A 60,041-nucleotide genomic window follows, 5' to 3' on the forward strand; every position below is an offset into this window, starting at 1 on the left:
TAAACGCATCACAAATTGAACCACTCTGCGGTAGCAATCACTTGAGAGAAAATCTTGCTAAAGTTGGAGTGGATCTATTTTATACCGCAGAGAGCTGTACGTGACCGTGCGTATTTTGGAACCGGACGGCTGGCGCCCATCATACTGTCATGCCAAATACGGCTCGCATGCCGGATACAGCAGGTTAAGAGGAATGACAGCCGTCCATTTGGAAGACCGCTATCGGAACGTCCTGTCACACCCTTTCACGCCGGATGGGTCCCACATGCTCTGATACGAACCCAGGTGGGTGCAAATCTGGATGTTTCCAGATATAGGTTCCATTACTCTTTTTTTTTTTCTATTATTTTCCCTTCCTTCCCCTCCTTCTTTCACTTCACTCGCCAGTATCGCTTCGATTCTTGATTCTCTAAGTCGAAACTCGATTGATTGTTCCCAAAAGCGAGGAATCCCGCAATGTCCCTTCTCCAGTTCTCCCTGCCCTCGCCCTCCTTCGCCACTGCGATCCCTCGCCCCAATCTCAAACCCAATAATGCTGGCCCAACCCTTTCTCTCGTCAACGGCATCACCACCCCGTCCCGGAGATCCGATCCTTCAATAAGGTAATGGCAGAGCTAGAGGCCATGAAATCAGAGACCAAAAGCTTATATTCCAGTGCTTTTCTGGTCCTTTTCTTTTCTTTTGTTGTTCTTAGAAATTTAATGAGATCGGTGCGGAGTTGGAATGCGGCGTTGGGCCTTGTCTCACATGAGATTTTAAGCTTGCAGGGTGGTTTTACCGGCGGGGTCATCGAGGAGGCAATTCCGAGGGGTCGTCTGCTACGCCGCGCCGGTCAGTCCCCAGTCGCTGCAGTGGGTTTCCGCTGTCTCCGCCGCGTGAGTCCCCTTTTCTTATGAACACACTTCCATTTTTCTATAATATGCTATACGGTAAGTTCACACAGAGGGAGATGCCCAGGAAGTGTCTCCGAAAAAGAAGGGCGTGTGGTTATCTCGTTTCTGCTTAGTAGTAGGTATTTCTGTATTTTTCTTTGTTTTGTTTTTTTTTAATTGTATTTTGTGTGTGAGCATTTGGAGAGATAAGATCTCACCTTGAGAAATGTAAATATAATCGTATAAATGCCTAGAAGACTGGTAACTTTTCTGGGTTATAAGGGTTATCTGGATGCTGTAGCATGGTATGCAAGCACAAAATTGCTGAGGCATTCGCAGTTAAATTGAAGGTAATTTGCGAGTGACCTAAATTATCCAAGGACTCCTGAAATCTCCAAATTCAACTTTCTCTCCAATTTTTAATTTTGCTCCTACCAAATCTTACAAAGGCATTGCCATTTATTTACTAGCCTGGCATTTTATCTGTGCATAACATGCTAGGGCATCTGAAAGTTTTAGGATTGTGCCAAATAAAAAATATATGATATAGTAGGAATGGTGCTAGAATAAAATGGTAAGAATTTTTGTTTCACGGTAGGGAAAATCTCTCGGTGACAAGATGGCAGATGCCTAATCTCTAAAATAAAAGTTGATAATTGTTGTAAACAAGCAAAGAAGTGTGGCAGTTCGGAAGATCAAAACTAAGTTTGTTGATGGAGAGAGCAGTACGGGAGCATGGAAGTAGTATAGACCACCATGTTGTTGTGAAATAAAATTTCAAGGCCATATATATAATTCTTTATATCATTATGAGACGTGGATTCACTAAAATCACATTTAACTACAATGTCTGATGAGAAACACCTTTAGTTAAGTGACTAAAGGTCCCTTATGCATCCTTATAAAATGTGTATATTATTTTATGATAAGACAAATATTTACTATGTGTTAAATCTTTTACAAGTGTTGTATGTAATAATACAAGGGTTAGTTGATAACTGTGCCCTTTACCCTTAATGAACAAAGGGTGCTAGTTATTGAAAATGACCTGGTGTCTATAGATCTCTACTATGATAGAGAGAGCTGAGTGTTGATGTGGACCACTAACACCAGAGCTTCTATTTAGCGTTACAAAAGGTATGGTCTCACACATGGATTTGTAATTCTTCCTCTTTTGCACTGACATAAGAGTGTTGAACTTAAATGGTACAGGCATACAATGTTCTAAACCATCTACTAGTCTTAAGAAGCCTTCAAACTGTTTGCAGAAAATACATGAGCATTATGACTTTCTTTAACTATAGGGAAGGTCGTGGACAAGCATGGAGACATGGATTACATTTTCGTCCTAAAGTAAAGACATACATTAATGCATATTTGCTGCTATGTGATGGAATGTTTGGAGAATTGATAGGTGGGATAGTAAAGGAGCCACTTATAGAAAGTTTATCTTAATATTAAGAATAATTTTCATGTTGTGTCTATATGTTTGATAGCTATTTGTGGTCAAGTTTTGAAATATGACCACCAATCCAGGATTATGGGTATGATGCAGATAAAATGGTGTTGACAAATCAAATTTAGAGTAGGAGAAAGGCTACAATCATTTGTAGCCGAGGATTGAAAGATGGGTTTGATGATTTGCAACAAGAATTTGAATGGCTGCAAAAGCATGCTTTGCATGTAGGTCAATGCTTTCATCATGAGATATAAATTTTGAAGAGGCCATAGAGAGCGCTGGGTATATTGTATTAGAGAGAGGAATATGGTAGGGTGAAAAATGGAGACGAAGAAAAGGTAGTGGAGAAAGAGAAATGACAATGAGAAAGTTATGGGATCTGTGAGTCAGTGGAGTCTGGTTAAAAGAAACATACAAGAAAGAATGACTGAAACTTTCACGAAATATCCAGAGGATGTGTGAAAATACCTCACGGGATATGGTCAGCTTGTTGAGCTGTGATACTGTCTTAAACATCTAGCTCTGTCATGATTTTCCTTCATTTAGTGATCAATGTAGATGTAGGATACATTCCACTTTCATGGTCTGTGAACCCATATTATAGGGATTTAAACCCATCTCCTATGAGTTGCAACTTACAACATATTAGATCTTTGTCAAGATAAGCTCTTATATTCTATCTGATCAGATTCTAACGGACATCCCTTTGTTTGAATGATCAGACATGGAATATACTGTATGTTTCCATATATCTTTTGAGTCTTCTCTAACAGTAATTTATTTTTTCTTCCAGGGTATTAATGCTGGCTAAAGGCACTACTATCCAAAAATCATTTCTTGTTCCTCTGTTTGCTCTGCAAGCACCTACAAGCATCATCTCATGGATTAAGTGAGCTTTTATAACAGATCACCATAATTCCATCTGAAATTTGTGTATCTATTGGTATCATCAATAAGTTGTAACTGAGCCAATATAATCCTATCATTTTTTCCTCTTTTTTTTCCCTAGATATTTGATATTTATCTGTTATCAGGTCAAAATGAATCTATCATTTCTTGTATTATTGTTTTCTGGGCATTGTATATGTTTTTTTGAAGGAAATTGAATCTGCTATATACAAACCTTGTTTAGTGTCTTAACATCAACACTGATTGGCAGGGGCAAATATGGTACTTGGACTGTTTTCTTGGCACTTCTGGTCCGCTTATTCTACTTCATTCCAGGTAAGCTTGCTTTTCTTTTGTTTAATTGCCCATCTCTTTTGAAGTGTCAGCATCTGAAAAGGAGTTCTTATTTTTGAATAGGGATGCCAGTCAATTCCAAATAAACATTCTGCTCATGTAGATTTGCTGTGCTGATCATATTCAGTTTTTTACTTTTACCCCTGAAATTTCCAGCTTGCTTAATCATTGTCAGCTTTTTTCCAACAAAGAATATTGGATACTAAACATACTAAGACTCTTTTTCTTCTGTAGGGGAACTGGTTCTGCCCTTCTTAGCAATGCTGCTTGTGATAGTCGCTCCCTATGAAACTATGAACCTTAGGTAAGTTGGTATCACCGCATGAGGACCTACCCTAGCAACAAGAAAATTATATGTTGCAATTTGTTTTATAGTGGTATTTGTGCAGTCATGTTCTTGACTAAGTCATGTCAGGCTGGGGAGGGTTGCTTCTGTAAAATTTTTGATGCTTGAAATGTGTCTGATGTAGTTCTTTAGTTGGGCATACAGATTAGTAACCTGCTCTAGAGAGATCTTCTAAAGTTAGATGTCTTGATAAAATAGTCTAATATTACATTTATCATGTTCCTGTTTTTTCCCTTGAACAGAGGAACTCAAGCTGGTACAATTATTTCTTTGGCAATCGCTGGGTATTTGGCTTTTCAACATTTCTCAAGGATGGGAAGCTTGAGAAGAGCATTCGATCAAGGATCAATTGTTGCAACCTTGGCTGTCATCTGCATTGCTATTGTTCCATGCTTGTTTTTGGTATGATCTTATTTGCATCAAGAAGCCTTCGAGTGGATAAGGAAATGAAAAAAGCTATTGAAGAAGGCTATAGCCCTCTTGTATCTTTCTGAATAAATGTTCCCAAGTAAAGATCTGTGATGATATATGTTGAAAGATAAGTGAAGCATCACTTATAGAGTTGTCATAAATTTTCAAGAGTTTAGCAACAAGTATTAGAATCTCCGCATATGATGATATATATTGTGACAAAGGATACCATTGCAGGCTATCATCATAAAAATTTCAAGGAAGTGCGATAATTTTTTTATTAATTTGATCTTCCTTTCTGGTTGCAGTTTATGCTTCAGATCATGCTCTTTCCTGCATACAACTTCAGCGAACTCTTATGAATAGCTGTCATGATTGTATGAGCTTGTTTTTGCTTAAATTCCTTTTTTTTTCTTCCTTTTTCTTCAGTGATGGTATATAGGATGATTTTTTCTGCATTCAAATAAATAGAGGTAAACAGGAAGCAGATAACCCCATTCCCACCACCCCACGCTCCTCCCCAAACATCAGGTCTTGTTTCTTAGTCCATCATGGTGGAGAAGCTTATTCATGTTCCACCACTCGTTTCCTTTGTTATTGCATATGCTTGGGTATGCATGTATCTGTTGTCTGTAGGAAGACTGGGTGATCATGCTATATGGAATCGTTTTACTGCTAGAAATTACTAATCGTGAATGAAACAATAAAATACATAACTGGAGATCTATGGGAAAAAGAAAAACTTATATTCTTTCTAGAGTATAACTTAGGAAAGTAGAGATTCTGTAACTTTTCTGCTGGTGGAACCTACTGGAGATGGTTCTCTTTAGCTGATGGCTCTGTTTAGGAACATGTTTTGATCGGCACCAATGGCTCAACAGTGAAAGGTAGATGCTAACAGGGATCCCTTTGTTCTTTCGTTGGAACTCCATGCTGTAGTAAACAATAGCCATGAAACTAATCTTCACGTGTTCTCCCTGGAGAAGCGGCTGTAATCTCTACTTGTACAGGTTTAAAGTGATTGGTGACATCAGGAGGCATGTCAGTGTGAAGAAAAGCGCCGTGCCTGTCGACATGGAGGTAGTGCCACTGGGAGATGGAGGGACAGATCCAAACACATCTGATCCAGTTGGGTTGGTTGCGTTGGGGACAGATGAACTCGTGCTGTTGATGCTGGTATGAGGTCTTTAATTCGTTAGTCATTCGCATGTGTTAATGTATTACATTTACTGGATTGTGCTAAGAGAAATCATGATCCTATGTGGGAAAATTACCTTGTTGATGGATAGTGACATGTAGAAGTACCTGCAATAAGAACAGGAAGAACATGGCCCAGTGATTAGAAAGAATTACGCTCCAAAGTAACATGCTCATAAGATTATAATATGCATTTTTATAAATTTAATCATATTCTGCAAACCACCCCCATTCTCCCCCCCCTACACACACACACACACAAAAAAAAAAAAGAAAAAAAAAAGAAAAAAAGACATACAATTTTATGATATGGCTTCATTTTATAAAAAAACATTTTATGATTATGTACATCATTAAGGCGAGAATATGATTTTCTTGATATGCAAGTATACTTAGGCAAGAAAGTGATTTCATATGTACTGCCAAAAGGCTAAAGGAGTTTTATCAAGATGCTAATATTAGCCTTTTGTGTTGTCTTTGGAAGTCAAAAAACTTGTAACCAATAACAATAAGGAAAGCCATTCCCATGAGCTTTAGATGACAGCATCCTTCTATTATTACTTTTTGTGTTGTCTCCTTATTACTGTACAGCCATGTGTTTATGATTCAGAAATAATTTTCGGTCCTGTTTTCTGTTCGAACTGAGAAATTATAACATTTTGATACCTTTCATATGGTACTCCAATTACTCTTATTATTACGCCTAAAATACGCCAAACAAGCAAACCTAGAAGACTTACTGTAAACCAAGGGAAAATTCCAAGGTCCAGCAAAAGAATTAAGGCAATATGAAACAAGCTTACTTGGATCAGTGTTGGTGATTGTAGCAGTCCCCCCAAAATCACAGCTAGTCGGAACTGGGTTCTTCTGGTAGTAGTCATTGAACGCATAGGATGCGTGATCACGAACGGTATTAGGATTATAACAGCTTCCACCTGATTGAATTTGTGAACAATCTGCCCCTCCGTATCCACAAGCATAGTCCAGAGCAACCTGCAATGCAGTCTCTGAAGCAGTTTGGCTCGCAATACACCAGCTTTGACCTCCTGATGATGATGGTGGAGATGTGTATGGGTTCGTAATAGGTGTCGCCGTTGGAGTAGTCGGACTAGCCGGTGTTGTTGGGACTGGATTATATGTAGGAGTCGTCGGACTAGCCGGTGTTGTTGGGACTGGATTATATGTAGGAGTTGTCGGACTAGCCGGTGTTGTTGGGACTGGATTATATGTAGGAGTCGTCGGGGTCGGTGTGGTCGGGGTCGTTGGATTGACAATTGGAACTGCTGTTATTGGAGTTACAACATCCATTTGAGGCATTGTGTCTGAGGATTTCAACTTGGTGTTGACAAACAGCACTCTTTTGGATTTCTTTTCAAGCTTAGGAACTACAGTTTTCTGTGATGGAGATGCATTGTCCATTTTAACCATCTGAAGAAGTGATGTTGGAGATGAAGATGAGCCATCGTCTGGTTCTTTAACAAGCGTTCCTGTTGAATTGTTAACGTAAAATGGAAATATTAAGCTTTATCCTGTAATAATAATAATGTAAATGCTTGCAACTAATTCATGATTTGGAATGAGGAGGGCCTAGAAGTTTAGAATTGATGAGTTTTATGTCGTTCATGCCAGAATGGTAGGGGAAGCAACTGTAGAAAGGGTAACTAGGCCTGGAAATAGACTTGATGCCATAATTAATCAAATCTTTGATGCTAAGTTCTGGACCTTGTAAAGTGATGCAAAAGAAACAGTAAAATTAATCAATATCTTCTCTGATAGCACCGCAAATACTGGTATTATCAGTAATTGCTTGCTTCATGCATCCCCCATGTAAAAAGAACATAAAGAATATCACCTCCGAACATTTAGTTATTGCTGAAAAGAATGTAAGAACAGAGTGTGACAGTTCAAGTGAAAAGTGTGACAACTGCCTGCCATCATTCAGGGGTTGTGCAATGTGGACTGCATAGGCCATAGGGTGTGGTTTTTTCATGAAAACACACAAGAAAAGGCACTGAGATAGCAGATGAAAGAATTTTTTTTTTTCTTTTTTCTTTTCTAACAATAAGAAACTCTTTTTCATCTTCATGATAGAGGGCATAACAAATAATTATTTCATAAACTGAAATTGAATCGAGGACAATTATGAGAATAACCATGTCCCACAATCCTAACTAAACCCAAGTTCTCCCTCATGAGAGACAAAACCAAGTCTATTATGGGTGGCCGACTGCCTGAAATGGTCAAAATTTTCCTATGCTCACTGGGTAGTCAACATCTCTGTGCTGTTATGGAATGTTTCGTATAATAGGGTTCTCCAACAACTATTATCCGACAGAGATTTATTAGAACTCGCTTTCCACACTCTGTGAGCTCACCTCCTCCATTGCCCTTCACTCTAAAATAAGACCCATCCATCAGATCCACCCTCAGTCCGACCAATGAATTGGCTGTAACCCAAATGAAACGTCTGATGAAAGGAGTTTTCCAGACTGAGTTCTGTTGCTGATTAGAAGCTTCCCTAGCTTACGAAGATAGCTAATTAAACTACAGAAGAAAAGGTGGTATCACTCACCAGAACAGAAGAGGAGGCCCAGAAGGAAGATGAGAATCTGGATAGCCCTCACACCCATCTCTCCAAGCTCTTCCCTTCCTCTTCTCTGTTCCTCTCACCTACACCTTTGTTTGGGAGACCCTTGTGGCGTTTATCATGCTAAAGAGAAGGAAGACTGTATGAGCACTGAAAAGGAGAGACTTTCTCTCGCCTGTTGATTTATATAACAGGGGAGAATCAGAGCTTCCTTCGTAAGTAGAATAAAGAGATATATATATATAGAGAGAGGGGGGGCAAGTGGAATATGAGGTAACTTGGGAGGGGAGGATGGGAGTCCTGGAGGAGCACGCAAGAGGAAGCGGTGAAAGGAAGAGAAAAGAAAAGGTGGGGGATGGGGGAAAGAAGTGGAGGGAGCAGCAGGGAAAGCTCATGGTTTTGAAGTGGACTTCTCCTGTGGGCCGGATTCCAATGATGGTTATAATGATGACTGTGATTTGGCAATGGAGAGGGTGGTGGTGGAGGTGGGATCATCTCTTTTGAGCTCCTCTCTTTTACGGTTTTATGGAACTAAATCAAATGGGAAAGGTGGTGATCGGGACCGCGCCGTTTCCTCTGGTGTTCTGGTTCTTCTATTCTTTTTGAAATTCTTTGGTGGCGGCATAGTAATATTGTTGCCAAGATTTCCTTGATCTCCACTGCAGGCCTAGGATCAAACGAGAGCCTATTAGGCTACTAGTGGTGTTGGTTTAGAGGTCTAATTGCTTGACCCCACTATTCTTCCAATTGGTTGAGTCAACTCATCATGAAGCTATCTTGGGATTTCAATTTCAATGCTAGTTGAATAAATGTATATTTAAATATAAGTAATACTAAAAATGTTATAAAAAATATATGAAATCCATGAGCATGATTCATATGACTCTGGTCAGATCACTCTGATGCACTAATTGATAGGCCTCAAGCCAGAACCTCTGCATGTCCATGTTGTGCTGCAGTCAACTCCATTTACTTGAGTTAGGTTGATTTCTTATGTAAAATGGTCGAGTTCCAACAACGGATTTCATTGTTATAAGTAGCCGAGGGGCTGTATTTGGATCAAGAAGGTGCCAAAGTGTACGCAGGAGTAGTGTGGTCTAGACTTGGATTTAAATCCACACTTGTTTGCAAATTGACCGTGGTGTGATCTTTTATTTGTTCTACAATTATAATAAATTTTGTTTTTCTTTGGGAGAATAGAATGTTATACTAAATATTATATATATCAACGCAATAAATTATAATATAAACAATACTTGATAAGAATTTTACTCTATTGTTTTGAATTTCAGAACCATCTCGGTAATCGAACTTCGTACTGGTGCTATACTAGCACTGTGCCTGCATGGTACGGTATTAAATTTTTTCAATGTACTGAGTGTTGGTATACCATCCATACCGATATGGTATGGTATGTTTTAGAACTAATGTGACGTACATATTGGCCATTGAACCATAGAAATTTAAGTTGCTAGATAATGGTTTAAAAATATATCAGTCTTAGTGGGACATTATTTCAGAAATCCAAATTTAAACCTTCAGTGCAGATTCATATTGGATTAGTAGCTCTCGTTCCTACCCTAGCGCCTCCTACAACTTCTCAAGGATGTGAGAAATTTTGTACCTATAGTCTAATGCAATTCCAGTAAAAGCTTGAGCTCAATAGATGAGCACAGATACTCTGTAGTGTGTGGGCTGCACTGCAAGTATTGTACAACCTTAATAGCTTTATCAGAAAATGGATGGCTATCAAACAAAGCAGTTAGTTTATGAGCATGCACTTGTGTGAGCCCCACCCCATCCTATTTTTCTACTACCGTGGCTGAAATAATATAATTTCAAATTCTTTTAATATCCAACAATAACTGTGTAAGGATTGCTGGCCTATGACAAGCTCGAATAGGCTGGTTTTGCCCTGTCAGATTTATTAGCATGGAAGATGTATTTTTTTAACGAAAAAGACCGGCTAGAGAGAGATCAGATGTGATTCGCCTGCCATAATGTCAGAGTGTCACATGACTAAGATGAATAATGTAAGCTCGGTGTCACGACGATAACAAGGGAAGGTGTCGAATAAGTTGGCTGCCGTAATCCCACGGAGGCACTGTTTTCGTAACCAAAACATCACCCTCCGGCATCCGATCACCCTGGTGAATTGGTATGGGCTGCACAGTTATTGACCCATCTGGAGTTTGGACCAAATCCTGGTCTTTCCATCAGATTACTTTAGTTGGTTCCCACTTTGTAGACATGCCTCCGTCTGTCAAAACGCGTTGGACTCGAACCAACCCGTGAGTTCAGGTAGTCACTTGTACCACGCCAAACACGAGATGAGGGAGTGACTATGGATCTTGGAGTAGGATAATTTGGTTGAGGTGATTATTAGTTTATTACCATTAATGCGAAGAAAACTATACAATAATTTACTCCTTTTTCTTAGAAAAATAAAAGAATAGACGGGCTAATGGAAGGTGACTGGAAAGATTTGTTTAATGCTACCATCTTAAAATATTAAAGAAGAATATGCATGGCCTCAAATTCATGGAGGTGGAGAAGAGTAGGTTAAAGATATAAGAGAACATGAAGCCCTAACCCTGAGCATTCACACCACGATAGGGGAGATTTTTGGACTCATATTTAGAAGAATCATGATAGTGCAGCTAATATATGTTTGCTTAGGGCACTATCAAATAATGCACAAATTTAGGGCATAAGAAACATAAATGTATGTGTGAAATATGTCATATGTTGATAAGCTATACGGTCTAAGATAAACAATTACAATAGCAAAAGACACCACATGATGTGTGAATATCAAAAAAAATTGGAACCAATATGCACATGTATATAAGATTTACACCTCTCATAAGCAAAACATGATGCTTATCACAAATCATGAGCACTAAAATCCTACGGTACACCATAACTATCACATGATGGATATACATTTTCCTAGCACGTCGTGTGCATTGTTGTTACCCAAGACCATAGTCAATAGTAACCTAATTCTCATATGACTATTTGCACTTAATCGATCAATCGTCTAAGAAAGAGAGGGCATCTAGTCCCCTAGAAGTTCCGATTGCTCGCACTCAAAACATAAGTTGTTAATGAACAAACCGACGATGCATATCAATCTGAAATGGGACATAATAACCATTGGATTAATTAAATAAGCAATTTATATGAAGGAGATTCAAACTCATTGCCAACAGCATCTTAAGCTCATCTATCTTACTAATTAACCACTCTTATGTAGCACCATGATCTCTGATACCGGTATTAACTAAACACTATTGCTGATTTTGTCAATCGACATATGCTGCGTGGCAGAATGCAGCAGCATGGGATACCGCTAGTTTCATCTGGCTCCTACAGTGTATGGGTTCTTTTTTTCTTCTTTTTCTTTCTTTCTTTTTTTTTTTTGGCTAAAACGAGCGATTCATATCTAATGAGTATAGATACATCCAATAAAATTAAAAAACATAATATTTTGGAGCGCCCGAGACAACTCTCCATCTCTAGCCCACATGATACTATCCGTATGACTGTCTACATAAGCGGCCACCTAATCCGTAGCACCATTAGCTTTATAAAAGACATGCTTAGTTTGAAAGATCACATCATATTTTTTTCGTATCCTTGTGGGCCAAGACCTTTAATCCTGGCTTGGGCCCTATTCCATTTTATTTTATCTTTCATCGCTGAAACTGCGAAAGATCAGCTTTGTCCACCCATTCAACCACGGCATCCTTGAACCTTTGACAGGTCATACCCAATTTTCCTTGTGACGTGGACATCTCATAGATCGAAGCTAACGAAGGGATGGACATGCCATGATGCATACTCTACTATGCATCAGTTGAGATCTACAAATATAATTTCTTTTTCTCTCTCATGCTATATCTGAAAACACCTCAAGTCATATGTCTCTCTCCTTTTTTTTATTACTTTCGTTAAAAAAACAAAAATCTCACTACAAAATAAAATGGAATTCTACTAAGACTAGGTTTGAATTTATGCTCCTCTTCAACTAAATTAGACCAGCACATAAAAATAAAGAGACCATTAAATGTTGGAGTTTGTGATGACTTGAACAAAGAACTAGGTTGACCGCCAAGCACAAACATTTATAACTAAATGCTCCAATGGGCACATCAGACCTAGCATGGTTCCACCAAACAAGCAAATAATGCCACAAGGTTAGAGTGGTTATCATATCCCTATTTGAAATCTAAACATTAGAGTGGTTATCTTACTCTTATCAAGGTTGGCAGCACTCTTTTTATTTACTTTGGCTGTTGTACCCAAAGTCGCGTGCGATTTGTGAGACGATCAAATTTTCTATACCATTCATATGCAACCAGGTAAAATTGTTTTCGAGAGTTTTCTAATATCAGCTTATACCTTTCCCTCTCCTGTGCTATGTATAAAAAATTATGTTTCAAATTTTAGTTGGACTACTAGACTTAAGTAATATGTATGATATTATGAAAAACCATCATCATACGGCTTAAATCAAGTTATTGTAACTACTGTTCTCTTTACAGCAAGATAATGGAGTTTGGTATATGTACCAATGAGATGCACAATTTCGCTTTTGTTTCTTCTACACATAAAAAAAAACTAATATGATATGCATCAGCATCCACGAATGAAGTCCTATCAAATTCATGTATTTAAAAATGCTTCTTGCACCAACTTTTTATGCATCCTTTTCCATTGGGCTCGTCCTCACCTCTTCTAAATTTGAGGAATCGAACTTTTGGGTTGGGCCATGGACCAATTTGGATTCAGTAGGGCCATAGTACGAGCAGGCCGTAGAACCAAAAAAGGCGGGAAATGTGCTTCCTTCTGACCATAACTTCATGGATGATAGGGAAAAGAAAACAGTAGAATGATCCAATCAACCTGAGCCATCGATTGGGTTCCCTGGGCCCTACCTAATGGATCGGTCCCACCTCTCCCCTCCTCAGACTCAATTCTTTTTCGTAGCAGTCCAATGCCCTCCTCTCCAGCTCATATGACCTGTCTCAGCTCTACCAATTCCGGCGTGGCATCGGAAGATTCCCTGAGCTGACCTATCGACGACCGGTAGCCCTCGCACATCCGCCGGACCGACGAGCCCAGCGCCTCATCCACCATCAGCTCCCACGACCGTCCTCTCATCGCTCCGTTCAACCTCGCGATGAATTCTTGCCGCCGGCCATCGCAGTGCCGCAGGAATTCCCCCGACCAGCACGTCCCATTCGGTTCTTGGGAAACGGCGTCGGTGATTACGTGAGTAGGTGAAGCGAAGCCGGCAATCATGGCGAGGTAGTCCACCATGGCGTCCAGGAGTGGCTCCGGCGCTGTGCCGCCCCCGTCCCAAAGCCAGACACGGGCTATGCCCCGCTGCACTGCTGAGGCCAAAGCTGCGTACGTATCAGACGGCGACATGAGGCTTGGGCTTAAGTTGATGACGAAGTCGGCGGGGCCGCGGCCGGAGGTAAGCGATACGGTGGTGGTGAGATTATGGCTGGCCATGCGGAGGGTGACGCGGTTGACGGGCTTCCGGGGATAGAGATTGCTCGGATAAAGCTCATGCTCGACGAATTGACTGGCGTGGTGGACCATTCGGGCAGCTCTGCCATTGGAGACGAACATGAGGTTGAAACGGCGGCCGGCGAGAGATCCGGCGGCAGCGTTGACGATGGAGATTTCAAAGCCTTTTGAGGCTTCATAGTTTGCCCAGAGAGAGATGGCAGCAACGGCGATGATCGTCGATAAACGGATAATGATGGTGGTGCTGGAGGGTGAGGAGACAGAGGAGGAGGAGGAGGAGGAGGAGGAGGAGGAGGGATCATGGAGGAGAGGCTCTTCCATGGACGTTGACCCCTTAAAGATGGGAAAGTGGGAGGATATATGACAAAAGGAGAATGTTGGCTATTTTAGTGTAATGATTGGGCTAGAGCATCAACTTCGCTTATAAAGCTGGAGATCTTGTGAGCTCTCGTATAGCAATGGCATCAGCCCGATGAGGGTGCATGGATATCCAAGCTGTCCTTCCTCCTAGTTTAATGTCTCCTCTCCATGTGATTTCTGATTGTTTCTTGGGTATTTTGGAGGTCAGCTAGCGTGTGGTTTTTGTGCCTGAAGACCTGGATGCGAGTTGGATGTCCCCGAGGAATCGATTGGCGTTTGTTGCCGCGGCCTGGTCCCGGAGGAGACGTAAGGCAACGTGGAATATAGCCATGTGACGTGTTACCTGCCATTTAAACAATCACATATTTATTGTTTGATTTTATATAAGAAAGTAATTAACAGACATTTAAAAAATATTTATTGTTTGATTAGATATCGAGATTCATATTTACTATTTAGCTAATTTCCAGAAAAATGCAAATCTATGAATTGAGAGTTGCATATATTGCCAAATTGATCTAGTTGATAAGATCGATCTGATCAATCAAGGGAGCATGTTCGATGTCTTAGTAAAATAAACTTAAGCTTTCTAATGAAATATAAATATTAGGAAAAAAAATGCTCTCGGGAAATACTAACTCATATGTAGAGAAACTGCATCGAATAGGTTGATTACAAATAAGAAATATAATTGAGTACAACGATAAGTCTCCTTCAGATTAGAATGACATGCTGGAGAATGGAATAAATCGATTAGTTTGGAAGCGGAATCATCTTGATGCTTGATCGATCTCCTTAAAGGTGGAATGGTAAGTAATGTTAGAAAACTTTAGACCTAGTTACGGATGCAGAATTTTCTTGATGCTCATTTTGGTATATAGAAGAGTTGTAGAATCCTTGTCCAATATCGAGATAGAAAAATGTCTATGTGTCCATACATATAGAGTGCAAGAGAGTGAATGAAGCATTCTTTTCTTTTTTTTTATTGTAGAGAATGATAATTGTTGAAGGTTTCTTTTCCCGATAACTTTTTCTTGGTGGTTGTTGATGGTTATATGCATAAATAACTTCTTTTTCTCCTGATAACTTTTTTTAGAAAGTTAATTTTAACAATTAACTATCCAAATATGGCCTCCAATATGATCAAATGGTCCCTTCAAGTATGACTAACCAAACTCGATTGACCTTGTATTTTTGACCATTTGTTATAGTTGGTCAGTTAAACTTGGCCATTATAAAAGTTAAAAAGCACAAATACTTATCCATCTTATATTTATAGGTACTTGGCTTTTTGAATAAAAAAATTGAACTTTAATAATTTTATTGAAAAACAAGCATTTTTTTGAAAAAAAATAAATATTGGCCCAATAATAAAAAAACACTCGTTATTTTAAATTATCAATGAATATATATGTGTAGAAAGCAGGAAATAAAATAAAAATTAAAAGGAATAAAGATGAACCAAACTTCATAAGATTCAAGAGTAAAACACATGAAAAAATAGGAAGAACATGTTTGGATATTTCTATAGGATTAAGCTGAATATTTTATAGAAATCGAGCCTATTAACCCATTTAACTTGCATTTTGTGAGTTCATACTTAGCCCATATCCTAACCTTTGGGCTATAGGAAGAAAAAAAAGACCTATAAACTTTTTTTTTGTTTCCATAAATTTTGGGTTGGATGGAGTTTTAGTTGATACATAGTCATACTTAAATAGATTGTCCAATTCATAACTCCTAAATGATTTTTAGCTCAATCCTTTGAAAATAGCCACAACCCTAATAGGGTCAGGATGGGCACAAATCACAACTCCAATAATATCTCATGACAAAGATATATAGAGCAAAGTAGTTACAAAAATTGAATCAAATTATGGAATTGAGTATTTTCGTCTTTCCAATGATCACACATAAAGTTACTGTAATTGAAGCTTTTGCATATAGAACAGATGGAGCATAATGCGGTTCCAAATATTACCCCTTCTTCTTTTCTCTCTCTCTTTTTTTTTTTTAAATCCCTCTAAATAGTACCGAATCCGAATCCAATTTCTACCTGGATCCAGACCCAAACGAATTTTCAATAGACAAAGGGTTTGGATTAAAATGTAGGTGAAGACCCGAACCCCCAACAAATACGGATGCGGATTAGGAGGTAGCCGGGCTCAACCCGACCCGATAGCAACCCTAAAAACGAGCCTGATGCCACTCCCTCTCGCAGGCAGCGGAATTTGTTTCGCTGCCTGCAATGCCCTGACGGTGAACTCCGTTCTGTAAAAGGAGAAGCAAAAGCACGAAGAAGAAACCACCGAGAAGGCATGGCGACGGCCAAAGACCCCAATCCCCGGCCCGTACGAACCAGCAGTAGCTTCTCTCGCAATCCCTCCTCCCCCTCCGCCGCCCCGGCCTCGCCTCCCGTTCCCGGTGTCAAGCCCGGCCCCAGCGGGGCCGCCTTCGTCTCCTCCGGCATCCCGGACCTCGACAGTATTCTCTCCGCTTACAATCTTTTCTTCTCTCCCACTTCCCCTCATATTCTCCTCTTCGATCTCTTAACGGCGTGGAGTTTTTCCTCGTAGAGATTCTTGGCGGAGGGTTCCTTCTGGGGTCGGTGGTGATGGTGATGGAGGACGCCGACGCGCCTCACCATCTCCTCCTCCTGAGGAACTTCATGTCCCAGGGCATCGTTCACCGCCAGCCGCTCCTCTTCGCCAGCCCTGCGGAAGACCCGAGGGCTTTCCTCGGAACGCTGCCGTCCCCGGTCTCGTCGTCTAAGGAGGAGAGGCAACGAGCCCCGGGTCTCGATCCTGATGCAAAGGACAAAGTTGCGATCTTTCTCCTTTTTTTTATTTTTATTTTAAAGTGGCTAGTTGATTGGCCTTGTAGTGTGCTTTCTTGTGGTGCAGGAGAAGGGGTTGAGAATTGCCTGGCAGTACAAGAAGTATTTTGGGGAGCGGCAAGTTCCTGAACTTCACAATAGAGGTGAAAAAAGAAAGTAAAAAGATTCCTTTTTCATTTTTAAAGTCATTGGTTTTTTTCAGTCTGGCTGTTAAAATGCACTCTTCCTTGTTGTCCTTTTTGTATGTATTTCGTATTGCTGTTGCTGTTGGTGTTTGGGTTGTTTGGGTGTCTTCATGCTTCAATCTTGCAGGAAGATATCATTGACAGCCAACTGATAAATCATAAGCTATATTTTAGTAATGAATGATTTTCTTATTTTGGCGGAAGGGTGTTGGGGTGGAGGACAGAGCAGAGTCAAACACAAGAACTTGTAGAGGCAACAATGATAGTCTAGATGCTCGATTTAAGGGGCAATACATGACATGCGAGAATATGTGATTAACTTCTAACACTAACTGGAGTTTGGAGAAGTCTAAAACTAAAAGTGGAGTTCATTGCTGCAACCAATAAAGGAATGAGGGGCATTGCTTGCTGGCAACTATGGCTTGCCATCACAATAAATATCTTAACTGATCGGTTCAAGAAACTAACTAATGAGATGAGTCGGATGATTTAGAAATGACCTTGTAGTCACAATTTTGTAGGAATAACATAGTAGGATCTCTATTCCTACAGTTGTATTTAAAGTTGAAAATGAGTTCCTAGGAGTGCTGATTGTACCTGTCCTCAAAATGATAAAGTAAGAGACTTTCTTAAGGTTACAAGTGGCAAAGTGATGTCTCGTTAATCGCTTAGATTTTGAAAGGGAACTCTGAATCTATTACAATTGATGGGACCATTATCGACACTCTTTGACTGATTATAGAAAGAAAGTTGATAAAACTTCCAATTCTTAACTGCATACCAACAAAGAAGTGTTTAAATTCTCTCTAGACTGGATAGTCTTAGCAGTAAAGAGTGGATCTAACATATTTAATTTTTTTTTCTCCAGATCTTACTTCTATAGTTTGACTTGTTATTGGAGTATCAGTGGAAGAAAATATGCAGTGGATCATAATTTATTCCACTCTTCCAACCCCATGAAGTTGGGATAAGGCTTGTCCATTAAGGTTGAATTTATGGGAATCTAATGGAGAAATTTGTCCCAAAATCTTAGAATGCTGAAACAGCATACTCGTAATGAAGGCGGGAGATTTCTTCAGTTGTATTAATTAAAGATTAGTGATGGATTGTCATATGCCTGACGCATAGATTGGCAAAAAGAGGTAACGACACCTGGTGACTTTGTGGAAAATTGCCTGAAGCTGTTTTATAGTGCAGTGGTTGCTCTCGCGCCTATTTAAAGGACGTTCCGGGTTTGAACCTTGGAAGGTGTTACCCAAGTATTTGATCTATATAATTCCATCTGGTGGTGCTCCCAACATTATTCTCAACAAAAAGGGGGAAGACTATAGGAAAAGTCAAAGGGCGAGGCTTAAATCTGATTATTTAGTAATGCTCTGGTGATAGGTTGGAATTCAATGAAAATATCCAAGACAAAGAGAAGTACTCTTTCTTAGTCCGATGAATTTTATAGCTGGCAGCAGACAATGGTCATTATAATTAATCAATGTTCTTGCAGCTGGATCTTGCTAATTTTTGAATGGAGATGGGTGCATGGTAGTCTGATCCGATTGTGGAGTTCATGACTAGTTATGCAAACTTTCATATTAAGCCTGTGGGGTTCATGGTAGGTCCGCAACTTTCACACTAAGCCTTCTGAGGATTTGAGAAAGGTCTGACAGGAGATCCATGCTTCATGTTGTGAAACTTGAGCAAGTTTTTTAGTAAACAGGAATAAAGGGAATAACCCAGTGCCAGGGACTAATGACCAAGCTTATACAACTATGAGAAACTGATTCCATATATATGAGCTTAATCGTAACCCATACACCTATATATTCTCCACATGCCAATATGTCCGTATCTATCTTTATTGTTATATGAAAGCCTTTTCTTGTTGTTGCAACGTAAATATTGTTTGCTGACTAGTTACCACATCATGGCCACGATCTAGTATATACAATCTGTTTTTATGTGCATGGGCATGCATGCATTGCCATATAAAAAGTGTTTGCATCCTGTAAGATATAGCTAACTTCGCTTTTTTAATTTTTTAGCAATGATTCATCAGTCTAGAAGTACAATAATAATTCCAAAGACATAGCCTTGCTTGGTAGTTTTCTGAAGACTTGAACAGTTAAGTAATGGTGTTGCAGGTATAGAACAGGATTTCAGCAATGATTTTGACTTGCGGAAGCCCCTTGAAAGGCAAATGTTTAGGACACAACAAATTGATTGTGTAAGCATTCAAGATACTGCAAATCTTGCAGTTCTTCACGAGCATTGTTCCACTTTTCTATCTGACCTTACTAGGTATGACCAAATCTTTTTGCTTTCTATTTCTTTAGGGATAAGTAGTCTTGTTTACATTTGTAAGAAATTACTACTTTTTGCATGTCTTCATTGACCTGTTTATGCCCTTTTATGCATATTTCATAAGTAATAATTGTCTAGCTTTGCTCTGTCTCATAGTCGATCTTTTTTAGTTTAGTAAACCAAATTTACTATTTAGTATATGCACTTACTACTATTCATAGAAATGTTCTAAACTTCATATCTGTTATATTGAACAACAATTTTCAATTGTTTGATGGTATCCACCTGAAGACCTGCTATAGCTATCAAATTTTGTCACTGATTCATTTAAATTATCCTTTAGACTTGGAACTAATTTGCCTGCAGTTGTTCCTGTTATATGCCTTATTAAGTGAGCTTCTTGGATTTCATCACATTTCCTCAAATAAATGTTTAAAGATCAGCAAATTTTAACATCTGGGTAAATCCACCAACCTATTCTTGGCTTGTCATGTACGAGACAGTTTAGTTAGATTTCCTTGAAAATCAATTTTGGTGGGCCAGATTAATCTAAATGATGCCATAAAGGTCATCTTTGTCACTGGACTATGTCAAAGGTAAGTGGTTGATCTGGTTTACTGTGCTAAAAAGTCTGTTTATTGGAATTAACTAGTTTCAATTAAAAAGGTTTCTGAAATGTTTAACAATATTTTTTTTAAAAGGTATGCGGCGATATACAATGCAAACTCTGGAAAAGATCAACAGATTGAGAAATAATTTTTCCCTTTTACTTGCTGTTATAACTTGCTGGCAGTGAAAACCTCATTCTCGAATGCTGCCAATGGCCCCGTAGATTAGCTGTTACTAATTATATTTATTTGATGAGATAAGGCCTAGCATCAGAATTTAGGAATCCTTAAAGTCTTAATATGTAAATTTACCAATTAAAATCTCAGATCTAAATGTTGTGGTGTGAGTCTTGGTCTTATTTCAAGAAGTTATACGGGTTAGATGAACCACTCGGACGGACCTTAAAGATTTTTCATGGGCCTAGAAATCAGAGTACTGGGAAGTGATTCCTGATTCCTGATTAAAGATGTCGGAAGAATAATCATATGACTCTGAAGTGATTTATTTTCTGCTGGTGATAGTGAATCAGTGATGCCAGGAGGTTGAAAAATGCCATTTTAGTGTAGTGCTCAAAGGATGTGAATTGGAAATTCTGTAGTCGAAATTATCTGTGATTACTCATGGTATCCTCTCTAGCTGAATAATTGTTATATTCGTGTAAAGAAAAGGATGGGAGAGGCATGGCAATAAACTATCAACACCAGACTGCTAGAAATGATTTGCAGTTTGGCATAAAAACTAACATATCATGCACTCCACTAAGTGAGGGTAAGCGCATATAAGATGTTAAACAAAAAGGAAGGACCTTGTCTTGAGAAAAAAGGGAAATTAAGAGAAATGACTTAGGAAGGGGCAGTTGTAATAGACAAAAAAAAAGAATCTTGGTGACCAAATAATTGTTACTATTTGCTTTTGATGAACTTAATTGCAAGGGAAGAAAATGGGAGTAAATAAAAAGCTTAGAGGTATATAATTTCTTGGTAAGATGAGAAGCAAGCCAAAGGGGTTCACATCTGGTTGCCCAGGAGAGAGACTGCATGGGTTAATCCACAATTTCTTTGGCAAATGGTAGTGACATTCTGCAATATAAAAGGAAAAGAAAGACTTTTATTATGTTGTTGGTAAGCTACCTTGGCTCCAATCTTTCCTAGGGACAGTGTCAAGTGTTATTGGTCTAGACTGAAGCAACACCACTAATTCTAGTTCCCATCTGACATTACTTACATCACCATTGTATTTAACATATCACATCCTGACTTGTCATAAAACACACTAAAAGTTGTTGAAATGAAATAACTTAAGTTGTATTCCTTAAAATTAAGTGAGTATAGGCATCACCTGCTTTTCACATTTGTGTGGATGGGTCAAAATATTAGGCAGTGAAGAAAAAAAGCTGATATGGGAACCCTACTTAACAGACTATATTGTTAGCATATTGCTTCTTCAAATGTCACCAGACAGCATTGAAAACTGCTGCACCCAAAACAAAAAAAAAAGGAAAAAGACCCAAAAGGAAGGCTCTAAGGGCTTGAATAATAGATGGGGAATATTAGAAATTGGTTGTAGTCTTGTGGATGGGAAATATTAGAAATTGGTTATAGATATTGGGTTAGGTTTCTCTGATTAATTCTATGATGAAGTTTATAATCCAGTGGGTACCAATAGAGTTTGCTTTGAGAGCAAACAATTGGATAGACCAAAATTCAAGTTTACTAAAAATCTGGCCTGCTACCAGCAGAAGCTTGACTAATTATTTGGAGTGCTATTTTTACTACATTAAGTATCCTTTAATCTAGCTGCGTAACATTCTTTTTTCCCATAAATCTGGCCTGCTACCAGCAGAAGCTTGACTAATTATTTGAAGTTCTATTTTTACTACATTAAGTATCCTTTAATCTAGCTGTGTAACTTTCTTTTTTCCTATCCTAATTACAACTGTATAATATGAAATAGTTTTGAGTCTTCTGATTTCAAAAATTATTCCGAGCATAATTACTTATTGGTCATGTATATGTTTCACATTGGAATTTTTTTTTTCGTATTATAGCTGTTTTGTATCATTGTATGTTTTATTTATAATGACGAGTTTCTGTACATTACCATATTGTTATTCCTGGGCATACAAATAGATAAAAGAGGGTCTGTTGGTTATGGATGTTTTCTTATGTTTTGCATCCAGGAATGAGGGCTGCAATGTTAATGCTGGTCGTATTGCAATACAATCCCTCTGTGCTCCACAATGTGGATACTCAGAACTGGTAAGAGTTCGATCCATCTATAAATAGTAAACTGACATTGAGTGGCTTGATTGTTCAAAAGGTATTTCACTTAAATTGATTGATCCAACTTCATGTTACAGAATTACAATCTTAATACAAAACATACTTGGTTCATTTACTTCTGTAATTATACTACTGTAGGACTGGGATATGGTTTCCTTTATCAGATCTTTGAGAGCAATGATACGATGTTCTAATGCAGTTGCTGTGATAACTTTTCCAACATCAGTTCTTTCTCCTTCCTTCTCCAAGAGATGGCAACACTTGGCAGATACATTGCTCTCTGTCAGAGCGATGCCAGGCATGTTAAAGTGCTTATATTCAGTTCTTTATACCCTTGCAGCCTATTAACTTAAATTGGAATTAATTCTTTGTGAAATGCATTTCATTCCAGATGAAGATAAGGAATTGGCAAAACTCCTTACTGGTTATCAAGACATGGTTGGCCTTTTGCATGTGCATAAGGTGTCTCAGATTAATACTCAGGTGGGGGGAATTTCTTTATTTTTTTATATTTATGCTTCTTTTAGTTTATACAACCTTTATATATAACACTTGGGATGTCCCGTTGCATGTGCTGCTTTGATTTTTTGAGCTGGACTGTTATGATTAGATGACAAAATTGTCATGAGAGAGTTTGTAATCAGACCTTTTTTCAAGAAACAAACATCCGTTCTAACTCTCTAGATGATTTGTGAGAGAGGAATAAAGTAAGTGCATTGTATTTTATAATATAGGATTATAATTTATTCTTCCAACTATCATCAAGGCCGAGATAAAAAAGTCAGAGTGCTACTAGCGATGCTCATGTGGTTGTGGCTTTTGGAAGTCGCACAGATAAATGGGCACATGGTGTTAAACTTGTATGTGCCTGTGCTTTCATTGCTTGCATCTTAGTAGTGCTTATGGCTGTAGAACTGAAAGCTTGAAACTTTTGCTGGACTTGAGTCATCTTGGGCTCATCATCATTGTCATTGTTAAACTGGCCTGCAGGTTCCAGTGATACTAGAGGCAACCACATTCTCACTAAAGCTGCAAAAACGACGGTCTTTGATCTTGGAACGTTTGAATCAGGCTCCAGTAGATGCTTCAAGCGGCACTTCCTATGCAACATCTGGCAGCTGTTCTGGGTCATCGAAAGGTTCGCCCCTTGATTTTTAGTCTTACCTTAAATTAGCAATGGATTTCTATCGAGAATCTCCAAGGTTATTGCTAAACCCTAGCTGGCATCAAAACCTTATTTCACTGTGAAAGTCGTGTTCTGTGAAAGCTGTGGCTCTGACTTGTCTTCTGGGGAAGTCAATTTGAGATGGAGACATGGCTTTTGGGTTTCAGTTGTTAATATATTTTGATGCTCTCTGACTGTTGAATTGATGCTTATAGAACTAGAATCTGTGCAAACATTAGATAGGGGAGGATGTTCTCGCGTTGTAAGTACAGAAAAAAATAGCGGCAGGCAAATTTTTTGCTTTTGTATGTCGTACTCTTGACCCAATTGGCTATCTTACAAGTTGGTTGGTTTTCTGAATTTTTGGTATCTTTATGACCACGACCTTTTTACTGTTGGTTTCAGCTTGCTGAATGTAATTTAAATTTTCTGTGCGTGATATGTATGACTAGTCATTAAATTTATAGGCTGCGCATGCCTTGCAAAGTGATATATGAGATGCATCAGATCTACAAATCGAAAATGACTGGAAATTGTTGAGAACTGGACAGAGGGCATCAGCACAAGGAAAATATGGGTATGAGTATATTATTTATTATTGTTGTTATTGTGTAAAACTATCACAGATTTGTAAGGGAAGCAAGAAAGATAATCAAATAAATCTTATCAGTTTCTTGGTGGGTTCAAGCGCTGTTCCGTACTCGTTGAGGTACTGTGAAGTGTCGGCTGGCAGTTGGTCCTTTGGGCTCTTAGATCTTAGCAGTACTCTGATGTTTTGAACAATTGCGTGGATTACGTTTTTTTGTTTGATTTGAGATTTTTTTTTTTTACTCTACTTACCATCTATACTGATGTATACCTGCAGAAGGTTTCAGTTCAGCCATATGGGCGGTGGATGTTAGGACAATTTTCAATATAAATTCTGTCTTCAGCTGGGATTCCTTTCCGCCCTTCTGCTCTGAAGAACTACAACCATTCTTACCTCATTCTTGTACGCTCTGCAAATGCCAAATTCAAAACCATTCGTGCTGGGAACCTAAAAAAAAAAAATCTTCCCCTTCTTCCTTTCGTCCATGTTTGGTCCCTTCGCTTTGATTTTTTGCTTATAAAAAATTATATCCTATACTACGTGCACTATATAGCCGTGTATTGCACCAGTTATTCTCAAGGATCTCAATCGAGCTGGGCCCATCACGATAATCGACCCAGAGGAAGGAGGCGTGCTCATTGGTACAGGAGACATGCTCATTGGTACAGGAGGCGTGCTCATTGGTACGGTGCACGGCCATCGTGAGCCATAAAAAGGAGGCGTGCTTATAAGTATGGTGCATGGACACGTTGGTGCATGCTATTTAGGGTATGATTTTTCCTTTGGTAGGCCGTCTTTTTTCTCTTCGCCCACCTCTGGCCTTCTTTCATTTCAATTCCACGAATCAAAGCTTGGCACGTTCCCATTTCCTTCATCGATCTCGTTATTCCTAAAAGAAAGATCCTGCGGACATGACCTAAAGCCAAGAAGACATAAACCCATATAGGAGAGATGGAGCAATCTTGATTCTTGGTCTTGTTTGGGACGGCAAGAAAGATCTTGCGGACAGTACCTAAAGCCAAGAAGACATAATGTCATAAACCCATATAGGAGAGATGGAGCAATATAGGAGAGATGGAGCAATCTTGATTCCTGGTCTTGTTTGAGACAGACTTGTATCGGAAGTTGAAGCAATCCAGAAGAAATCGGGGTTGAAAATAAAAAAAAAAAATCATGGTTTTTTTTATTGTTGTGTTCTTGTTATTCAGAAGAAATCGGAGCTGAAAAGGGTTTTGTGACTCAGATAAAGGTATAGTTCTAATGGGTTGGGTCAAGTCAAATTGCTATATTATCATTGTTGTCTTAATCTACAATTTCATCTTAAAAAAACAAAAAAAAGCTAGCTAAATCATACTATCTGAATTTTTTTTATTATGTATGAGTATTTGAAATTTACTCGACAAATAACCGATGTAGGACTAAGTATACGTCCACATGAGGATCCTCATATAGTCATTCCATTTAAAACTTGACAAATCCACGCTATGATATCTCCTATTCTATATAGATCATGAGCTGAATCTGTTCTCCTAATATCTATCATAAATCTAAGATCTAATCCCAAGATATTATTTAGATCGTCGCAATTGATCAATAACATTATATGCTATTGGTGGTATACTCGTTGAAAAGACACCCGAGAAACATAAACCATAAGGTACGAGCATTTAAGATTCCGACAGATTAAGATGAGCTGGGTCAGGTTGGGATGTGGGAGTGGACCCAGAAAAAGATAGTTTTTATCCGGTGGAAGATGTCGAAATTGCAGGTGGTAATAGTAAAGCCAGTTGATAACGCAGTAATTATTCATCACCACTAACTCGAGACATCTTACCGGAAGAGGAAGGTACGAACCAGCTGAATTACTAGTTTTTTTATGACTACCAATGGCAAAGCCACCAGTTCTTTCAATCAAAGTTTCAAGAGCTTGCCTTGGTTAGGTTTCACGGGCAATTTGCGGGACGGCAATCTTTAAAAAGTTTAATGAAACGTTCAAATTAGTTTGCAAGTATATGCCATTTCTCCATTAACATGTGCAAATAAAAAAGCTTATGTGTGGATTCTAAGGTTGGATACAAATCCTTGCTGCTCCTCTCAAATTCTGTTTTCCGAGACTCATAGAATCAGAAGTGTTACGGGGGGTTCTCCGAATTTAGTCCCACATCGGCTAATCAGCGGAAAGGTTTGTGCCTTAAATGGGGGGGCTCAATAACCTCTTCTCACCGAGGCGCCTTTTGAAGGGCAAACCCGTGAGGGGTGGAATGGGTGGTTCCAACCGGGGCGCCGTCAAAGCGCGGACCCCCGGGAGCGGTCACGATCCCCGATCCCCAAAGCGGACAATACCTCGGTGAGGACACGGTCGCTTTCCCTGCTCGGCTGGTGTGTGGGCTGTGCTGGTGACGGGGTGCAAATCCCGCATCAGATGGCGCTAGAGGAAGGGCCTGGCCCTCCGCCTATCCAGCAAGGAGCCGACCCGGGCACAGGACCTTCCCGCTGGGGGGGCTGTGTTACGGGGGGTTCCCCGAATTTAGTCCCACATCAGCTAATCAGCGGAAAGGTCTGTGCCTTAAATGGGGGGCTTAATAACCTCTTCTCACCGAGGCGCCTTTTGAAGGGCAAACCCGTGAGGGGTGGAATGGGTGGTTCCACCCGGGGCGCCGTCAAAGCGCGGACCCCCGGGAGCGGTCACGATCCTCGATCCCCAAAGCGGACAATACCTCGGTGAGGACGCGGTCGCTTTCCCTGCTCGGCTGGTGTGTGGGCTGTGCTGGTGACGGGGTGCAAATCCCGCATCAAGAAGCATAGTATAGAATTCTTGTTAGTAAATAGCTTGAGTTGATATAGAAAAAAGTTGATAGTGCTTCCTTTTCCGGTTTGTAACGTTTGAGAATTTTATATTTAAAATTTTAGGGTCTATTATTTCTGTTTCCAAAAAAACATCCAAGAGGAAAAGTATAATAAACCGAACAACCACATGGTGAAGCCCTTTTGATTTTTTAAACTGTTAGTAAAATCTTTAGAAGCATTGGCAGCAACAATTTAATGATTCCACGGATCAGTAAAAATCTTAAGAAGGAACAGCAAAAGTTCTGTGCAAATGCTGCCTTCCACGTCAATCTCCATGCTAGATTTTAATAATTTATTGAAAAAAAAACTCAAAACATAAGGATGGCAGCAGGGCCAAATAAGCTCTTATTTATCTTTTTTTTTTAAAAAAAAATTCATGTTCCCACTGCAGGCTTGGCTGTAATATTCAACAGGCTTCAAGATTGATACGTAAGTGATTTTGTCTTGTATCATAACTTTGCACGACTCTCAAAGTATGGCTTTTTCGCATCCTAAGCCCTCTATAGATCAGGGGAAATCGGAACCATCGATGGGAAGATGGGATGCTTTTCTCCTCTCTGATCAATCACCTACATCGCACGTGTGATGCTCCCGCCACGTTTATCTCACGTGCGCAACCGTAGGCGGCTTTGCAGCTTGACACCGGGTGTTTGCGTGGTTGCGAGTCGAAAGTTTCGAAAGTTTCTCGGACCGTTGCCATCTCGAAGCCAACCCTTCCCGCCATGCTGCAACGGCTCTCCACCGCCCCATCCCCAACCAAAACCCTTCGTTTCAGCTCGCACCACCCTCTCCTCTCCCTCCTGAACTCGTGCAAAACCCTGGACCAAATCAAGCAAGCCCACGCCAAGATGATCGCCGCCGGCCTCTTCCTCCACCCCTTCCCACCCAGCAAGCTCCTCGAGCTCCTGCTCTCCCCTTCCCCTCCCCTCCTCCCCTACGCCGACCTCGTCTTCCGCCACTCCCCTTCCCCTCCTCTCTTCTCTTACAACACCCTCATCAAGGCCCATTCCTCGCCCGCCTCCCTCCTCCTCTTCCGCTCCCTGCTTCGTGACCCTTCGGCTCCGCTTCCCAACCAGTACACCTTCGCGTTTGTCCTGGCTGCGTGCGGGCCGGAAGGATTCGGGCTCGTGGAGGGGGAGCAGGTGAGGGGCCAATTGATCCGGCGTGGGTTCGAGGCCAATGTGTTTGTTTCGAACGTGGTGATTCGGATGTATGGGAGTTGGGGGCTGTTGGATGATGCGAGGAAGGTGTTTGATGAAAGTTCTGAGAGGGATCTGGTCTCGTGGAATTCGTTGATCGGTGGATATGCAGGGGCTGGTGATGTAGATCGTGCCAAGGAATTGTTTGATGAGATGCCAGAAAGGGATGTTGTTTCCTGGAGTACGGTTATTGCAGGCTACGTGCAGGTAAAAACGGGTTTCAAATATCATTATTGCAGGCTATATGATTTGTTTTGACTGAATATATTTGTTTTATTTGCTTCATACTACAGCTTTTTTTTTTGTGGGTGATTCTTTCTGATATGGATTGAATTTTTCAAATTAACTGGTTCCTTATGATTACTATTAACTGATTTCGGTCGCAGTGATTGTCCTTTATATCCATTTTACACCTACTGTTCGTAAATCAAGGCTTCCTCTGCCGAATGAAGGCAGGCTCTCCTAATCTTCTGAACGTGCACTCTGTTATATGACCCTTTGGATGTTGACTTGCATTAAATTTCACTAGCCTTTTTTAGGTGGGATGCTTTGTTGAGGCAATGGAACTCTTCCGTGAGATGCAGCTTGCAGGAGCTACACCTAATGAGTTCACGCTCACAACTGTTCTTGCAGCCTGTGCTAATCTGGTGGCTTTGGATCAAGGAAGATGGATTCACATCTATATTAACAAAGCTAGGATCAAGATGAATGATAGATTGCTTGCTGGTCTCATTGATATGTATGCCAAGTGTGGAGAGGTAGAATCTGCATGGAAATTATTCAATGATCAAACTAATACAAAACGAACTGTTCGGCCTTGGAATGCTATGCTTAGTGGCTTTGCTATTCATGGCAGATCTGATGAAGCAGTCAAACTCTTTGAAAGGATGAAGAAAATAAATGTTCTTCCTGATAAAGTAACTTTTGTATCCTTGCTTAATGCTTGTAGCCATGGAAGATTAGTGCACCAGGGGAGATTATATCTCAGTTCAATGAAGAGTGTCCATGGCATAGATCCAGAAATTGAGCATTATGGATGTATGGTGGATCTTCTTGGCCGTGCTGGGCTCTTGAAAGAGGCAGAAGAGATGATATCAACTATGCCTATGGCTCCAGATACTGTCATATGGGGTGCATTACTGGGTGCTTGTTGCATACATGGAGACATAGAGATGGGAAAGAGGATAGGGAAACTCATTAGTGAAGTGGAGCCGAAACATGTTGGCTGTCATGTTCTATTAGCAAATATTTATTCTGGATCTAGGAGATGGAATGATGCAAGGGATGTGAGGAAGCACCTTGAAATTGCCAATGGGAGAAAGACACCAGGTTGCAGTTCCATCGAACTAAACGGGATGTTCTATCAATTTCTTGTGGGAGATCGATCCCATCCACAGACAAAGCAGATCTACTCATTCTTGGATGAGATGGCTATCAAACTAAAGATCGCAGGCTATACCCCAGAAGTTGGAGAAGTGCTGCTTGATATTGATGAAGAAGACAGGGAGACTGCTCTATCAAGACACAGTGAGAAACTAGCCATTGCTTTTGGGCTGATGAATACTAGTTCAGGAACCCCAATCCGAATTGTGAAAAATTTGCGGGTCTGTAGGGACTGCCACCATGCTACAAAGTTCATCTCCAAGGTTTATGACCGGGAGATTATAGTTCGGGATAGGATTCGGTTTCACCACTTCAAAGATGGATACTGTTCTTGCAAGGATTATTGGTAGAAGGCCTCAGTAGGAGAATGGAGTTGCAGTTGACAACTCAGCTTGCTTCATCATTTTAACATGAGAAACTTGGTTGAAGTTTTTTCACGTCAAAGTTGGATGCTGTTCCTGCAATGATTATTGGTAGAAGGCCACAGCAGGAGAATGTAGGAGTTACAGTTGACAACTCAGCTTGCTTAATCAACATCTTAACATGATGAACTTGATTGAAGTTTTTCCTGATTTTTTATTTTTTTTAGCAAAAGTCATATCTATTCTCTCTTTTTTTTTCCCACCAATTGTTTGAGAATTGTAAAAGATAGCCATTCTTTTGTTAATTATTTATGCAAAGGAATCATATTTATAGAATGACATGCTCCTAAACCGAAAGGTCTTGTAAACATCAGTTGATCCGCACTGGAAACATTTAAAGCTCATTGTGTAAAGGCACTAATTTACATTAGACATGATAGTAGTGCACTCCATGTATGAATCACGGAATTTATTTGATCAACATGTTGTCACTGTATAGGTTCACATATTGAATGAATTTTCTTGTGATTCGTATCTTCTTCTGCTATTAGAAGAATTCAATAGAAATCACAAAAAAGGAAATAATTTATAGAAAATTATAATAACTGAACAGAACCTTGAAGTGGGGAAGGATGCTACATAGCCCAGATATTTATGTGATGCAAGAAGAATGGTAATGACAAGTTCGGCAAATAAAGCAGCACTGATAAGTACTATTACTAAATATAATAAGTAGCTCATGAATAATTGCAATTAAAGGAATTATTTTTATACAATTAAATTATACGGGAGTATTTGGCGTATAACTCAGAAAGTTGCTACTGCTTTTATTGTATTCGAGGATTAGATATTATGAAATCCATGCATAAGTTCATGTGCAACTATTGATGTTGTTTAGTACTAGAATGGGACTTTATTTATAACATGTATTCATTTCTCTGCTTATATGAGATTGTATTCAATTTTATTCCAGTGCATGTTAAATGAGTATCACACAGTCTGAAGACATTATTACTATCACATGATTAGCATGTTAGTTTCACAAACAAGAGGAAATCAATCTGACTGTTCTGTGAGACTCTTATTGCTGGATTGGTTTGTTTTGGGGAGATAATTATAGCATTTTTTGAAATCCGGCAACAATTAACTATAGCTTTCATTTGAGAAGCATGAGAACTATCATTTGGAATCAGATTTAAATTTTTTAAGGCTGTGTGATCAATAAGATCTGATAAATCTTAATAGATGGCTCATCCTGCAATCTCAACTTTCATGAGATTGCACTTGCTAAGTCTAGCATTCAAAGATGACACTTGCACTTGCTTCTAATGATGCTGCACAAAAAAATAAAAGAAAAGAAAAGATTCAGTGCCAAGGCACACACCATGTATAAGGAAAGTAGTTGCTTAAAAAGGATTATCAGCAATCACCATTTACCTAATCTATACTCATGCGTTTACCAAACAAGATACATTTAGTAAATAGCTGAAATTACTTCATCTGAAATCATCATACAATTTAGTCAAAGAAGAAAAAATAGAGTTCATAGTATGTCAGAGTCAAATAAATCCCCATAAATATGGAGCAAATTTCTCTCATGTCAGCACACTTTCAAAATACAACCTCTCCAACCAGTGAATGAATCAGGCCCTACAGCAAATGGTACCCATTCAATTTCACAAAAGCATAAAAATGAATTTAATTCCTTGTAAATATCAACCCAATTAAACCCTAGGAGTCAGTAACAAATTCTAAAGGAAATGCAGTATTATCCTTCTGTCTGGCTGAAACATTGCTTCCCTGTCTTCAACTCGACAGTTTCTTCAGAAGATTGAGGTCAGAGAGGTGACAAGGCCACTACCTTGCCAATAATTATTAGAGTCGGGGGCACCTAGTCTGCTAATTTAACTTTGTCGAACGGATCCTTCAGCTCTGCAAATATCTATATCAAAGGAACTTATAGCTCAAATTTTGTAAAACAAGGGTTGAGTAGAACAGCCATTGCCCGAGGATAAATTTTGTCGGTCCATTGTCTGCAAATCTTCAGTCTCAAGGATTACTTGATGATTCTACATTTAGATTTATTACATCTTTTCATAGAATTTTAAAAAATATGAATTCATTACTGACCATTTATTGCGGTGGGGTAGTTCCTTGCTCCACTGCAACAGCTGGAGTGTCTGATGGTAACTGGTAAGCCATGATTCATCAATTCCAGAGCAAGAGCTCAGAGGGTCGATCAGGATCAGCAGCATTTTCTGTCATATATAGAGGACCTGTTCCTCCATTTCTTGAGTTCCCGGACAACGATATCGCACATTAGCAAAAGAGCAAAGGTCAGAGGGTCTACGTGCAGTCGGACCTCCGGCTGCTGTTCCGGCCGCAACCGCCGGTCCTCTGGCCACAGCTGTCGTCGGAGGTCTCCTCCTCTCCTCCCCTGTTTCTTGGTAGGGCGGGTTCTCATCCCCTGTTCCGCCAAAGAAAAGGAGGATAGGGCAATGAAGAAGAGAGGCAAAAGAATGGATGAAAGCAAGAAAGAAAAAGAAAAGAAAAAAAAAAAGGAAAAAAAGAAAAGAAAAGAGAAAATAGGAGAGAGAAAATTGGGAAAAAATATATACAGGTAAAAAAAAGTTATTGAGATTTTATTTTGGTGTTGCACCGACCGCTTGGACTAGTCTTTTCTACCTCTTTACCCAGTTTGGACTTGAAGCCTACTCAAGTCCATTTTTGTTTCTCTATAGTTTCTTAAATTGTATGTAGATTTTCAAATAGTTGAATGTCAATTTAGTTATCTTCTTAAATGTTTTGGATAAGTATAGCGATTTGTCCAATTGAACCTAATGATCTTTGGATGAACAAAAGTAAATGACCTTTGCACAAACCTTACTAATTCTTAAATTATTGATCAATTTAATTTATATAAAATAGAAAAATATAAAATATAGTGATGCGATTGGCTCTGCATTTTCTTAAAAATTTAGGATCCATGATTATGATAAATTCATATCTTAGTATTGTGCTTTACTGTGGATGATTTATGCATGAATTATATTCTCTAAAATTATGGAAAAAAATTGCATTTTACTATGAAATGATTTATATGGCAAGATTATGCATTTTAAACTTTTATGATACTATTAAGCATGTTTTTAACCTAATTATATGGGTATGGTTTATAAAAAATATGAAATATTTTATGAGCTCTCAAATAGTTATGGACGCCCCTAGAAATGGGGGCCAATCGACACTCTGAAGCTAGCATCCAATGAAAACGGCCTTCTGCCAATGGGTTAAAGTTATAACGAATACGAACTATGATATCTTATTGATTATGAAAATTGCTTGTCACAGGTTATAGTGACCATATTGCGAAAAATCTGTGAGCATTGTTTTAAATTGATAGTATGGATAAATGACAAACATTTGATGATTGTAAATATTTTAAATTATATTTTTTAGCTTTACGAACTTGCATGATTTGTGCATACATGATTGGATTGCTAAGATATAGTTTGTTATTATGTGTATGAAATGCTTTGTTTTACGGTAAAAATTTACTTTCCAAATGGTGCATTAAATCATATAAAATTTTTTACTTGATCCGATGGTTGCTTATTGAGCCCCGAAGCTCATTCGTCTCTTTATATTTTTTTCAAATAATTAAGGTCGCTAGGAGTCGGGAGGAATAAATGAAATGAAGGACAAGGGGATACACTCAAAGCATAGTAGCAAGTTACTCATAAATTTAGTTTATGACTATAAAATTTTTTAGTTATGTAGCTTCGAAGATGTGTTGGATTTAGATGCTATGTGCCCCCTTCTCCTTAATTAATGAATGAAAAAACTTTGGACCACTTTCATTATTGAATAAATTTTTTATATAGATTTATTATTGTGGGCAATACCCCGCGATAGAATGACCATGTTATGCTCCGGATCTGGGGCATAACGCTTTATAACCCAACTTTCATAGTGTGTTTGCTGTATGTTGAAGATAAAGGGGCGCTAATATATCATTTACATTGAGAAAGGTCACTATTGTTTCTCCAAGCATATGTCGAGGCACTTTTTGCCTTATCCTACCATTTCTAATGCCATGACAACCGTTGGATGTCATGAACTTTGTTTTGCGACTCGATTAGACTGAGCTCCCTTGTATTCCTACTTTAATTCATCTCATTGTAATAAGATCTGAAACATGGAATCACCAATAGTTTATACTAAAACATATGCAATTTATTTTTGGAGTGTCAAATGAGTAACTTATTTGAAAAAAGTTTGTGGTTATGCAGGAGCAAGCTCCTCATAGGAATGATAGGCAAACGAGGCTTAAAAACCTAACATGAAATAACTCAGAGATGGTAATAATTTAATGACTTAACACACCATGAACCATATGCAAGATGTAACTGTAAAATTGGCTGCCTCAGAAGACAGTTACTTACAGAGAGGAGGAAAAAAAGCTGGTCTCCTCTAAGAGGTGAATAATGATGACAGCTAGAATGTTGAGGGCCAAAATCAAAATGGATCATTACTGAATTTGTTACCAGTTTCCACCGCATATATCCATGTAGCATAAAGTCTAATTGTTACGGAACTCCCGGTAGTTACAGATACAGCAAATAACGAAACAACCAAGCCAATGACTTCTTGCTATGAGTGAATTTGACATTGTAACAGTGGAGAAAAGATGACGCTTTAAGAGTGAAAGATAATGGCTACCAACCAGAAGATAATGGCAGTACAATCCACTTCTTCACATTTATAACTGTAAGCAAATTCTCAAGTATATCATCTGTCACGCCGTGCCCGAAGCGCGGCAGACTCCGCACGCCCGCACGGCGGACCATATAGGCATGCAAGACAACTGATTATATAGAAGCAATTACAAATCCTTAAAATTTATTTAAATATTAATTTAATCAAATAGTTTTTGCAATAATTTCAAAATAACATGTGCTGATATAAATCAAATAATATAGCTAATCTAACTAAAATGCCAATAATAGAATAAAATCTTTAGAATCTAGCGCACTCCTCAATCCCGTGCGATCATGCCTCTGGATCTGCAAAACAGAAAAAATACGATAATGAGCTGCACTAGCCAAGTAAGCAACATAATACCTCAGAGTGGGGACAAAGTATGCCAGATAATTAATCAAAACACAAAACAATGACTGAAAAATAAATCACAAATAACATATATATTTTTTAAATTTACTAAGCATTTTTATAAAAAACTCTGATACCAGAATCCTAACATAAATCTGCTATGGCCGTGTAACTCGGTGGCATTGGTTGCACAAAGTGCCAAATTTACTATTATTAACCACCAGTGGTAAAGGCGTCCAAAATCCACTATTATTGACCACCAGTGGCAATGGTGTCCAAATCCATTATCCTAATCACCGGCGACACGGTGTCGAAATCGGTTTCTTACAGATATATTTCGATAGAGCCAAAAATAATCTCCATTGGCAGGGCTAGAACAGATCATAGCCATGCTGAAAATACATATATATAAAAATAGATTTCATAAGTTGCCCAGTTATATTTTATAGTTTTCATACCATATAACATAATTTTTAAATAATATTTAACATGTCTGACCAATTTTACTAAGTACAAAATATATCTCAAAATTTAATTAATTAATGATTAATTTATCAAATAATTTAGAAAACACACTTTGAAGTATTAAGTTACTTTTTCTCGCTTTAATCCTATTTCAGGTAGGCAAATCATGTTCACCTATTTAAATATCACTAAATATAATTAACTTCTTTGTTAATTTCAAAGCTAAGCAAAACCAAAAATACTATTGGACATGACCCAATAGGGCCCAAACTTGACCTATAATGAGTACGGCCCAATAGGGACCGAACTTGGTCCACATTGGACACAGCCCTACAAGGCCCAAAGTTGGCCCATAACGAGCACGTCCCAATAGGGCCCAAGCTCGGCTCATAATGGGCACGACCCAGCAGGCCCGCATTGGCCCATATTGGACACGACCCAGTAGGGCTCAAACTTGGTTCGTAATGGATCTGACCCAATAGGGCCCCAAACTTGGCCTACATCGGACGCGGCCCGCATTGGCCCACATTGGACACGACCTAATAAGGGCCCGATTTCGACCCATAATTGGCACGATCCAGTAGGGCCCAAATTTGGCCCATGAAGGGAATGGCCCAACAGGGCCCAAAGTGGCTGAACAGGCCCAAGTTTGCCCCGCAATGGGCACGACCCAATCCCAAAGCAGTTGAATTGGGCCCAAGTTTGGCCCGAGATGGGCATGACCCAATAGGGCCCAAAGCGGCTGAACTGGGCCCAAGTTTAGCCTGAGATGGGCACGACCCAACAGGGCCCAAAGCGACTGAATTGGGCCCAAGTTTGGCCCGCAATGGGCACGGCCCAAAGCGGTTGAATTGGGCCCACATTGAACAAGCCCAAGCTTGGCTGGTTTGGCCTACGATGGGCCACTTCAACCCGTTGAACTTAGAAACAGGGGAAGAAGAAAAAATGGAAAAGAGGGAAGGAAGAGGGAAGTCGGCAGGGTGGCCGGAGGCCGTCATCCGGTCGATGGCCAGCCGACTGCAGTGGTGGCCGGCGCGGAGGAAAAATCGAGATCGTTTTTGGTTTGGCCCGAAACATGAGAAAGGGAAAAAACTTTCCATAAGCTTCGATTGGAGTAACAAAGGAAGAGCTTACCAGTGCGTCGGTGGAGGCGGCGGGTCTCAGCCGATGAGCGGTTAGGTCCTGTGGCTAGCGGCGGCGACGACGGAGCTCCGAACAGGAAGTAGATCTCGGAATGAGGCTCGGAACAGGGCTCGGAAGCGAAGTTTTGGTGGCGCTCGGCCGGGGTGGCACACCAGTCATCGGAGGAGAGGGAGGAGAGAGCTCGGTGCTTTCAGGAGGGTGAGGAGGCAGGCTTTTATAGAGCATCTCCACTGCAGATAAGCTCGCGGGCGGTTGCACCGCCCACGAGGTTTGTGGCAACGACGCCACGACACGGCCGACAATTGTTCTAACTCCCCAGCGTGGTCGGGGAGTTTAACTACTGCAGAGTGGCCGCAGCTCCGCAGCAGTTCGGCTCCGCAGAAGATGAAGTAGGAACTCCCTACTCCATTTCTTTGGGCTGGGCTGAAGTCGGTTGCCCTACCGGCTTCAGCCCATTTACTCCTCACATTCTCTCCTCCTTAAAAAAAATTTGTCCTCGAAATTGAACATACCTTACCTTGCAAAAAGGTTTGGATATTTTTTCTTCATCTCGTCCTCCAATTCCCAAGTAGTGTCTTGTTCTATGTGATTACTCCACTGGACCTTGACATAAGGAATCGTACGCCTCCTTAATGCTTGTTCTTTCCTATTAACCACACGTACAGGCTGCTCATCATATGTCAAGTCCTCTCCAAGCTGCAAGGGAGCTACTTCTACCACATGGCCCGAATCTGGAATATACTTTCTTAACATGGTAACATGGAAAACATTATGAACCCTTGATAGTGACGCTGGAAGTGCCAATCTGTATGCAACAGCTCTAACTCTTTTTAGAATTTCAAAGGGTCCCACATAACGCGGACCAAGTTTTCCACGAATTTCAAATCGCATTACTCTTTTGGTAGGAGATACTTTCAAAAGTAGATAATCTCCGACTTGGAATTCTAATTCTCGCTTTCTATTATCTGCATAACGTTTCTATCTACTCTGAGCTATCCGGAGGCATTCTCTGATTAGCTAAATATTTTCTACTATTTGCTGAATAATCTCAGGACCCATAAATTTTCTTTCACCAACATCATCCCAATATATAGGAGATTTGCACTTCCTTCCATACAAAGCCTTATAAGGTGCCATTTGAATACTTACTTGGTAGCTATTATTATATGCAAACTCAAGCAAAGGCAAATGACGGTCCCAAGAACCTCTCATATCAATCACACAAGCTCTCAACATATCTTCCAAGATCTGGATGGTCCTTTTTGACTAGCCATCGGTCTGAGGGTAGAAAAATGTGCTGAAACTAAGAGTGGTTCTCAAAGCTTTATGCAAACTACCCCAAAAATGAGATACAAACCATGAGTCTCTATCCAAAACAATGGATATAGGCACTCCATGCAGCCTTACTATCTTAGTACTCCCAAGATACAATGTATATCCAATATTATGAGCTTCTCCCATAATTTCTCTTTTTAATTCAGAGTTATTTGGAATACACATTCTGTTCCTGAATCTCAATGATCCATCCTCATGAATTCTGAACTTTGACTAAGAACTTGACTCAATATCAATTCTAATCTTTTGCAACTGAGGGTCATTTACTTGTGCAATTTTAATCCTTTCTATCAGGGTAGGTTGGACATGCAAATTTGCCAAATGTGTATCAGGATCATGCCAACATAAGTAATGTCTCCAGATTTTCAATGTGTTGCCCAAGGAGACAACCCAAGAGGGGGGGTGAATTGGGTTTTCTAAAAATTATGTTCCCTAATTTTTACTTTGAGTTGAATGCTGCGGGATGATAAGATGTTACTTACTTAAGCTCTAGGTAATTACAAGTAAAGTAGAGGGAAATTAAGCTAGAGCAATTATATTATTGCTTTAGGGTGCAATTGATCTAAAATTAACTTATAGTTGTATGATCAATTTTAATCTATGTGAATGGTAAGAATGGAGTGGAAGCTAAGCAAGTTCTAAACTATCACTTATAAATCAATAGGAAACAAAGCTAGAGATATTACACACTCAAGTATGAATGTAAGGCATGAAACACAAGAGATAAAGCATCACAAACACAAAGATGTATAGTGGTTCGGTGCACCCCAGCACCTACATCCACTTCCCAAGACCTCTTGGGAATTTCACTATAATCCCTCAGATTACAGCCGGTTGTTTTACAAGCTCACAACCCAACTTGTTGTTTTGCGAGATCACAACGAACTCGGTCGGTTTTCACAGGCTCACCGACTAGAACCAACCGATTGTTTTCACGGGCTCACAATCCAACCCAGTTGGTTTTTCCAAAGGCTCATCAACTACAACCTTACAACGATTGTTTTCCGGGTTCACAATCAACCCAGTTGGTTTTGCCCAAAGGCTCACCAACCACAACCTTACAACGTTGGTTTTTTCCTTTGGCTCACCAACAAACCTTAACACCGTTGGTTTTTCCTTTGGCTCACCAACAAACTTTAACCCCTTGATTCAATCCCTTGATTGAATCAAGTTACAATATATTAGACTAAGAATTTAAAGCAAATACAAGCTTCTTAACTAAGCAAATATAGCAAATATAAACAAATAGAGTAAAGAGAAGCCCTCAAACGAGATTTGAAGATGAAGGAACTCGGCTTCTTCTTTACTTGACCCTCTTCTGATTTGGCACGAAGTAGAGGATCACCGAGGCAGCACACGGATGGAGAGGAAGCTTTGGGATTCACTTGGATGCTCTTCTTCTCTCTATTTTACTTTGAATGGCCCTTTTGTGCTTATGGGAGATTTTTCTTGTAATCTCTTTGAAATCTCTTCCCTAAATGTTCTCTCCCACTTCCATACCTTCTCCCCTAGCTCTCCTCTTGATTTTATAGCTTTAGATGGCGTGGAAACAAAAATCTAGCCGTTAGAGACAAAAATAGAGCCGTTGGAGTCAAGAAAAAACTAGCCGTTATGCCTCCCAGCGTGCTAGAGTCGACTCGGCTGAAGCAGGAGTCGACTCGGCTGAAGCAGGAGTCGACTCGGCTGAAATAGGAGTCGACTCGTGAATAGTAGTCTGCCGGCACTGTAGCTGGGAGTCGACTCCGCACTGTAGCACTGAAGTTGGAGTCGACTCGAGATCACTGTAGCGCTGAAAATCAACTCTCTGTCTTTTTGTTTGTTCTCAGTCGGAGTCGACTCGTAGAGTATCGGAGTCGACTCGAGCACTGTTTCTTGAAACTCTAGAGTGCCAGAGTCGACTCTAAACTTCCCGGAGTCGACTCGAGGACTATTCTTTTGAATTTTTCTTTAAATTTGCTCCTCCAACTTGAATTCTTTAAACTTGAAGCTTGGGCCATAAATTGTAGCTTTCTTCCAACTTTTCTTGAGAGCTTTGGAGGCCTTCTTGTATTCTTCCAATCTTGCTATGTTCCTTGCAAAATAAATTCTTTCTCCTTGCAACACAAACATTAGTATTTATACTTCAAGGTTTTGTGATCATCAAAATCAATCTTTAAATCAATCTTTGGGTCATCAGTCTCCCCCTTTTTGATGATGACAAAACTTGGAGTATATGCAATATATTGTGTTCTAGAAGTAATGCATAGCTAAGTTGCATGAAGTAGAAAACATATATATATTTAAAATATACTTCATGATAATGCTTTAGATTTAATCAGCTTAACACAATCAACATATTTCAATTTAAGCTGATTTGTATTCAATTCAAAACATAAAGCATTATGAGCATATACTTAGATATTTCTCCCCCTTTTTGACAACATCAAAAAGGTTGCAAGATAATGAAACATTAAGCACAAAGATAAGAATACTCAAATATTTCTTTTTCTTTTTTTGTACTCTGATTTGCATGTCAAATTATTGCAAGAATATGAATCATATAACTCAAGGCAATAATGTTAGAAAAAGATTAATGAGCATAGATCAGAGCCAATTATAATGAGAACTCATCGAATGTGGTTCCAAAGATAGTTTTCAAATCAAGTGTAGGTGGAATCTTTCTCAAGTTAATTCAAGAAGTATCAAGAATGATTTTCAAAGAAAGCACGAATGAAAATCTAACCATTCTTTAATAACAAGTATGAAAGCTTGTTCATTTAAGATCTTTTGCCTAATATATTAAGTATTTTAGCAACATGAGAGCAATTGAACTAATTTTCAGAGTATAAGAACAAAGTTTTTTTTTTTAAAAAAATATATAGATAACATCATGTTGGATCATTAATTTTTAATGGCTTCAAAGTTCTTTCATGATAAAAGGAATATTGTGGCATACATATCAAAATATGAATTCATGAAATTTATGATATATCTTAGAGCATACATAAAATGCAAAGCTTTGAAAGTTCTTTTAGAGTTCTTTTAAAGACTTTCTTTTATTCCTTAAAAAAATAAGCACAATTTGATACATAAAAATATGAATTGGCACTAAATTGAAGTTCTAAAGAGCAAGCCAATTAGGACTCATTAGTAAATTCCAAAATAGATTTTCTGAGAGATACTCAAGAAAATTCAACACATTATTCTCCCCCTTTTTCATTAAGTTAAAGGCTCTTAAGATCAACTGTTTGAATTGCAATTTGGTTCATGATTTATGCATAAGATATATTAACCAAATAACAAGCCTCAAGGTGTATCATAAATTCTTTCTCTCTCCTTTAGTTATAGATTTATGCGATTAAGTTCCATAAAATTTCTTCTTCTGAAATTTTCTTTCTCCCCCTCAATTGATCATTCCATTTAAGAGTTTAGAATTTGAAGATAATGTTCAATAAAATTGTCAATCTCGAAAATATATTTTCTATAAGTTTCAGCTTATTTTCATAAGACTCAAGGTTTGAGATAAGACAATCTTTATAGAACTCATCTCAAAGTATAAACTTATTATATAATTAAAGCAAGTCTTGCAATATAAGGAGGTTCATCAAAATCAATCCATAAAATTCAAGGTATGCATCAAATTAAAGTAACTTTAGGATAAGATACTGAATATCTAAAGCTCCCCCTCAAAAGATGCATTCTTCTTTAATCATTCTTTTCTTTTGTTGAATTTCAGATTTTAATGATAAACGTGAATAAAACTGAAACTTTATGATATCAAGAATGTAGAGTGATCTAGAATTATTCAAAATTTATAGCAATCACTCTTTTTAATCCTTCAAGAACAAGTTATGCTTCCTCTTAATTTTTGAGAAAATGTACTGAAATATTAATCAGAAAATGATTCATTTGAAGCTCAAATTCTTTCAAAAGCATTTACATTTTCTTTCTTTTAAGAATCATTTGAGTGAGCTGAAATGTTTCTAGACTTAAGATCATTCACTCTCTTAATAATATATATATATATATATTGATGGAAGTATTTAATAATGTAGGAGAGAAAAATATATAGATGATCATTGAAGTATATATATTTATAGAACTCAATTTCTTAATCATAGTTTTTCAGCAATGTATACATGAAGCACAATAAATCTTTTTTAATATCAAAATAAAATCATATATTTAAAAATATTTGTTTGCAATTAAGATCATTGAAAGACACATCATTTAGACCAATATTAGTACACTTTAAAGATAAGAAATGATATGTTTCAGATGCGTATCGGGGCAAGCAATCAAGGCATCAGAATTATTCTATTTTTCTTAAGTTAAGATTTTATTTAGAAATCATATTGAGTTTAAGCTTTTATACAAAATCAGATTCTGAATTTCATAAAGATTTTCAATAGAGACTTTCAAAGTCATAATTTGAGATATGTATCTTTCACATTGTAGCTCATCTTAAATTATTACGATTGAAAACACATATTTCAAACATATAAGAGCATATTCAGAATATTTGTATTTAATATTGAGTTTCGATACAAAATAAAGGATATTTTAACAAGTATTAGGACATTATGTATCAAAGTTAGGCAAGTAGAAAGATAGATCAAGATCAATTCATTTTGCCTAAATAGAAATATCCTTCTCTTCTTCTTTTTGTAAATCTATTTAACTTTCAAAGATAATCGTGAATGATAAAACTGAAATTTCTTTTTAATATTACTTAAAAAAAACTTTATGTAGTATTTTAAACATTCAAACATTGGAACATAAGTTAGTTTGAGGCAAGGGTGAGGCAAGGACTTGTGAGCTAAGTTAAGACATATTTCAAGTTAAGACATATTTCAATCAACTTATCCAAGCATGGAGCATTACAAAATATTGAGAATCCATAATTTAAAACATCATGCCACATGTAAAATATATTATGTGTTAAGTCATGCATTAAAATATTAAGAACAAGCATGTCAAGGATCAAAATCAATTCTTTTTAAATAAACTCTCCCTATTTAAATGTAATCTTCCACTAATTTCATCCTTAAGGTGTGTTTCCAAGTGATTAAAACATGACTTGATTCTTCTTATATACTTTCATTTACTTTGTCATTCATTTCCTCATATTTTTTTGAATTTCTTTTCTTAACCAATTAATGAACATTTTGATATTGTTTTTCGTTTTTACTTTCTTATGTTCTATACTCTATTTGCTCCCTATCCGGTGGAGTTGGAAGGGGCACGAGGTACTACCACTAGCCTCCCTCTTGTGCCGTCCCTAATATACCCTACACCGAATAGTTGGGTCAAATAGTGCCGGGTACTACCACTAGCCTCCCCATTGGCACCATCCCTATGATGAGCAATATAGAAATGTTAAAATGTTTACTTCAAACTCTCCCTGTTTAAGTGTAATTAATTGCGGATTTTATCCCTTTCACGAGTCTCATAAATGTCCCAAATATATTATGCTTGTTTTGCTTTTCCTTAAGATTGAAGTATTTGCCTTTACTTAGATTTTACTTCTCTTGAATAATATCTATTTTCTTTTCTTTATCTCTCTCTCTTTTCGTTATTCTCAAGTAATTTACATGAAAGAGCAGAATAAAGAAATAATCTTATGTATCATATAGATGTATATCATGCAAACAACATTTTCATTGTGCTCAAGGATTCATAACTTCTCACAAGTTATTTTACATCAAAATTTTAAGCATATACTTGTGTATTTCATGGTTATGATATAGGCAAAGAAATAATTTAGTTTGGGCAAACCATGAAACAATTTCTAAAGTATAAGTCAGTCAATATATATATAAACATGATATCAAAAATTAATAATTAAAGAATTTAATCATGCCATAATAAGATTTAAGTTATTGACTTTGCTCAATTAATGTATGAGAGAGGTATCTAAAATTACCTATTCATTCTATATTCTTCAAGCCAAATACCTACTAGATTTCTTATGTACGAACTTTTGGCTGAAGGAGGTCCTCTCTCTTGTTTGCATGTGAATGTTTATTGTATCTTACATGGAGATATCCTTCAAGTTGAAATCTCTCATTTTCTTGCTCAAGGATCCTGCATTATTAACAAACTCTTTTTCTTTCTTGAAAGAAAGTCATTAGTTTCTTCAAGATACAAAACATTCATCCAACATATTTTTTAACTAGATGACTCAATATAAGATATGACAATAGTTGCATGTTGAGTCACTTTACTCAAGAGATTGTCTAAATATAAGCAAGCACATATCACTTGAACTAAAGAGATAGTTTCATTAGCCAAGATGGTTCAAGGATAAGCATGTGAGGCAATAGGAAGATTTATCAAGGTCAAATCAATTTCTTATTTTCAAAATCAATCTAGTTTAGATTTTATTTGCTTAAGATAATTATCAATAAGACACGCTAGCTAAGTTTTAATCAACTTATCTTAAACAGTTGTTTCTATCAAAATTCAGATTATAATTTATTTGTTATCAATAAAATATGATTCATTAAAGTTAGATTGAAGTCTTGCACAAGGGCACATAATGAGCATACAATCTGGTCTACTAGCTGTATGATAAAATAATTATTCTATCATGCTTCAATACAGCTTTAAAACAATAGATCTACTTTGCTCATCCTTTTCAAATCTTACAAGATGGGGTCATAGACATACCTTCTTCATGCCAATCCTCTATAAGAGTTTTCTTGTGGACTAACTTTGGTCAATGAAGATCCCCTTTCTTGTTTGTCTTAATTTGGAGTTCGAAAGAAAATGTTAATTCATTCATTATACATATTTCAAACTCACTTTGCATGAGCTTAGTAAAATCTCCATATAAATCTTCATTAGTAGAACCAAAAATGATGTCATCAATGTATACTTTGAGCAAATAAGATATCACAAATTCTTCTTTTTGAAGCATAGATTTATCACTATTACTTTCTATCAAAAAGGTTACTTAATCTTTTATATCATGCTTTTGATGCTTGTTCCAAATCATATATTGCTTTATCATATTTGTAATGAGTGTTTTCAAATATGGTGGTTATTTAACATATATCTTCTTTAATAAAATAAGCACATAGGAGTCCATTCTACACATTCATTTGATAGAATATAAAGCTCATAAAGCAAGCAAATGATAATGGTGATCTTTACTTCTAATCATGCAAGAATTTCATCAAGATCTATTTCATCTTTTCTTGATTTAGTCTTTTAGTATTCATCAATTTTTCTTCATTAAGTGCATTTCTGAAAAACTCAACTTGGTTCTAATTATTAACATATTTTCAGATTGTTATATGTAAAAGATTAATCATATACATATATAATTTGATTTTAGTATCTTGATAATAAATCATTAGTCTCATAAAGAATAAAATGAATTGATATTTCTACAACTATAATCTTTTGATTAAATGTTCCATATGCATTGCTTGATGAATGATATCCAAAAAATAGAAATATCTTTATTAGATTTGGCATTATTTTCAAAAGACCATATCAAGCTTAACATATACTACTGAAAAATATGAAAGATATGCAATAGATCATTTTCTATTTTTCAAAAGATCAGATGGAGTTTTCATCAAAAATAGATCTAATAGAAACCATATATATGACAAACAATGATGATAGCTTTTAACAAAAAATCATTTAAGTAGATGACTATCATTCAACATTGCCTTTTTCATTTCTTCAAGGATTCTATTAATCCAATTTTACCTATGGTGTTCTTGGTGCAGAAACAATTGTATTCAATATTATTTTCTGTGCACAACTTAATACAAAATTGGGTTTCAAAACTATGCCATGATACTTCTTTGTTTTCATAGTTTGCAAACCTTTTTCATTTGAACCCTTTTTGTGAGTTTGTGCCAATGTAGAAAATATTTCAATTTGAGTGCCAAGAACAAAACTAATGTAAGCTTTTGAAAACTTATTGATGGAAACAACATCTTTAGATTTAGAAATTGATTTTTGTTTGTTTCCTTAGTTAACATGCATAGCAAATTTTGACCTTTCAGAAGATAATCTAAGTGAGCCAATGGCAAGGTCTTTTGAGATTAAGTACATACTAGCATGAGTTGATTTTATATGCCAAAGATGGTTTCTTTAATCTTGGTATTCATAGTGCATATATTCAAAAGCATACCAAGTACACATTATCATATCTACGATCAATAAACAATAATGCCATGGATAAAAATTCTCAATCAAGCATATAGAGTTATTCTTAATAAATTGATTAATCATTTAGCAACTTATCCAATAGTGAGTAGAGCATACTATAAAATGAAGTGATTTGATTATAAAAGTATTTTCTATATCACAAAATTGATCAATACTTGCAATTCATATTTTAATCAAATACTAAGGCAAAATAATGATGAGATGCAAGGGTTACTGACTTCATTATTATTTTTGTTAATTACTTTTCATAAGTATATTTTAAGTTTCATTTGTTCCATGGGTATCTTGGCACACCTATGTTTACATCCTCATATTTTCATTTTGGGTACCCAAGCTTGCTTGGGTCCTTGAGAGTTAGGACATATGGTTCCTTTTGGAACCCAAATCTGTTTAATAGTAATAACTTTATCATTTGATTTAATTGTGTTAGAACGATGGGTAAAGTTGTTATGCCCATTCTTTTCATGTTTGAAATAAGTTATCTTATTTAATGGTTTGCTTGATGCATTGATAACCTTTTTCTCTAGAGATTTATTGTTAAGTAAAGGAGTCAAGCCAAGTTTTGATTTATCATAAGCAACATATTGGCTTTCAAACATCAATTTTAATCGTTCTGAACTTACAGTGAATTTGTTAATAAGAGATTTTGATTGGTTAATTTCTTCACTTAAGTTTTGATTTTCTTTAATTAAATTCTGATTTTTCTGAATCAATTGTTCTGAATTTATCCTTAAGCTTTCATTTTCAGAATTTAGTTTGTCATATATTTCAGCAATAGAATTTCTTTCTTTTGAGATTTCGAGATTTAGCTTTTTAAGATTTTTATTTTTGATAGCTAATTTTCTACATTCACCATACAAATCATGAAAAGCATTTAATAGTTCATCATAAGAATATTCTTCATGAAATTTATTTGGTGTAAAATTAGATTCAGATTCCACTTTATCTTCTAATGCCATAAAACATAAGTTAGTTACCTCTTGTAGTTCATTGTTGCTTCTAGTTTTCAATTTTTTGCTTGACTCTTCCTTGGTCAAGGCTTTCTTGCTTTTTATCTCTTTCTTCCTTTCTTCTTGCTTCCTCTTCTTCTTTGTCTTTAGGAAGCTTTTGAATTTTTTTGTTGTTCTTTCTTCCTCGAGTCGACTCGGGTTTACTTGGAGTCGACTCGACTGACTTGCGAGTCGACTCGAGATCTTCGGGAGACGTCTCGTTCTCAGAGGCCTAAAAGATGATTCTCTGTCTTTTGAACTGTTCTGCCTCGGAGTCGACTCGGGCCTTGTTGGAGTCGACTCGGCTAACTTGGGAGTCGACTCTAAAATACTTGGAGTCGACTCGTTCACAGGATCTCCAAAACTAAGTCTCTATTTTTCTCTAGGAGTCGACTCGGACAACCTGGGAGTCGACTCGGCTGAGGTGGGAGATTCAACACCTTTCTCTGCAATCTCATTGTTAGTATGTAATTGAAGCACATGTGAGCTAATCTGAGATTTATCATAAATATTTTCTAAAGTATCCCAGATCTCCTTAGCAGATAAGCATGCAGAAATTTCATTAAACTTCGTTTCATGAATAGCACAATATAATATGTTCATAGCATTAGCATTCAATTGTGCTAAGTCCTTTTCATTAATAGTTTGAGAGAGTGTGTGAAGGTCATTTATTATGATTTTCCATAAATAATAGTTTTGTGATTGAATAAAAATGCGCATGCGTGCTTTCCAATATGTGTAGTTTATGCCATTAAATAGTGGAGGTCTATCAATTAACTGTCCCTCTCCTAGAAAACTATCTATTTGAGTTGTCATGATCTTTGGCTCTTGTCGGTTAAGACTATAATTAATAAAAGAGCACCTGCTCTGATACCACTTGTTGCCCAAGGAGACAACCAAAGAGGGGGGGTGAATTGGGTTTTCTAAAAATTATGTTCCCTAATTTTTACTTTGAGTTGAATGCTGCGGGATGATAAGATGTTACTTACTTAAGCTCTAGGTAATTACAAGTAAAGTAGAGGGAAATTAAGCTAGAGCAATTATATTATTGCTTTAGGGTGCAATTGATCTAAAATTAACTTATAGTTGTATGATCAATTTTAATCTATGTGAATGGTAAGAATGGAGTGGAAGCTAAGCAAGTTCTAAACTATCACTTATAAATCAATAGGAAACAAAGCTAGAGATATTACACACTCAAGTATGAATGTAAGGCATGAAACACAAGAGATAAAGCATCACAAACACAAAGATGTATAGTGGTTCGGTGCACCCCAGCACCTACATCCACTCCCCAAGACCTCTTGGGAATTTCACTATAATTTCTCAGATTACAGCCGGTTGTTTTACAAGCTCACAACCCAACTTGTTGTTTTGCGAGATCACAACGAATTCGGTCGGTTTTCACAGGCTCACCGACTAGAACCAACCGATTGTTTTCACGGGCTCACAATCCAACCCAGTTGGTTTTTCCAAAGGCTCACCAACTACAACCTTACAACGATTGTTTTCCGGGTTCACAATCAACCCAGTTGGTTTTTCCCAAAGGCTCACCAACCACAACCTTACAACGTTGGTTTTTCCCTTTGGCTCACCAACAAACCTTAACACCGTTGGTTTTTCCTTTGGCTCACCAACAAACCTTAACCCCTTGATTCAATCCCTTGATTGAATCAAGTTACAATATATTAGACTAAGAATTTAAAGCAAATACAAGCTTCTTAACTAAGCAAATATAGCAAATATAAACAAATAGAGTAAAGAGAAGCCCTCAAACGAGATTTGAAGATGAAGGAACTCAGCTTCTTCTTTACTTGACCCTCTTCTGATTTGGCACGAAGTAGAGGATCACCGAGGCAGCACACGGATGGAGAGGAAGCTTTGGGATTCACTTGGATGCTCTTCTTCTCTCTATTTTACTTTGAATGGCCCTTTTGTGCTTATGGGAGATTTTCCTTGTAATCTCTTTGAAATCTCTTCCCTAAATATTCTCTCCCACTTCCATACCTTCTCCCCTAGCTCTCCTCTTGATTTTACAGCTTTAGATGGCGTGGAAACAAAAATCTAGCCGTTAGAGACAAAAATAGAGCCGTTGGAGTCAAGAAAAAACTAGCCGTTATGCCTCCCAGCGTGCTAGAGTCGACTCGGCTGAAGCAGGAGTCGACTCGGCTGAAGCAGGAGTCGACTCGTGAATAGTAGTCTGCCGGCACTGTAGCTGGGAGTCGACTCCGCACTGTAGCACTGAAGTTGGAGTCGACTCGAGATCACTGTAGCGCTGAAAATCAACTCTCTGTCTTTTTGTTTGTTCTCAGTCGGAGTCGACTCGTAGAGTATCGGAGTCGACTCGAGCACTGTTTCTTGAAACTCTAGAGTGCCAGAGTCGACTCTAAACTTCCCGGAGTCGACTCGAGGACTATTCTTTTGAATTTTTCTTGAAATTTGCTCCTCCAACTTGAATTCTTTAAACTTGAAGCTTGGGCCATAAATTGTAGCTTTCTTCCAACTTTTCTTGAGAGCTTTGGAGGCCTTCTTGTATTCTTCCAATCTTGCTATGTTCCTTGCAAAATAAATTCTTTCTCCTTGCAACACAAACATTAGTATTTATACTTCAAGGTTTTGTGATCATCAAAATCAATTTTTAAATCAATCTTTGGGTCATCACAATGCAAACACAACAACAATAAGTTCAAGATCATGAAGGGGATAGTTCTCCTCATATGATTTTAACTATCGGGAAGCATAAGTAACCATCTTATCATTTTGCATCAGCACACAATCTAATCCTCTCCTTGAAGCATCACTGTAGATGATAAAACCTTCACCACTAGAAGAAAGGGTAAGGATGGGGGCTGATACTAAATGTTGCTTACGCTCCTGGAAGCTCTATTTACATTTATCTGATCACTCAAACTTAACTCTTTTATGAGTTAGTCGAGTTAAAGGTACAGCAATAGAGAAAAAAATTTCAACAAATCGTCTATAAAATCCTACTAGGCTCAAGAAACTGCGAATCTCAGAAACACTGTTTGGCCTACTCCAGTTGACCACTGCTCCAACCTTCTTTGGATCCACATAGATTCCCTCTTTAGATATCACATGTCTTAGGAACATCATACTGTCTAGCCAAAATTCATTTTCTTCAATTTACCATACAACTGCTCATGTCTTAGAGTTTCTAGTACTATCTTCAAATGCTGCTCATGCTCGGCCTGACTTCCAAAATAAATTAAAATATCATCAATAAAGACAACCACAAATTTATCTAAAAAGGGTCCAAACACCCTGTTCATCAGATCCATAAAAGCTGTAGGAGCATTTGTCAGCCCAAATGGCATGGCCAAAAATTCATAGTGCCCGTACCGAGTACTAAAAGCAGTCTTAGGCACACCTTCAGCCCTTATTTTTAACTGATGGTACCCAGAACGAAGATCAATTTTGGAGAATACTTGAGCACCCTTTAATCAATCAAATAGGTCATCAATTCTTGGTAGAGGATACTTATTCTTTACTGTCACTTTATTTATCTCTCGATAATCAATACATAACCTCATACTGCCATCTTTCTTCTTTACAAACAATATTGGAGCTCCCCAAGGTGAAACACTAGGTCGAATGAAGCCTTTATCAAGCAGATCTTGCAACTGCTCCTTTAATTCGTTCATTTCAGCTGGAGCCATTCTATAGGGAGTTTTGGAGATTGGTGTGGTATTGAGAATCAAATCAATTGCAAATTTAATTTCTCTATATGGTGGCAAACCAAGGAGTTCTTCTGAAAAAATATTAGGGTATTTCTTCACTACTAGGATATCCTCTAATCTTTGATTTGATTGCCTGGTATCCACTGCTGTGGCAATATATGTCATACTCCCCTTCTTGAGTAGCCACTTTATTTGCATAACAGACACAACTAGAGGGGAAGCATAAACACTACTATCCATAAAGCTAAATTCAGTATCCCCAGAAATTTGGAAGTTTACCAATTTTTCATAGCAGTTATGGTAGCAAAATGTGCCGCTAACCAGTCGATACCCAAAATTATGTCAAAATCATGCATGTCAATGACTATCAAATCAGCAGTCAAGTCTCTACTTACTATCTGAATTGAACAAGTCTTGTAGACCTGATTAGCGATCACCCCACCCCCGACAGGGGTGCTAACATGCAAATCATAATCTAATGGCACACAAAGCAGGTCATATTTTTGCACAAATACAGATGACACAAAAGAATGTGTAGCACTAAAATTAAACAATACAAGGGCATAAATAGATGCAACTGGTAATGTACTTGACACCATAGTGTTGGATGTTTGAGTATCTTGCTGAGTTAGTGCATAAACACGGCCTTGTGCGGTCTCCCCCTTATGCTACTTGGGAGAAGAAGGCTGAGCTGGTTGAACCGGAGCAAAAAAAGCTTGCACTTGCTAGGTCCTTGTAGCCTGAGGCCTCTGTACTGATTGAGATACTTGCTGATTGCATGGGCACTTCTTTATCTTATGACCCTGCTGGCCGCATCTGAAACAGGCGTTGGATAACCGTCTATAGAGTTCTATCTTATGGGCACCTCCACATGCTTCACATTTAGACCGGTCTTGCTGATGCTGAGTAGTTCTCCCATAAGATTCATGCTTCTCTGATTGCCAAGATCTATTATGAGATTTCGCAGTTTTGCTAGAATTTTGTCCACTGCGGGTATTAAAATCTCTGCTCCTCTTCTTTTGTTTCCCATTTTTAACATCCTGTGTTTCCTTCCACACAATTTCCATATTCTTGGCCATATCTACCAGAACATCATAGCTTGCTGAGTGCATTGCGGCCAAACCCCGATGTAAGTGAGACTTCAACCCTTCTTCGAATCTCCTTATCTTGGACTCTGCATCCATAATGAGGGTGGGAGCAAACCGAAACAGCTTATCAAACTTTGCCTCATACTCATCCACGGTTATAGTTCCTTGAGATATATTGAGAAATTCTCTCTCTAACTCCCTCAGGCGACTAAAAGGAAAATATTTGGAGTAAAAGGTTGTGCGAAACCCCTGCCAGGTAACTGGCTCATGCCTATGAGCCAATGTGTGCTCCACAGACTTCCACCAATGATGAGCTCTATCCTGAAGCATATAAATAGCGAATCTGACTTTTTCTTCATCAGTGATGCGCTCCACAAAATTCCACCAATGTGCGCTCCACAGACTTCCACCAATAATGAGCCATTTTCTTGAATTTTGCTGCACTCCTTCTTTGCTCAAAAGGACCAACATCTTACTAGATTGATTGTTGACATTATTGCCTCTGTTGGCGTACTAATCCGACAACCTCCTCAATCAGTTCGAGCACTCGGATTTGATTCCCTGCAACATTTTTTGGAGTCATCATTGATTGACTGAGGATTGGCTGATTCACCATTAATTGACCAGCCCCTCCTTCTTGGTGAATTCCAGACACCACATTCTAGGGCCTTGGGCTTTGCGATGCCTCGGTTGCTTGGTTAGTAGGGACTCTACCCCGAAAGCCCCAACTATCTGATTTAGACTATGGGCACGACGATGCGGCATTTTGATTCAGTAAAATAGGCAAATGTCACAAGATCATTCAAATAGAATAACAAAAGGTTATTAGCAAAAAGTAATTAATATTATTCCCTTGTCTAATTTCTACCTATCTCTCAGTCTTTCCGACGAATCCTAGGGATCCTAAAACCTACCACCAAATTTGTCACACCCCAACCCGGAGCACGGCAGACGCCGCATGCTCGCACGGTGGACCATACAGGCATGCAAGGCAGCTGATCATATCAAAGCAATTACAAATCCTTAAAATTTATTTAAATATTAATTTAATCAAATAGTTCTTACAATAATTTGAAAATAATATGTGCTGATATAAATCAAATAATCTAGCTAAACTAACATAAATGCCAATAATAGAATAAAATCTTTAGAATTTAACATACTTCCCAATCCTGTGCGATCATGCCTCTAGATCTGAAAAACAGAAAAGAAAATGATAATGAGATACACTAGCCCAGTAAGCAACATAATATCCTAGAGCAGGATCAAGGCATATTAGATAATTAATCAAAACACAAAACAACGACTGGAAAATAAATCACAAATAAACTATTTTTTTTCTTTTGAAATTTGCTAAGCATTTTTATAAAAAACTTTGATACCAGATTCCAACATAAATTGGCTAGGGCCACGTAACCTAGTGGCATAGGTTGCACAAAGTGCCAAATCTACTATTATTAACCACCGGTGGCAACGGTGTCCAAATCTATTATTATTAACTATCGGTGGCAACGGTGTCCAAATCCACTATTCTAATCACTGGTGGCGCGGTGTCTAAACCGGTTTCTCAGAGATACAAGTCGATAGGATCAACGAATAATCCCCATTGGCGGGGCTAGAACAGATCATAGCCACGCTGAGAATACATACATATAAAAACAGATTTCATAAGTTGCCCAGTCATATTTTATAGATTTTATAGTATATAACATAATTTTTAAATAATATTTAATATGCGTGACCCATTTTACTAAGTACAAAACATATCTCAAATTTAATCCACTAATAATTTATTAAATAATTCAGAAAACACACTTTGAAGTATTAAGTTACTTCTTTTTGCTTTAATCCTATTTCTAGTAGGCAGATCAGGTTCACCTGTTTAAATATTATTAAATATAATTAACTTATTTGTTAATTTTAAAGCTAAGCAAAACTAAAAATACTATTGGTCACGGTCCAATAGAACCCGAACTTGGCCCACAATGAGTACAACCTAATAAGGACCGAACTTGACTCACATTGGATACGGCCTTACAGGACCCAAAGTTGGCCCATAATGAGCACGGCCAAATAGCGCCCAAGATCGGCCCATAATAGGCACGACCCAACAGGCCCGCATTAGACATGGCCCAATAGGGCTCGAACTCAGTCCGCAATGAACTCGGCCCAATAGGGCCTCAAACTTGGCCCACATTGAACACGGCCCAACAGGCCCGCATTGGCTGATATTGGATACGACCCAATAAGGACCCATTCTCGGCCCATAATTGGTACGGTCCAATAGGGCCCAAATTTGGCCCACAAAGGGAAGGGCCCAATAGAGCCCAAAGTGGCTGAACATGGCCCAAGTTTGGCCCACAATGGCCATGGCCCATTAGGGTGCAAAGCGGCTGAACTGGGCTCACATTGAACAGGCCCAAGCGTGGCCCAGTTCGGCCCACGATGGGCCTCTTCAACCCGTTGAACTCAGAAACAGGGGAAGAAATACCGTTTTGACCAAAAAAAAAGAAAAAAAAAGAAAACAGGGGAAGAAGAAAAAATGGAAAAAGAGGAAAGGAAGAGGGAAGCCGGCGGGGTGGATGGCCTGAGCGGCCGCCGGCCGGTGCGGAGGAAAAACCGAGATCGTTCTCGGTTTGGCCCGAAACAGGAGAAAAGGAAAAAACTTCCTATAAGCTTCGACCGGAGGAACAAGGAAAGGGCTACCGGTGCGTCGGCGGAGGCGGCGGGTCTCAGCCGAGGAGCGGCTAGGTCCGGTGGCTAGTGGCGGCGAAGGCGGCAGAGCTCCGAACAGGAAGTAGATCTCGGAACAGGGCTCGGAAGCGGAGTTTTGGTGTCGCTCGGCGGGGGTGGCACACCAGTCACCGGAGAAGGAGGAGGAGAGGAAGGAGAGGGAGGAGGGAGGAGAGAGCTCGGCGCTCTCCGGAGGGTGAAGAGGAGGGCTTTTATATTGCCTCTCCGCAGCGGATAAGCTCGCGGGCAGTTGCGTCGCCCACGAGGTTCTAGGCAACGACGCCACGAAACGGCCGGTGGCCGTTCTAACTCCCCGGCATGGTCGGGGAGTTCAACTGCTGCGGAGTGGCCGCAGCTCCGCGGCAGTTTGGCTCCGAGGAAGACGAAGCAGGAACTCCCTTCCCCGTTTCTTTGGGCTGGGTTGAAGTCGGCTGCCCTGCCGCCGGCTTCAGCCCATTTACTCTTCTCACATCATCCAGGCCAAGATGATTCGAACATGATTTCTTTAATATAATTGGAGCTTGATACTTGTAAACAAGCAATAAGCGGCATTAACAACAAATGGTAACAGCAGAATACAGACCACTAAGCAGCAGTATGTGCCTGCACTGGGATGCCATTATTGCAGAACGTCCCTCACTTGATGATAGAAATTTTCTGAACTGCATCACATGTAGCTTTTGGATGCTTAACATTATCCATAATGTTGGCACATTTCCAAAGCCTATCAGGCTCCACTCGGTGTTTTTTGTGAGATGTTGTGTCAGGGAAGGAGGATCAGGCTCCTGTATGATTCAACTGGGTATTTCTCTGTGCTTCACAACTTGAAATACTTGGCAGAGACATCTGATTCGGGTGTTGCACACTGTTTGGGTTCTGCATCAAGATTTTCAGAATTTCCATTGGCATATCCTGCCTTTATTCCGGATAAAGGCTGCCTCAGATTCATTTGAATTGAGTTTCTCCATGTTTGCTGCATTTTATATTCGGTCTTTCTATTGTCGTACATATTTCATTTTGCCAAATAGAAGCTATGGATATCTGCATATAATACATATAACAGAAGTAGCAGCACTATGCCATCTGTTGATAAGGAACTCTCGTCCGTTTGGATTTCACAGACAAGAAGGTCGCTGCATATAGTGTATGACGAAAAGGTCTAACTAGTAAATCTGTGGGCTAAAAACAATCATCTATTACACAATATGCACAAAGACAGGGACGGCTTCAGCTGCAGTTTTTTAGCAGAGATCTAGAATAAATGGGCTGCTTCTTTTTTTTTCTCTTTCTTTTTTTTTTCATAACAAGGAATGAGGGGCTAAGGGAGGCCCCTCCCACCATTCAATATAGAGAGAAAGAAGAGAGTATAAAGCAGAAGGAATACACAAGAAAGACGTGGAGGAAAAGGAACTTAAACAGGGTACTGAAGCAGAGGACTTTCCATGAATCATGGGATGGCTTCTCTTCTGGAAAATTCTTGCATTTTGTTCATTCCATTAATCCCAATAAATGGACAAGACTGACTGATCTGAACCTCTCCGAAGCATCTTTTTTGATTCTCATCGATCTACATGACATCCACAAGAAAAGTAGGGATGGAGGATGATCTTTAATTTTCAGACAAATCTTGACCACGAACCAGATACACTCGCTATAAGAGCAATGCAGAAACAAATGGCTCCCTTGCCATCCCTTTCTTCTCAGAATGTCTACTGTTCGTAATCAATTTTCAAGCGCCAACCAAGAGAAGATTTTGATTTTCAGGTGCATTTACTTTCCACATGGCACTATAATATGGGCAGAGAGCACCACCACTGTTAATGAAATGATAAAAAGATCTCATTGAGTATGTTTGGTCTGCTGTGAGTCTCCACAATGATTTATCCTCACACCTACAGGGTGCACCGAGTGCGGCAGATCATATAAGCTTTCAAGCTCCTTTGTTTTACTCAGAGGCAGTTGCAACACGATAGATAATTCCCATATCAGAAACCTCCACTTCATTAGCAAAGCCACAGATACATTAGGTTTTACAGCAACTAAATACAGAAGGTCAGAGTTCTGCAAGCTCCATAGTTGGGTGCGATTACGAAGCTCCATGTCTCTGCATATGCGAGACCACATGCATCATAGATGCCATACTCTAGTATTCCAAGATCATAAAGTGCAACAGTTACATTTGGAAGATCATAGAGTATATAGACCCCTAGGGATTTAGATTTACTTAATAAAAACTCCAGAGTTCATGCAAATTTCCAACACAACATAACAATAACACAATTGTGAGGAATTTGCCAACCATTCCTTGCACAACTCACAGCATTGCACTAAGAAAGTCTTCACTTCAAATCCATTCTTGAGGACGTAATTGTAGATTGACAGCAACAACATCTCACATTGCCTAAAGCTCCTTTTCTGCCCACTGGAAATGGAAGACTGGAGAATTAGAACCATTCGTATGAGCCCTGCATTGGTTTCTCCTTCTAGTTATGTGTGCTTATCTTTCTATCTCGCTAATTACGTGCTTTTACTCAAAATATGCAGCTAGCGAAATTTTCTCTCTTTGTTTATAAGAAAACAACAAGAAAACTTGACGAGAAGAAAATAAAAAAGAAAAAACAGCTAGAGAAACAATGAAGGGCTTTCCAGGAAGTCAGAAAAAGGGTATGGAGACTAGAATTTCATCTTCAAGTAGCAATATGCCGGACGCATACTTTAGACGGTATCTTATACATTCATTTGTATCTTTTTTTTGTTTTTTTTGAGAGAAGACATTCATTTTTATCATTAACATCACAGGAGCCTTCCATTTATTTTTGCTCAGATGGCATGACTATTTAGTTTTTTTCCCCTCAAGACTAGTAGAGGCTAGTCTAACTCCCCACCTTTCCCACCCTATACAACCTTGGGGGCTGATTCCAACCAGAATCGAACTCCTGACTTCTTGCCCAAATGGTAAGAGATGATGCTAGCCGAGCAAGTGCACGGCAGTACGATTGTTTAGTAATTGATCCTTCAAACTTGTCTTAGCTACTCTTCTTACCATGCTATCCTCGAATTTTTCTTCTATGCCTTTGCATTGTTTATTTAGATACTCTTAACAATGTTTCTCAATAGACATATCTACATACCCAACACCGCACACAATTCATGTTATTCTACAATTTAACATCCATCCATTTCAACATTCTTTTCCCCAAGAGATGTTCATCTTATTTGCTTTGGCTCTTTTTCCTGTGGTATGGGACATGAAGCATCAAGTCATATTTTGGTTATGACCCTCCTGATCAAATATGATCTATTTTGTAGTGACTGTATCTAATATTTGGGTAACCAAAAATTGAGACCATGCTATATCAAACAGCCAGTTAGCTAAATCAGTTGGCTATATATACATCCTTTCATTTGACCACATGTTTATATCCTCTTATCTTTATTTGTGGAGATTACTTGTACATTGTTCTGGTTAAAAATCATAGAATATATGAAAAACTGGATCCTTATATTATCAAAATTAGTTTTTTTGATCACATCTTGTGTCTCGGCTACAGCTACTAGAAAAGATTCGGGTTGATTTCTAAATCTGAAAATATAATAGTTTCAGCAAATGCATAAGAGAATTCAGTAGTAGTCTATTGTTTAGTAAAAAAAATTAGTAGTATTCTTGATGTGTTAGGTCCTATTACACAACTTATTGAAAGGTCAAGCTGAAGATAAAATTATGAAATGGCTAAAAGGGCAATAAGTTGTTTCTCTTATCTCTTGTCTGTCTACGTTGGACAGGTCTTGCTAAATCTACCTGTCTTCAAAAAATGGATCTTGTTTCTGAAAATTGTTCCAAAAGTAAAAGGATTTATTCTTACAAAAAGAATGCCTTGTCCAATCAACTTGGGATCTGATATGCAACTGAGCCACTAGCTTCATGGCATCTATGTAACCATGTTAGGATGAATGGTGCATCTCATTACGTTCTAAGAAGAATATAAATTTTGCTATAGAATGGGACCCAGTAAGTATACGTCTTGGATGTTTACAAGAGAAGCAGAATAATCACATTATGTCCTCCCTAGAACAGAATGATCTACAGGAATCACTAGATGGGGTTAAGAATGGAAAATATTCATCTGTGACATTCTGCCTTGAATATAATTGGCATTGCATCTTTTTTCAATTCAATGAGGGCATCATATATCTGTCTTTCTATCTTGTTTTTCAAGGATTGTGGAGAGGGTAATGGTTCTTGGTATCAGTCTTATTTTCTTTTTTTAATCTAAGTTCTTTCTGTGCTTAAGGAATCTTTAAGAGGGGCCAAGATCATTTTCCCAAAAAATTAAAAAAGAATTAATGCCAAGATAATTTCAATAAATAAACAATCAAGTTGGAGAAGAAACTAATTTTGTATTTAACACATTATAGATTTTAGGAAGATGACAACAATTTGGTTAATGTTGAGAGCGATTTCGATATTAGTGCTCATACCTTTGCTAGACACCTACTGGCATAGTGTGTGCGCCATGCCAGCACATGTTCAATTCTGTATCAAAACAAAAGAAAATAAAAAACTTAAAATTCTTTATTAGTTAAAAAAAGTTCAAAATAGATTTAATAGGGTTGTTCCAATCCATACCGATGGTTCTGCATTGTTATGTACCGCGGACTGCGAGTTGCAACCAGAAGGGAACCCAACCTGTAGGAATTGACCCATGTTGCAATCAGTTGTGTCATCAGATATTGGAGATACAACACTGCTGTCTGCCTGTAGAATAGTAAGAATGCAGAATTAGAACCATGCCCTTCATTGGTTTCTCTTTCTAGTCATGTGCTTATCTCTATATCTCACTAATTTTATGCTCTTACTCAAAATAAGAAGCTAGAGAAAATTTCTAATAACTAGAAAAATAAACTTCACACAAGAAAAAAGATTAAAAAAAAGTTAGAGAAACATTGTAGGGTTGCCCAAAAAGTGAAAAAAAGAATATTGAGACTGGACTTCCAACTTCAAGAAGCAGTATCCTAGATACATAAGCTTTAGGGCTCGTTTGGTTCGCGGGAAGCATTTTTCCGCCTAGGAATATGATTCCTAGGAAGAATATTCCTAGGAAGAGAATGCCAGGAAATATACTTTTGGCATGTTTGGTTAAACATGGAAAAGTGACAGATTTCTAGAGTGCTTATGTTTGGTTGGCCATCCACTTTCTTGAAAAAGTTATGTGTAATTTCTATTATACCCTTAATAAAAATTAGGTCTTTAATGCCTTTTTAATGCTGAAGGGCGGGCCTTTTTGGAAAAAAATAAAGATGGAGTGATTCCCGCCTCATGAAAAAGTAACTTTCCCATATTTCTCATGGGAAAGACTTTTCCATGAAATGTGGGAATCATATTCCCATGGGAATATAACTTTCCCATCTCTCTCCTTTGAAAACTCCAACCAAACAAGAGGCATCTCATTACTTTCTCGTTGACCACACTTTCCCCCTTTCTTTTTCCGCGAACCAAACGAGCCCTTAGAGTAGGGCTAAAAATAGGTCCGATATA

General features: G+C 38.3%; 6 protein-coding genes across 13 annotated transcripts in view; 3 read left to right on the forward strand and 3 right to left on the reverse strand.

Annotated features, from left to right (window-relative positions):
• Positions 1-330: 330 nt before the first annotated feature.
• LOC103712696 (cold-regulated 413 inner membrane protein 1, chloroplastic-like) lies at positions 331-4,614 on the forward strand. The gene is made up of 6 exons (XM_008799286.6): positions 331-602; positions 768-875; positions 3,125-3,220; positions 3,491-3,555; positions 3,808-3,877; positions 4,162-4,614. Exons 1-6 carry the CDS (start codon positions 457-459, stop codon positions 4,325-4,327), a joined length of 651 nt encoding a protein of 216 aa, XP_008797508.1. The 5' UTR covers positions 331-456; the 3' UTR covers positions 4,328-4,614.
• A 283-nt stretch (positions 4,615-4,897) lies between these two features.
• LOC103712697 (uncharacterized) lies at positions 4,898-8,317 on the reverse strand. Its single transcript, XM_008799287.5, has 4 exons — positions 8,100-8,317; positions 6,331-7,014; positions 5,605-5,635; positions 4,898-5,503 (listed from the first exon to the last, which is right to left on the reverse strand). The coding sequence occupies exons 1-4, from the start codon at positions 8,155-8,157 to the stop codon at positions 5,329-5,331; spliced, it is 948 nt and encodes a 315-aa protein (XP_008797509.3). The 5' UTR covers positions 8,158-8,317; the 3' UTR covers positions 4,898-5,328.
• A 4,690-nt stretch (positions 8,318-13,007) lies between these two features.
• LOC103699512 (uncharacterized) lies at positions 13,008-14,067 on the reverse strand. The gene has a single exon (XM_008781531.5). It carries the CDS (start codon positions 13,977-13,979, stop codon positions 13,134-13,136), a length of 846 nt encoding a protein of 281 aa, XP_008779753.5. The 5' UTR covers positions 13,980-14,067; the 3' UTR covers positions 13,008-13,133.
• Positions 14,068-16,241: 2,174 nt separating this feature from the next.
• On the forward strand, positions 16,242-25,165 carry ELO1 (Paxneb protein-like protein). Of its 5 annotated transcripts, none has more exons than XR_015969211.2 (10): positions 16,242-16,502; positions 16,595-16,839; positions 16,922-16,997; positions 19,175-19,331; positions 22,123-22,201; positions 22,364-22,523; positions 22,617-22,708; positions 23,216-23,363; positions 23,858-23,967; positions 24,256-25,165. XR_015969211.2 is itself a non-coding variant. In XM_088705267.2 (9 exons), exons 1-9 carry the CDS (start codon positions 16,337-16,339, stop codon positions 24,483-24,485), a joined length of 1,353 nt encoding a protein of 450 aa, XP_088561393.2. In that variant the 5' UTR covers positions 16,242-16,336; the 3' UTR covers positions 24,486-24,605. The 5 variants fall into 5 exon arrangements, 3 of the variants coding, with proteins under 3 accessions (XP_088561393.2, XP_088561394.1, XP_026662572.1); XR_015969210.2 differs by having other exon boundaries at positions 24,061-24,340; XM_088705267.2 differs by lacking the exon at positions 23,858-23,967 and having other exon boundaries at positions 24,256-24,605.
• Positions 25,166-27,462: 2,297 nt separating this feature from the next.
• On the forward strand, positions 27,463-30,138 carry LOC103712721 (pentatricopeptide repeat-containing protein At3g62890-like). The gene is made up of 2 exons (XM_008799326.6): positions 27,463-28,232; positions 28,565-30,138. The coding sequence occupies exons 1-2, from the start codon at positions 27,549-27,551 to the stop codon at positions 29,756-29,758; spliced, it is 1,878 nt and encodes a 625-aa protein (XP_008797548.4). The 5' UTR covers positions 27,463-27,548; the 3' UTR covers positions 29,759-30,138.
• Positions 30,139-56,488: 26,350 nt separating this feature from the next.
• The window catches only part of LOC103699572 (putative disease resistance protein RGA4), a 10,451-nt gene continuing 6,898 nt past the window's right edge, over positions 56,489-60,041 (reverse strand). For 2 of the 4 annotated variants that reach the window (XM_088705257.2, XM_088705250.2), the window contains 3 exons: positions 59,133-59,261; positions 58,985-59,039; positions 56,489-56,927 (listed from right to left, as the gene is read on the reverse strand). In XM_088705257.2, the coding sequence (XP_088561383.2) occupies positions 59,034-59,039; positions 59,133-59,261 (135 nt within the window). In that variant the 3' untranslated portion in view covers positions 56,489-56,927; positions 58,985-59,033. Of the gene's footprint in view, positions 56,971-58,984; positions 59,040-59,132; positions 59,262-60,041 lie in introns of all 4 variants that reach the window. The other 2 variants (XM_088705256.2, XM_088705253.2) reach the window with 2 other exon arrangements.

Source organism: Phoenix dactylifera, chromosome 1, assembly GCF_051530095.1.
Source record: "Phoenix dactylifera cultivar Ajwa chromosome 1, Ajwa_hap1_PhDact_Kaust_v1.1, whole genome shotgun sequence".
NCBI classification, from domain to species: Eukaryota; Viridiplantae; Streptophyta; class Magnoliopsida; order Arecales; family Arecaceae; genus Phoenix; species Phoenix dactylifera.

Bases quoted from the DNA above. Each gene is read 5' to 3' on its own strand.
- LOC103712697 (XM_008799287.5), bottom strand. From the start codon at position 8,157: ATGGGTGTGAGGGCTATCCAGATTCTCATCTTCCTTCTGGGCCTCCTC. The intron at 7,015-8,099 runs GTGAGTGATACC...ACAATTCAACAG, and splicing joins GGGCCTCCTCTTCTGTTCTG to GAACGCTTGTTAAAGAACCA. The intron at 5,504-5,604 runs GTAATTTTCCCA...ACCTCATACCAG, and splicing joins TGTCACTATCCATCAACAAG to CATCAACAGCACGAGTTCAT.
- ELO1 (XM_088705267.2), top strand. From the start codon at position 16,337: ATGGCGACGGCCAAAGACCCCAATCCCCGGCCCGTACGAACCAGCAGT. The intron at 16,998-19,174 runs GTGAAAAAAGAA...ATGGTGTTGCAG, and splicing joins TCCTGAACTTCACAATAGAG to GTATAGAACAGGATTTCAGC. The intron at 19,332-22,122 runs GTATGACCAAAT...TTTTGCATCCAG, and splicing joins TTTCTATCTGACCTTACTAG to GAATGAGGGCTGCAATGTTA.
- LOC103712721 (XM_008799326.6), top strand. From the start codon at position 27,549: ATGCTGCAACGGCTCTCCACCGCCCCATCCCCAACCAAAACCCTTCGT. The intron at 28,233-28,564 runs GTAAAAACGGGT...AGCCTTTTTTAG, and splicing joins TTATTGCAGGCTACGTGCAG to GTGGGATGCTTTGTTGAGGC.
- LOC103699512 (XM_008781531.5), bottom strand. From the start codon at position 13,979: ATGGAAGAGCCTCTCCTCCATGATCCCTCCTCCTCCTCCTCCTCCTCC.
- LOC103712696 (XM_008799286.6), top strand. From the start codon at position 457: ATGTCCCTTCTCCAGTTCTCCCTGCCCTCGCCCTCCTTCGCCACTGCG. The intron at 876-3,124 runs GTGAGTCCCCTT...TTTTTCTTCCAG, and splicing joins GTTTCCGCTGTCTCCGCCGC to GGTATTAATGCTGGCTAAAG. The intron at 3,556-3,807 runs GTAAGCTTGCTT...TTTCTTCTGTAG, and splicing joins CTTATTCTACTTCATTCCAG to GGGAACTGGTTCTGCCCTTC.